Raw genomic sequence first — 72,089 nt, forward strand, 5'->3', positions numbered from 1 at the left:
CATGTTCTCACGTTTCCAAAGGATGCCAGTAGGAATGCAGCGTTGTCCTTGTGTTTCTGTGTGCTTCTTATGTTGTGTGTTGTTACTGCTCTGCTGCCTTCTCCCAAGAAATGAATCGTGGATTAGAGTCATTGCCCCGCCGGGGTGGTGCAGTGGTAAGACGCCCGACTACTGTCCGGAATACCCGGGTTCGAACCCGACCTCGGCGGCTGCGCTTCGATGGAGGCGAAACGAAGAGGCGTCCGTGTGCTGTGCGATGTCAGTGCATGTTAAAGATCCCCAGGTGGTCGAAACTACTCCGTAGCCCTCCACTACGGCTCCTCTTTCTCTCTTTCCACTGTAACTCCCACCTTCCTCTCTTCCCTTACGGCGCGGTTGAGGTTTGTCCCGCCGGGGTGGTGCAGTGGTAAGACGCCCGACTACTGTGCCGGAGTACCCGGGCTTGAACCCGACCTCGGCGGCTGCGTTTCGATGGAGGCGAAACGAAGAGGCGTCCGTGTGCTGTGCGATGTCAGCGCACGTTAAAGATCCCCAGGTGGTCCACTCCCACCTCCCTCCCTTCCCCTACGGCGCGGTTGCGGTGTCCACAGAAAACAAGTGAGACAGTTACCGCGCCATTCCCTTCCTATAAATAAATCAGTGTGCACAGAAAACGTGAGACATTTACCGCGCCTTTCCATTCCTATAAAACAATCAGTTTTTTTTCTTATAGTGAATTTGACCAGGCCAAGAGTAATGAACAGAAGTGTGCAGTACTGTGCTGGACTGCTTAATAACACGCAAATTATGTAATAGTGTGTCCATATACCGGCAATAAGTGACTGCATATTTTCATACGTTGTGCAAGTTTGCGAACTTCACTTCCAAGAGAAAGACCTAATGAAGAAGCTATCACACACTGATGCAGCAACAGGAATGACGACTGTTGACAGTGACATGTTTCATCTGGTGTCCAATGCCGTACCACCTATTTACCCAAACTGAAGAGCTTACTTTACCAGTCCCAGCCCCGTAGGGCCATGCCGTTGTCCACCACCGAAGCGGTAGCGGGTGAAATGACGGCCTACAAGATACAATTCCGGTGGCAGGCTAGCCCCGTACACATTTCATTTTTGCGAGATGCCGCCTTGGAAACCTGTAAAAATGGCCACACACCAGAAACTCTAGTGCGGCATGTAGTGCGTGCCGCAACAAACGTTACTTTAAACAACTTTTGTAAACTGAGAAACGGTCATATTCAAAGTGCAGCGCAAAAAAAAAAGAGCTGCGGACAGAAAAATGAAGACATTAAGCAAGAAATAAAATTGGCCGCTTCCAACCCTTCCTGTCAATAAAATCATTTGTATAAAAGGATTTGCGACTATTCCAGAACGCTGTTTACAAGTCTAAAAGCTACCTTAGATATTGGCGGTGCATGCCTCGGTGGTGCGAAAAAAATATATACTCGAGTGTTAGACAAGCTCTCTTAATAATTATCGAACGCAAAAAACCTGCAATAGACGCGCACCTGGCTGTCATTATAACAAGCAGCCGCGACAGATTCAACGCCAGGCGGCCGAAAGCAGCGTCCAGAGTGCCGGGGGCAACTAGCGTGACGTCATGGCCTCCGTGGAAGGGCCTTAGTGAAGAGGGTGTTGGTTCGAACCCGACCTCGGCGGCTGCGTTTCGATGGAAGCGAAACGGAGGCGTCCGTGTGCTGTGCTATGTCAGCGCACGTTAAAGATCCCCAGGTGGTCAAAATTGCTCTGTAGCCCTTCACTACGGCTCCTCTTTCTCTCTTTCCACTTTCACTCCCACCTTCCTCTCTTCCCTTACGGCGCGGTTGAGGTGTACGATGTCAGCGCACGTTAAAGATCCCCAGGTGGTCAAAATTGCTCTGTAGCCCTTCACTACGGCTCCTCTTTCTCTCCACTTTCACTCCCACCTTCCTCTCTTCCCTTACAGCGCGGTTGAGGTCTACGATGTCAGCGCACGTTAAAGATCCCCAGGTGGTCGAAATTACTCCGTAGCACTCCACTACGGCTCCTCTTTCTCTCTCCACTTTCATTCCCACCTTCCTGCCTTCCCTTACGGCGCGGTCGCGGTGTCCACAGAAAACAAGTGAGACAGTTACCGTGCCTTTCCCTTCCTATAAATAAATCAGTTTTTTTTTGTGCACAGAAAACAAGTGAGACATTTACCGCGCCTTTACTTTCCTATAAAACAATCAGTTTTTTCTCTTCGTTTCGCCTCCATCGAAACGCAGCCGCCATGGTCGGGTACGAACCCGGGAACTTCGGCACAGTAGTCGGGCGTCTTACCAGTGCGCCACCCCGGCGGGATTAAAGGTCCCCAGGTGGTCTAATTTGCTCCGTAGCCCTCCCATATGATTCCTCTCTTTCCACCTTCACTTCCACCTTCGTCCCTTCTCTTGCGGCGCGGTTCTGGTGTCCACAGAATCAAGTGTGACAGATACTGCGCCTTTCCCTTCCTGTGAACCAATTAGTGTTGTCATGATTATTATTACGCCGGTTGCTAGGCAACGGCTCAAGTTCATTCTGTGCGTCCTCGGAGCCCCGCCACAGCGAAACTGCTAGTTTGTGGCCAATATGCAACTTTTGGCTACAAATTTCCCGCGTAATGTTTTTTTTTTTATTGGAGACTCGTAGCCCCTGTCCGACGTCATAGCCTTCCAAAGGCGTTGGCAGGGACCACGCTGACAGAAATACTAATCCGTATTTCCGAATTAGCGAGTTAGTTGCAAGTTTCAGAGGTTACGCGGAAGAGGTAAGCAGACAACTGCCGCCGTCGCCACCACGCGCCGTGTCTCGACAGCAATAGAGGGTTTACAAAAGTACGTCTGGCAACCGTGAGCGGCACCCTGATCCCGCGCTGGCCGCCATATTTTGCTCGCTCTATCCGTTCGCTTCGTGTTCGTCCGTCAGCGCTCGCCGTTCTGTTCGCGCTTTTCACGTTTTAACCTAGTGTGCTGTGCTTGGACCTCTATTCGGTCCCTGGCGGTTTCTGTTAGAGACGCCTAGAAGCGTATTTTGACAGCCGAGACGTGGCGGAGCCCACCGGCTGCGCTGCTGAGCGCAGTTAGAAATTGCTCTACGAGTCATGCATGCCCCCCCCCCCCCCCCTCCCTCGGCAATCCGCAGCGTCATCCCTATCCAGGTACAGTATCCAGAATTCTGTAATGTGGATTTTTTTTTTGTCTGTGCGCCTTTGCTGTTTACTTAAATGCCTATGAGAGATCATCGCGAGTTTGCTTGGTTTGCGCAATCACCGTCGCTCATCCCACTGGAAGATACTTGGTTGGTGAAATGAGCGAGGATGCATTTTATTTTATGATAAAAGGATCATGCGTAATTTGACGTAAGTTGGACTGGCGCTTAGCACTTTCCTTCCCATGCCGTCGACGCAGCAGTTGGCATTAGTCTCGGAAATAATCGGGGGCTGCGTAAAAAAAAAAAAGTGCCATGGTAATTTGTGCTTCCAGTGATTGAATATTGATTGGTGTGCGATAGGCGATGACGAGTTTATAAAATATTTGTAATTAATTGATCAATTGATGAAATAAAGAAACGAAAAAAAGAAATATTGGAAAGTAAGGGTTTAAAGGTGTCAGAATGAAAAACCAGTGCTTGGTGATGCTAAGGAAGAAAATTTAGAATGTGTAATTGAATAATTGAAATAATTGAAGAATGTGTTCAAAGTGCCAAATTGCTCAGAATGGAAAGCCGATTGTTGCTGACGCATGCGTATTGGTGTATAAAAATATAAAACGTCAAATAAAATAAAAATTAAGAAATTATAGAAATATAACATACATAACATAGAAATATAACATACATTACAACATATAACATACTACACTTGCGTGTAGTATGTTACTTTTGATGAATCCATATTTCACTGCATTGTATTCTTTCGCCCCTCCTGCTAGGACCTAGTTAGGGCCTGCAGTATTTGGTAAATAAAATAAATAAATAAATAAAAGAGCTAAAATATAACACGTGAAGAAAAAAAAAACACCGTGCGCGTGTGTGTATGAGAGAGGCACTATCGCGTTATACCTTTAACGGCGGAGTTTAAGTGACCCCCTAATTTTTCTATAACGATATGATATAATATAAATCTGATTTTATGAACACAGCCAGTTGCACAAAGCACAAACACTTCGCAGTAATGTGAGTTGACTTTTCAAATTTCTTTTCGTTTCAGCCGAGTTCTTCCTCCCCGGAGTTCCTCGAAGCTTCCAATGTCAGCGCTTTCATATGAGATTACGGCTTCAAATGTTTACTTTCTGACAGAGGGAATAAACAAGAAATCGACATATTTAAAAATTCCAGTGAATTTCAGGTAGCTGTGAATTAGCGATCCATCGGGTGACTCGAAAAAACACAAAAGTGAAGCGCACGCTTCGTTATTTTAACGGCCTCGCAGGCAGGTATAAAACCTGAGCTGCGCACTCTGGACGCGGACCGGTCGAAACGGGCTGTACGTGAGCATGTTACAACACACTAGTGGGATGTCATCTTTTCCTGCTTTTCTAGACGCCGCGGGTTTGGCAGCCGCTTGCTTTTGCAGCGTGAAACACGCACCTCGGGCGCACTAGACAACCGTATTGCTCTCTGCATCAAGCACTACCATTTCGTACGACTGTAAAAAGTAGTTTCGGTAATCATGCCCGTGTCTTAAATCAAATACACAATGGTAAATGTAACCTACGTACAAAATGTTTCAAAGAACGTATTTGCACAATAGCATTCGTTACACATGCATTGCTCCTTCTCCCGTGTCCTCCATCGCAGCACAAGTTCACAAGGAACCATAGCGCGCAAAACAATTAACCTTGCTGTTTTAGGTGATAGCACATTCTGTGAGCTCGCTCCCAGTCAGAGGGACGTGCAGTAATGCTTTACATGATGCAAGTGACCCTTGTAAAGCCGATTAGGACTGCAAACGAACGGTTGTATACACGCGTATACCTGATTCCGTGCGCGTCTGCGACGGTGCGCTGGCTGCAGCAACAACACGCACCAACACCACGCAACAACATGCTGGCATCATTCCGAATAGAGCTTGGAGCTAACAGCGACTGCTGTGATGTTAAAAAATGAAACAATCGCTTGTGAGCATTCCAACGCACCTTTCGGTGCATGCACGGGTTCTACGAAGGCGCGTGTTGACAGCGTACTCGATGGGAGGCGCGGGCGGACTGAGCAAAACATGGCCGCCGCGCACAGTTTCTGTTTCTTTCACTAGATGGCGCTAACTTTTGTAAAGCCTCTATTGCGTGCCGATATCTCGTCTGGGCTCCAAGCCACCAGAGTCTTGCAGGGAACGAGGCAGCTGACGCAGCCGCCCGCGCGCTTTCTCTCCGGGCAGTTTCCTCGGGACTCGAATCGGCTGAGGACATCGGTTCCAATCCGGCCTACACATTCAAAGATATCGTAATTCTTTATCAAAACTCGCATCGCAAATACCCTAACCCCTGCAAAGGGTTAGGAAAAGCGAACGAGAGGCTGCTCCTGCGCCTCTTCACTAACACAATGCTGTGCCCGGCAGTAAAACATTTTGCCTCCCAATTCACTGGACAGTGCCAGTACTGTGGGGCTGACACCTACCACATGGTATGGGCCTGCCAACAAAACCCATCCCTTCCCCATCCCTAACCCTTCCCGGGAGGACTGGGAGGCGACCCTGCTCGGCTGCTGCGACCTACAGACCCAAAGGGCCTTAACGCGGCGTGCGCGGGCGGCGCAACCGCCAATGGGGTCCCTGACTAGGGTCTCCACCCAGTATTGTAAGGCCGAAGCCCTTAAGGCTCCGCGTCAAACCTCCCAATATGAAATAAACGTTTTCACCACCACCACCCACCACTCGCAGCCGCGCCTGTCATGACGCCATTTAGGCTTTATCCATTCCATCGCTTTACCTGGTTTTAAATTCTGTCCCCGTTTTGGACTCGTGCAGCCTAAACTATGCCTCCCTATCGCGGAGGCGTTTCATTGGCCAGGAAAAGAAAATGCACAGACGTGCTATTTGCTGTGTAGCTGAGCCACCTGATTTATTTATAGAAAGGTAAAGGCGCGGCAACTGTCTCACTTGTTTTTCTGTGGAAACCTCAACTACGCCGTAAGGGAAGGGAGGAAGGTGGGAGTGAAAGCGGAAAGAGATCAAGAGGAGCCGTAGTGGAGGGCTACGGAGTAACTTCGACCACCTGGGGATCTTTAACGTGCGCTGACATCGCACAGCACACGGACCCCTCTTCGTTTCGCCTCCATCGAAACGCAGCCGCCGAGGTCGGGTTCGAACCCGGGTACTCCGGCACAGTAGTCGGGCGTCTTACCAACGCACCACGTCCACTCCGGCGGGGCTCATGCTGTCGTGGAAAGAGTGTGTCCAGCTTTTGCGGCGTTCTGATTGGCCGAGGCGGGATGCGTCCTTCCCATCTGCACTGCCACACTTGATAACGCGCCTCGCCGAGCGGCGAACGTGGACCCCCTTTTGCACGTCGCGCCCTCTCGGTTTCTGTCATCGCAAAAGCGGCCCGCTCTTCAGCGCCGGTCGTCACACTGCCGAATATTCTAGCTGAGCTACAGAGCCAGTAGCAGGCCCGTGCATCTTCTTTTCCTTCTTCCTACCGCCACAACAGAAGAGAAAATAAAGAAGAAAAAGAAAAGGGAGAGAAAGACGCGCGCCGCAACAGCCATCGTCCACCACCGAAGCAGTCGCGGGTGCAATAAGGGCCTACAACAGATAAAATTCGATGGCAGATAAAAATCCCCAGGTGGTCGAAATTACTCCGTAGCCCTCCACTACGGCTCACCTTTCTCTCTTTACACTTTCACTCCCACCTTCCTCCCTTCCCTTAAGGCGCGGTTCAGGTGTCCACAGAGCAAGTGTGACAGATACTGCACCTTTCCTTTTCTGTGAACCAATTATTATCTTCATACTTATCTGTGGACATCTGAACCGCGCCGTGTACAGGAAGGAAGGTGGGGGTGAAAGCAGATAGAAGGGTACCCTAGTGGAGGGCTACAGATAAATTGCAACTACCTGGGGACCCTTAATGTGCACTGACATGGCACAGCAGACAGACACCTCTGTTTGGCCTCCATCGAAGCAGGTGGTGACGGGTGGCAGTTCCTGGCCCTACGGGGCTGGGACAGTAGGTCACGCTTGCGGCGGGGGCTAGCCAGCCACCGAATTTTATCTGTTGTAGGCCGTCATTGCACCCGCCACTACTTCGGTGGTGGACGACGGCTGTTGTTGCGGCGCGCGTCTTTCTCTCCCTCTTCTTTTTCTTCTCTATTTTCTCTTCTGTCCGCACAAGGCAGCGGAGGGCCCCGCCGGGGTGGTGCAGTGGGAGCGGCACGCCCGACTACTGTACCGGAGTAACCGGGTTCGAACCCGACCTCGGCGGCTGCGTTTCGGTGGAGGCGAAACGAAATGGTGTCCGTGTTCTGTGCGATGTCAGCGCACGTTAAAGATCCCCAGGTGGTCGAAATTACTCCGTAGCCCTCCACTATGGCTCCTCTTTCTCTTTTCACTCCACCTTCCCCCCTTCCCTTACGGCGCGGTTGAGGTGTCCACATAAAACAAGTGAGACAGTTACCGCGCCTTTCCTTTCCTATAGACCAACACCGTGTTTACAAACAAAGGGGGCGCTCGCGGCGTCGCAGCCGACTGGGGGTGAAAAATAGGGTTAGCGCCCATAGGAATACATGGAATCGAAATATTTCTAAGCAGTTTTCTCATTTCACAGGGTACCTGTGATGTCGTTGTTCAGCACAAAGCAACTATGAACATCCCAGAACAGATGACGAAAGTATGAAATCTCATTAACAAGGCGAAGTATTTTTAAAATACCGCGAAACGTATGGTGGTGCAAGTTGGGAGGGCGACCCGTAGAAATACATGTAAACACAACTTACCGGAACATTTTTTCTCATTTCACAGAGCATCAGAAGTGGTAGCCGGTCGTTAAACGTTGACCAGCGCTTTGAAGAAGTGTGTGATAAAGTATGGTGCGTCATTACGGAGGCAGTCTACTTTTAAAACTTCCCGAATGACCTGTGTTATGAATCCAGACACCGCTAAAAAGCCAAGCTGTGAGTAGCGAATCGCGCAGTTTTGCTTACAGTCTGATATGCTGCCGCTTAGAGTAAATAAGCTTGATAATACTGTCGCTCCAGTGATAAGTGCTAGACAGAATTACATTTAAAAAGTTGTTATCAAACGCCATACGACTATATGAACCGAACGCGTTTCGCGCATTGCTGCAGACGACAGCGTATCTGGCGATACCCACCGCGGCCGCCTCCAGCTCCGGAGCGTCTGCTAGCGACAGCGCCGGTGGCGCATTGCAGTCTGCAACTGTGCGCGGTCAGTTTATCGGGCTGTGAACTGTCCCGCAAGTCGTAAGACTTGCAGTACTTGCAAGGGAATGCAGTGTGCCATGCAACATGATGTCAGGGCGTGATACAAGACGTTCACCAAAAAATGAGAAGGGTTCAACGCTGCTGAACCGAGTAAATTGTTGCGGTAAGTTGTGTTTACATGTGTTTCGGGTCGCCCTCCCAACTCGCACCCGCATACGTTTCGCGATGTTTTAAAAATACTTCGCCTCGTTAATGAGAGTTGATACTTTTGTGACCTGTTCTAGGATGTTCATGGTTGCTCTGTACCGAATAACGACATCACAGATGACCTGTGAAATTAGAAAACTGCTTTGGAATATTTCACTTCCATGTATTCCTATGGGCACTAAGCCTATTTTTCACCCCCAGTCATAGAGTTCCTTACACTAACTAGAGGGAAAGCTGAGGGCGCTGCACTTCAGCCACCATGGGCGCGCTAAGAATCATGGGCCGGTGTGCTACTTGTTGCGGGACAGTCGGTTTTTCTCGGGTACATGGAGTGGCGTTACTGCGATGTTTTGTTTTCGTCATCATCATCATCTAAAGGCGCGTACATAGACCGCGAAAGCCATAGTAGCGAAGGTGCAAAAGCAGACGTCGCCAATAAATGGTTTTTGTTTCCCGAAATGCCTCTAAAAACTTCTTTTAGTGATTGCACAACCATAAATATTTTTGTAACGTTTTTTTTATTTCAAAGTTTGCCTATTAAGTGCGAAATATTGGTATTTGTGCTGCTCAAAACTAAGTCAATAGGAGAAAGAGCCATCGCTTATATTGGATAAATATCACACTGACATGCTGTTTCTCTCTCTCTTTACAATTTATAGTCACAATATTCAATCTTAGGGCATTATTTACGGTAGAACAACGTTTATCTTTGCATTAGTTTTGGCCAAAAGTTGTAGTTCTGCACTCGGTAGCTCACCGGCCCATGATGCTTTGAGCGCCCATGGTGGCTCAACTGGCCGTCTGGAGACTCCATGTAAACGCCCATAGACGGCAGCACAGCTTTCCCTCTAGGTAAGAGTAAGAAACTCTATGCCCCCAGTCGGACCACGCTGGCGATAGAAGCGCCACCGCATCGCGCTTACGTCACAGATCGGTGTTGGTCTATAAATCAATCAGGCAGCGGAGGTGGGTCAGCTACACAGCCAGTAGGACCGTGCATTTTCTTTTCCTTCTTCCTACAGCCACAACATCGAAGCAGCCGCCGGCGGTCGGAAAACGGTCGGTTTTTGTGTCCAAGTTCGACTACGGCTCCTCTTTCTCGTTCCACTTTCACTCCCACCTCCTCCCTTCCCTTACGAAGCGGTTCAGGTGTCTACAGCAACAAGTGTGACGATACTGCGTTTTTCCCTTCCTCTGAACCAATTATAAGAATACATAAGACCATTGGCAGCTGCGTTTCGTCCAGTCCACGTTAAAGATCCCCAGGTGGTTGAAATTACTCCGAAGTTCTCCACTGCAGCACCTCTTTCTCTTTCACTCCCACCCTCCTCCCTTCTCTTACAACAGGGTTTAGGTGTCCACAGAACAAGCATGACAGACTGGGACTTTCCATTCCTGTGAACAAATTATCTTGGCAGGGTTCAGAGGTGGTGAAGGGTGGCTGTTCCTGGCCCTACGGGGCTGGGACGGCATTGACCTACCAGTCCAATCCCTGCGGCGTTGACCTACCAGTTATCTATTGTAGGCCATCATTGCACCCGCCACCGCTTAAGGCCGTTTCACGATGCGATTCTCGCCGCAGCAGAATGCGATTTCAACCGCACAGCGACAGAAGGGCACGCCGCTCCCTTCGCAGAGCGGCTGCAACAGGCTCCCAACGAGTTGGTCGCACGCCGCACTGTCGCAGCGATCGTTGCGAACGAGACGGCCGCCAGCCAATGGAATTCAGCCCGAGGTGACCGTTGTACGTAGTTGCGTACAAAACCAAAGTACAAAATGACTTTGCATAAAGTGCTTTATATTCTGATAAATGACATAAATGAGATACATTTAATCTTACGCGTGGTCTACCTTTATTGTTGGTAAAATATGAGTGCCGCCGCTCATGCCGCACCGACTGAAATCGCTGGCGCCACAACGACACTGCGGCTGGACCAAAATTTTTCGTGCGCGTAACATCATGTGAAACAGCCTTTAGGTGGTGAATGGCGGCTGTTGCGGCACGCGTCTTTCTCTCCCTCCTCTTTTTCTTCCCTACTTTCTTCTGTCCGCACAAGGCAGCGGAGGTGGCTCAACTACAGAGCCAGTAGCAGGCCCGTGCATTTTCTTTTCCTTCTTCCTACAGCCAGAACAACAGGGCTCGAACCCGACCACTGGCAGCTGCATTTGGAGATGATTTGTGCAGTTTAACAGCTCAGACTATGAGAGACGCCGTATTGAAGAGCTCTGGAAATTTCGAGCACCTGGGGTTCTTTAATGCGCACTGCAAATCAACACCTCTCCATTCCATTTCGCCTCCACTGAAACGCAGATGGTGGCAGTCTGGTTCGAACATGGGTACTCTGGTGCAGTACTCTTGACGTCGTGACCACACCGCCACCATGATAGGCGCGTTTCGACCGAGGCGAAATGAAGGAACCACTGTGTGCTGTGACCAAGGCTAGTGGTGCCAATGTGTATGAGAAGTTATCATAAATCGGTCAGTTATGTGAATAGCCGCATAGGTACCAAAAAGCTGTGTGGGCTATTGCCTTCCCAATGCAGTTACCTGCACAATGCTGTACATAGACTGCCTATTATGACTTGGCTACCATTACTATGAATTTCAGCTCATTCGAAAAAGTTCAAATTCCAGTAATCGAAACTCAAAAACATAGTGGTTTTAGCTGCTTCTTAAAAAAAATCATATATTTACTGCAAATGCTGCAAATGATGAAGAGTAGTAAAGCAGCTCGCAGATACCTTATAGAGGCCCGCAAATCCATATCACTCTCAATGGTGAAAATTAGTTGCATGACGAGATCAGACAAGATAAGTATACAGAGCAGTGATCGACAAAACCAAAATAAAACATTAAATAGTAAGAGAAAACTTATGAGTGGATTTGCGAATACTGGTTTTTATTCGCCATACATTTTTACAAGGTGCACTCCAACATATATATTTATGTTCTTTGTGTAAAGATGCCTGGCTTGATGAGAAACTTGTATGGCCGGCTCCTGCCCGGACCTCTGTATAGAAAGAAAATGCAAAGGTTCAGGAAAAGAGGCATATTTTCATGCTTAATGCTCAGTGACTTACAAAAGCATGCTACATAATGCAGAGTTCTGTGTGTGGGCTGGGAAAGGAGGAATGACAGTATTATACCTAAATGCTGCCTCATCCTTAGCTTCCAGCATTATTAAAGCGCTCGTTACTTGAAAATAACCGTGTTGGCTTACATTTGATAATGTGCTCGTATGCAAACAAACACCCCGAAGCAAATGTGTTTTGTATAACTTCCCATCAGTTCCACAATTCGATTCTTCCACTGAGTGCCACAGATAACACAGCAGGGCTGCCAGATTAAAATGAAGTTACACACAGGTGTTGCACTTCTCGGTTTAAACCGATAAATACTCATCAAGCTGAGGCTCCTAATATAGTTTTATAACTGAAGAATCAGTGTGCTCAATATGCATGTTGCAGCTAACTGCCTCTTAACCAAGAGCTAAATTCAGTCAGAAGACAAGTTTCACAAAGCATGAAAGCCAAGGGCATGGCTGAACACAGCGACCATAGAATTAACACGGTGTGCACTTCAAAATATCGACCACTATCTATGCCTCTGCAGACCGCGGCACTTCATTACTTTGCTGTCTGATGCCAAAGCGATGTTTGTATGCAGTTGTCACCAACTTCATGCACTGAAAGGAAAAAGGAAAATGAAAGGAAAGGAAAATGTCCAACCATATGCTAGCTGAGAAACTCAAAAGCTAGCATATAAATCAAAACTATGCCGCAGGCTATTTTTTATCATAGCGACAGGGGACCCCTCCAATCATAATCATCCCTGCTGTTGCCTTCACTCAATTATGGTTTCACTGCATCGTGTAATAAGCAGGATCTTTACACAATAGCTTCGCTGCTGATGATATTTAAGAGTTGGCCCCCTTGAGGAGTCCCACAGGAAATTCAGCTAGTGAGCTTCTCTGCATGTCAGAGTTGACCGAAAAATGTCAGAGCTCACTCTAGAAAAGTTGCGAAGGCGGCAGGATAGGTGCTGTGGGTGTACATTATCTACCACGTAATACAAGAATCAAACAAACAAATCAAATGAACACTTTCAAGTTGCGATTGCTCGAAGAAAGACATAGGCCATCTTGTTCCTATCAGATATTTAGTTGCGAGAAAGTGCACTTTCGGAATTTTCACGAGGTCCAATCCCAGCAGCGATAGTGCATGAATGGTTCATGCAAGAAAAGACTGAAAAAAAAAGTTAACAGGATACCTCTTTGCACTACTTTCCCAGCACTTGCTAGATATTGTGGTTTTAACATAGGTGAATTGTTGTGAAATTTGCTGTGGTATTCAATTCCCGGTGAGTATTCAGATACTTCCTAATACTCAAAAAAAAAATTCTCGAGTCCTAATTTCTCAAATCAAATATGAATTAAACATCAAGCATACCAACTTTCAAAACTTCAAATGTCTAAAACAAATGGGAAAAGGTGGTGAGGAAAGGGATCAACCTCTAGTTGCGGTAAAGAGGACCTCCCAAGCCCAGGTGATTTTTTTTTTAGTCGATATTTATTTTTTTTTAACAGAGGAAGTGCTCATCAAAGCGTATCCGAATACAACAAAATCTTATCAATTCAAAATTCAATCATCCCAACCCCGTATCAGTATCGTTTACGTGACTGAAAATGAAGTTGGCTCGAGTACACTTTTCCAAGGAAAGTGCAAAAACATCCACAAAGAGATAACACGATGAGTAACACCTTTCATTCTCAAAAGACCTTCTCAAATTGACTCAAGCTGCATTCCATCACATTCATGTAAATGCTGCTACACAAGCTTCCTATTTCATCCCTCTTACACAAGGCTTCTGAAAATACATGCAAAGTCGACCAAATGGTAGCTTAAACGATATGAGAACAAGATAGATAGAAGACAGTGGCCAATGAATGTGACAGGTCATCAAACACAACTGCGCTACTCCTTCAGTCTTCTCCCATGCCCCACCAAGTCCTTCTCCCACCTCCACCTCGACCCCCCCCCCCCCCCTCTCACGAACAAGGTCTGTTCTCTGAAATTCCTCCCTTCCTTGAATCAGCTAACTGTGCATATCAGCATTACAGACTTGTAAGCATCCTCCAAGTTTTGTTGAGTTTCATTCAGTGTGGAGGCAAAAAATTCTGAACCTGTGCCAGTACATCAATTCAACTGAAATAATTCTGCAACCTGCACCTGTCTAAGCTAATTCTCCAGAATTCAAAATTTCTGCGTATTTCATGACCTGAATTGATAATGCACTCTTCCCAAATTTTTGTCAGTGCTGGCAACCTGTGAGTGGCATTTTGGTCCTATTCTATTCTTCCCACAATTACAAGCATGCGATTCCCAGACTGATAAAGAATATGGTAAAAATGTAGAAGGTGGCTGCTCAGGCAGATGGTAATGAGTAATTAGTATACTACTCCTTTAATACAAATCTACTTCAACTTGGGCAACTCCCTTAAACAGTGCACCAACGTCACTCCCAGTTCAAGTCTCATCAATACACTCTCACCCTGCCCCAGAGAGATGTTAAGAGTACCCAGATAAAAAGAAAGAAACATAAAAGTGCTCAGCCTGTATCGGTTAGAAAGTGGTGCTCAGTTCAAACCTCGGACTAGGATGAGCTTGTTCTCAACTACAAAGTTTTCCTGAAAGTTGTATAGCTTCAATTTGTTGCCATATGGCTGTGCTTTTGTGGATGCTAACGAGTAATCAACCCCTAATTTCAGGTCCCTCACAGCTCCACAATGAATCCCTTGGGCATTCTGGAACCCTGCGTGCAGGGATGCTTCACTTTGATGTGCTAGCACTACCAGCACGAAATAAGAGATAGCAGTGAGTCACTGACCTTGCAGCGCGGGCAAGCACCTTGTCCCTGGAGAACTCCCGCGGTGCATCCAAGTGGTCGCACATGGACTCCAGCAGCACGTCCATGCAAACGAGCAGGTGCTGCAGCTGGTAGCTCAGCAGCTGGTCACCCACCTGAGCCTGCACCTGCTCCACGCAGTGGACATTCAGTTCACGCTCCAGCTCCTGCAGCAGGGTTTCCACACAGGTGGCACTTCGACACATGCTTCTTCAGTTGTAACTAACAAAACACTGCGAAGGAAATCATTTAGTTCGCTAAATCTGACTTCTCCTACACACATGGCGTGACATTGTGTAAGGACTATATTTTCGCAGGTAAACAGTGCAAAGAAACATGGCAACACTGGCCAAAGGTTGCTGGCTAAAAGCGACGCATTAACACAAAATAAAAGTAGAAAAATCAAGATGAACGGAGCAGCCACAGTAGCTGGCGCATTCGGAACATGCAAGTGTGTGGTGTGATGCCACCACCTTCCTGTGCAAAATGCAACACCCACTTTCTAATCTCTCCCACCTATTGACTCTGGCTAGTGACTGTGGTCTTTCTCTTGCCTCCAATCCCCTTTCCCTCTCCCACTTTCTCTCCCTCCTCTCCCCTGAAAGTAGACAGAGAATTTTCTTCTACTTTTGCCTTCTATCCACAAAGGCTTCCCACCTTGCCAGCAGGCCTAGACACTTTTTTCGATAATGGACATTGCACGCCTAACGCAATAAAATTAACAGTGGTTAAGGGCAAGACAAAAGGAAGATGATCACCAGATAAGTGCGAACTTGTGATGAACAACACCCTTATTTGCCTGAATTTACCACTACTAAACTGAGAGACAGAGAAGGCATGCAGTATAGCAGAGTAAGAAAGAGAGAAATAAAGAGAGAAAAGCCTCGATGCAATGCGGACCTTCCATGATGTCCTCAGCCGGCAAACCAAAGCTGCAACTGTGCAAAAAGCTATCTCCATAAAAAAGCTGCTCCATGAGAATAAAAATATGCAGCCACAGAGTTAACTAAACAAACCGCAGCTGATGCTCTGCTCACTCATATGTTTCAATATCCCGCCTGTTATGTACGTGGTACTTGTAAGAACGCATCTTGTAAGCATGAAAAAGGCAAAAATGTATCACCCCAGCACATATGCTCAAGTAGCACTACACTGAAGTTTCAAACAGGCTGCTGAACAGCACACGTGACTCATTTTTCTCACTTTAAAAATGGCTCATTGGCTGGTTTTTCTTACACTTCTGCAGACAGAGGCTGACAACAAGACTAGCTGGCATCATGCTTGAGCCAGCAGTGACTGTTTCTGGGATAGAGGTGTTCCGCTCGCTGGGTGGCAATACCACTCACCTTGATGGCATCGTCATCTCGGCTGGAGCACTCCTCACGAAGCTGGAGCGTCAGCAAAAACAGTGGTGCATCGCTTGGGTAGTTGTCATGCAAGAGCACCAGGGCCTTCACCATGGCTGTGCAACAAGCACGGGGAGAATACAGCAGTGCTCAGAAAGAATAAGGCTGAACACAGGCCAGTCACGTCACTGAGATTTCCCTGCTGCTCGAGAGTCTGAGCGACAATGGCAGCCCAATGTCTCACTTAAGGTAGCGGCCACTTGAAGGGGGAGAAAGCTTGTGGACCTCCTTAAGCCATAGAGTATGATTTTGCCACTAGATTAAAATGACGACGCGAGATACACACACTTGCGAGTGAATAAGCAGTATACTAGTACAGCTACTTGCAGGCTTCATTTCAACGTCCATCAAAAAAACTTCAGATGGCACTAAATGCCTGAAAATGAGGATGAATGCAGTAAAATATGATCAACAGGATCACCTTCCATCTGCAATTAAAACTTGTACCAGTGATTTGAAACAGCTCTAGCATATACGAGATTACAATTATTTGCGATGACACTGAACTAGTCGGTGAATCATTGCTGCTTTTACCACTGCAGCTGCTACAGTTTAGAGGCCCCAAAGAAGCCAACTGCAATAAGTTCTAACAGCTCACATTCATTATTTGACACCAAGTAGGTACGAGAGAACCACGCTGCATATTTCAACACCTAACACTTTCAATATGTAAAAAGAACATGATCGATCCCTAATGTGTCAACATCAAAGGAGATGATGAAATAGCTTGATACTATAACAATAAATTGACATCAAACATATGCCAACAGATTAGCTTAATTTGCAACCAAGAAGCGTGAATATGATTCACCCAGGCTAGCGGCGCTCCTCCTGGAGCGAAGTGCTGACTACCGCCATACTGATGGCACACCGCGCTGGGCGTCGTCAGTCCTAGCTCACTTTGAGTCAAAGCAGCAGCAGATGGTGCGTTGGAAAAAGCCTCCACAGATCATAAGGTGCCTAATCATGCTCCCAGCACACTATAAGTACAACAACACCTCGGTTAAAAATTACGGCATAGTTGATTTCTGCATCGCTTTCAGCAGCAAAAAAGGCCATACGAGAGCCATACTGCGCTAGGTGCAGGGCTAGAAGCAGGTTCAAGCATTTTGGAGCAGCTCAGGGAGCAGTAATAAAGCTATTTTGGAACATTGGAGCAAAAACCAGAGTTATGGAGCATGCAAATTATGATTTGGAGCATGTTTCTAAGGTCATGCAAAAATATCCAGTCTGATTCCTTTCTATTTAACGCGGAACAAACTAATAGCGAACGGAATGCTTGCTTCTACACTTCATACCAGAACCATGAATCTGACTAAAAGATTTTCACTATTTTCACTTCACAGATTCAACGGTGATGTCTACCACTTTGATGTGCTCAAGCACCGCCACTACTTTGGCATCAATGACCAGCACATTTCTGCTCTCTGCCTTGTGCATATAATTTCTGATCTTAAGTCTGTGCTAACAAATTCCTGGGCACGAGTCAGTAGTGCCTTCAGGGAGGATAGATAGCTCTCAAGGGTAGCCTTTTCCTCCTTCAGATTCTTTTGACTTTACAGCCCTCTGCCAGTGGCTCCTCATGTTACCGTATTTACTCGCATATAACCCGCACCAAAAATTTAAAAAATGTGTTTAAAAAGTGGGGGTGCGGGTAATACGCGAATATTCCGGAGAAGGGGGGTTCGCGCAAGCCACCGCCCGTTACAAAGGGCAAAGCCACTACCATCCATCCATCCATCCAGCCAACAAGAGGCCAACGCAGGTCATAGCCAGATCCACATCCATAGTCTGTTTAGTCTATAGCGCCAAGCCAGCCACGCTTTTCGCACGCTTTGCATACGCTTTGTTCAGACGTTGATGGGCCTTGAGTAAGGTGCCGTTTCTTGTACGCCCAGTTTGCACAGTTGGCCAGCCTTGTTTAGGCATCATGAGTGTGTCTCGGCGGCAATCATTCACGGCGAAGGAGAAACTCAGGATCGTCGCCGCTGCTGAACAAATCGGCAACAGAGTTGCTGCAAGAAAGAACGATGTCGACGAATCTTGCATTCGCAACTGGCGGAAGAAAAAAGACTCTCTTGAAGCTGCGAACAAGGACAGGCGAGCGTTTCGCGGCCCGAAGACTGGCGTGTACCCTCGTCTCGAGACGCAGCTTGCCAAATTCATTGAGGAGCAGAGGAGTCGTGACCACATTGTGCCTACAGAGATGGCGCAGATGCAAGCCCTGAAGCTGGCCCGGGAAATGAATATTCCACGCGAGTTTCATGCGAGCCGCAGATGGCTGCAGCGCTTTATGGCCAGGCATGGATTTTCAATGCGGCGGCGAACTACCATGTGCCAGCGGCTTCCCGACGCTTACGAGGAGAAGCTGCTCAATTTTCTACGTTACGTCATCGGACTGAGGAAAGAGTGCAACTATTTGCTATCTCAGCTGGGAAATGCTGACCAAACGCCAGTATATTTCGAGATGCCCATGGACACAACCCTGGAAAAAAAGGGCGCAAAATCTGTTAGTGTGCTGACTGGCGGCAACACCAAGCTGCGCTGCACAGTGATGTGTGCTTTGGCCGACAGCACCAAACTGCGCCCGTATGTAATATTCAAGCGCAAGACTCTACCGAGTACACCACTTCCCCCAGGAATTGTTGTGCGAGTGGAAGATAACTCGTGGATGAACAGTGACCTCGTCATTGACTGGATTCAAGCAATCTGGGAAAAAAGACCAGCTGCCTTGTTGGCACGCCGTTCGATTCTGGTGCTGGATTCCTTCCGAGGCCACTGCACTGACACGGTGAAAGCTCGCCTCGCTGACAACGGCACAGACCTTGTCGTAATACCTGGCGGCATGACTTCCATGCTCCAACCACTCGACGTGTGCATCAATAAGCCTTTCAAGGCTCACGTGAAGCGGCTATATGCCCAGTGGATGGCCGACGGCCTTTACGCCCTTACGCCGACGGGACGCGTGCGAAGGCCAGATATTGCACTGCTGTGCCAGTGGATCGTAGATGCATGGGGGATGATCCCGGCCGACATGGTACGCAAGAGTTTCAAGAAGCGTGCCATAAGCAACAGCCTAGATGGTTCCGAAGATGATTACGTCTTTGAGAGCGGCGATGAAGCCTCGGACGGCAGCAGTGAGAGCGGCAACAATTGACAATTGAACGACAGCACTGACAGCGTTGCGGCAGTCGTTTTCAAATATATTTGTTTTGAAAACTAAAATGGTGACTGTTTGCTCAGTTATAACTTCCTAGTCCTCATTTTTTCAGGTAAGTGTGCGGGTTATACGTGAGGATATTTTTTTTATTTCATGGGGTTCAAAGTTAGGGGTGCGGGTTATATGCAGGGGCGGGTTATACACGAGTAAATATGGTATCACCGGAGCGATGCTGACACTTCCTTAATTTAAACACATTGGTGATAGGCCCTGTACAGCTGTTCAAAACTCTTGAGAACATTTCAATTGAACGACAGCACTGACAACGTTGCGGCAGTCGTTTTCAAATATATTTGTTTTGAAAACTAAAATGGTGACTGTTTGCTCAGTTGTAACTTCCTAGTCCTCATTTTTTCAGGTAAGTGTGCGGGTTATACGCGAGGATATTTTTTTTTTATTTCATGGGGTTCAAAGTTAGGGGTGCGGGTTATATGCAGGGGCGGGTTATACGCGAGTAAATACGGTATCACCGGAGCGATGCTGACACTTCCTCAATTTAAACACATTGGTGATAGGCCCTGTACAGCTGTTCAAAACTCTTGAGAACATTTCTAGTGACTAGCACCTTTGTTGTGTCACCCACAAAGTATGCTTTTGTTGAATGGCTTGGCACGCTTGTTCCTAGCAGAGGCTCGATGATAAAGTGCTCGTATGTGCTTGTTTTCACAGCTGAACCATTAGAACAATTTTAGTAGCTCTTTGCAGCCGGTCCAGTTTCCTTCAGCTTAAAGCAGCCCACGGGGTGACTGCGTCGCTCGCTGTCCTCCCTTCTCTCCCCGACGGCAATTTAAAAGGCTGGGAGAAGGTGCTGGATCAAGTACACAAAACATTTTTTTTTCACTATTTCCCTCCAATCGGCTGTGGTTTGCTCAAAATTTATTCACAAATTTGTTCTGCACTATGTTATTTCTAGTTGATTAAAATTTTATACGTATTAAACCCAGTGTGAGTGCATTATAATTCTGCCAATGATGTGCTCCCATAGTTTTAACTAGGGCGGCCCCTTCAGCACGTACACGGAGCTGTGTTCTGGTAAAGTTGATGACAAAATATCGAGGTAGCCAATTTAAAGCACTTTCGGAGCGATATTCCATTTTGGAGCAGGATGGAGCAGGAAAAGCAGTTTGGAGCAGAATGGAGAAAATGGAGCAGCACTTCCACCCCTATAGGTGTCCGACGCCATGCAGTGTACCTGGCTCTCCGCAGGAAACGTAATATTACTCATTTGGAGAAGCACAACTTGCAGGGGGAAGGAGTGATAGAGTGAAAGGTCTGCTGAACGAGAGTTTAATAAACACAAAAACTAATTTAGTTTCGCAAAGAATTTTCAAGGGTACATTCAGACTATTAGACATCAGCAATAATTCAATATATCCTGACTCAATATATCGAGAACAACTGTACTACTGCGTTTCTGGAAGCCGTTGCTGCAGCCTCTGTAACACTCTCATAAGGATATGCCCGGATGTTTGCTCACAGTGAACAATGAATAAATTTGAGGCTACAAGGAATGCAGCCTCGTCACTTATTGCAAACAGTATGCCTAACAAGCAGTGATAACAATAAGCACAAGGTAGGCAATAACCAAAACGAATAAAGGAGCCTGTCTATATGAGCAAGTTGTCTTTCTCCACTTTGCAGGTGCTAAGATGCAACTTGTGTTCCTTTAGCCCTTACATGGGTCTTTGAAACACAGTGCAAAAAGACAGTGCAGGACTCACTGCTACGCTGAGCATATCTGACTATAGTTTCAGCCAAGTCAATCTTAATTGAAAACCTGTGTGAAGGGTGAGACTTACCAGATCCTCGCCGAAACACAGCTTGGTACACAAGCTCATCTCCTCGTATCAAGCCCAGGTCCTCCATTTCCTTGTGGGAGGGGTGGTTCTGAAATGCCAACATTCATCAAGAAGATATCAAGTACGGCGCTTGATGCCATGTAAGCTCACCAGCAATGACTGCTGTTTCACCCCGCTGGGGTGGCGCATGGTTTCTAAAGATGCCAGATCCTTAGGAACTACTGTTCTTAAAAGTGCCGGATCGAATCCCGGCCTCGGCGGCAGCTTTTTGATGGAGGCAGAAAACAAAGTGCCCATGTGCTGTGTGATATCAGTGCACGTTAAAGAACCCAGGTGGTCGAAATTTGCGGAGTCCTCTACTACGGCGTCTCTCATAGCCTGAGTTGCTTTGGGACGTTAAACCCCATAAACCAAACCAAGCCAAACCAGATGACTACTGTTTCTACTTAACAGCCCAGATTTCATGTCGCTTTTGTACTGAGCTCTCAGTTGTCAAATAAATTCTGAAAATTTTTCTGCAAGGCATATAACAAGTCAGGACTAGAACCTTGTGTCATACGTGCATGCCAGGTGATAGTTCTCCAAAAGCTTGAGTACAAAATGATCTACATTTCTGAGAGGCATTACATGAGCGTGCTACTGAATAAGCAGTGCAGCTGAACGAATATCAAACACACACACACAAAAAAGCCAGGACCTTAACACGTGAAAACGTAGTGGAATGCAGGTTAATGCACCATGTGTTTGGAAGGTGCAGCAATTATTACCGCATGGTGTTCTGGACCAGTTTGGAAGTAAGTCTAATGGGCTTTCTAGGAGGCAGCCATACCACCGTGTGTCGATAAATAAAAGGCCTTTCGTTGTATACCGTAAAAGCATATGCCCTTGATTGGAACTTGCACCCGTTTTCCATGGTGAGAAAAAAATGCAATGCATTACTGCAATGCACACCAGATTTAGTTCTTCGACAACAAAATGACTCTTCCTCACTTCAAATAACATTTAAAGCAGCCACTGCAATGCGACGACTAAGTAACTGGCACCATTGCCTCAATCACACCTGTCTTTCAGATGCCTGTTCACCTTCAAAGTGAAGATCAATGCCTTTTCATCAAGTTCCCAATTCACTACCTACTGGCTTGAAACTTTGTCCTCGTAAAAACCTTTCTGGATCACCAGGTACACAGAGCTAACTTTCAAGACTTCAGTAGTTGAAGGCCTGTGGTCTGCTAGCTGTTGTAGCAAGTTGGCAAGCTTTTCCTCACCCTGATGAAACCCTTCCGAGCCAATCTGCTGTAGAAAGTCCAGCCTCTGCTTCCGTCAATTGTGCACACAAGTTTCAGGAACACCAAATGCAAGTGAGGCTGCCCGAATGACACTCGCTGCTGCGCACAACAAGACCAACTTTTTCTTTTCTTCAATCCGGCACCGTAGTGAACTCGATGCACTTTCACAGTCGATGCACATCCCCTTTTGGGCTGCTAGCGAGGCCTATCAACAACAACAGTTGTGGTAAATGAACTTGCAAGAAATACCAAGCTGCCATCTTGTGACGTAATGACGATAAAGTGTTGCTGGCATAGTTTAATTTTCATATTTGACTCGAGAGTGCATGTGATTTTTAGGTGATATTTTTCAGAAGAAAAAAGTTAAGTTAGAGTCAAGTCAGCATGATAAAACTGCCAAGTGTTGTCTTTTTTGCAGTCAGCCACAACGTTAAGTGGACAACAAGAATGACTCCATCCCATATTTGCTCGAGGTAAAATTCTCCCACTGGGAGTTCTGTGGCACTTTCTGCGTTTATTCAACAGTGAATAAACGCAGTGAATTAAGGCTTGCAGTGTTGCCCACCAAGCATTACAAAGTCCATGATAACTAACATAATAGCAGTGCAGTCTGGCTGCAGAACCTTTGAATAAAAATGCAATTTACATTGGAATGCAGCACTCAATCAATCAAGCATCAATTTTCTCAGTGTCCTTTTAATAAGAGGCCAAGTTTCTTCAGCAATGTCAAAGAAGTCATGTCGCTGCAAACGGCCAATAAAAGCGAGAGAGATAAGTAGTACAGCCACTGGATAAGTTCATTTCGAAATGACTTTCTGCGAAGCTGTACAGTCGTGTACAAACACGGGGACACCACGCTGCTTGACAGAACTGCAGGGCAGCCTTCTCTTGATGGCGCTGTGAGTGTTTTTGAGATAAGTACTACGCATAGGGTTCCCGATATGCTTGCCTGCTTGCCCGAGCACTTTTGTCAGGCACGCCTTTTTACACAAAGAAACAGTACTCATAACGGTCACCGTTGACTGCACAACTAATCAAAGGAATGAGACGCTGCAGAGAAGCTAGCCAGTAGCAACCACTCTCGATCAACCAACACAAGTTCTCTGCCGCCACCGTGTCGCTGACTCAGCCTCGTGACACGACTTGAATCACGAAGGCTATCAGAGGAAAAACATAGGCGTCAACTTCCTTGCTAGTGGTGCTGCAACTTTTAACGAAAATTTAAAGTAATCACTTTTAAACACATTTGAGCATTTACAGACTGCTTACAAGCAAAGGCAGTTTACTGTGTATACGGCTCCTGTGCACATCATGAAGCACTGCAGAACAGTTTCAAACCTCCTGGTTATGAAACTCAGCAAAACCTCTATTTCAGAGCACTGTGTCTGCTGATGTAAAAACCATTCTGAACTGAAGAGGCTCTGTGTTATCAACCCTGGTTATCATAGGCAATATTTTACATAATGTCACGCTTAGGTCCTGACAGAACAACCCCTGTTTCTCAAAGTGTGCAAAACTGCATTCCTAAAAGCGCACATCCCACAAACTTCACATACAAAGTGACAAAACACCAGAAAGCAGGTAATTAGCGAAGAGCCCGCAGGTGTGGTGAATGCTCACCTCAACGTCGGCATGCGTCACTTGTGTCCAATGCTTCAGCATCGAAGTCACCTTGCTGGGAAAGTGGTCGGACAGCTGTGCCGGAACCGGCACCACACCCTTCTCTGCAGCACAAGCAGAAAAAACCAACCAGCAGTGCAAAGAGTTGCACTAGAGAAGTAGAAAGTCGGCATGTGAGGGCAGGGAAAATACAGTGCAATCGTGAGTGAACGACTCACTTGCCGAAAAAAACACTTGATACACCTCCAGTTGCTACTACGAAAATATCAGCAAGCTAGTGTATAGCTGGACATTAAAGTGCAACACCTCTGACGGATGGTTCTCAAAGCAGCAGTGACACACTTCTGGTCATTGATGATTCTTTCCAGTAGTCGCCAGTGGTTCTCAAACTGAGTTCTCCAGAACTCTTAGGTTCATTGGAATGCTCCTCCGGTTCCATGAAACCCCATGCATGCCTCTATCCCTTCCCTGCATCAGCCCACCTTACTTTGGAACTGACTGCACTGAAATTGCTCACTGCAGACTGCTTCATTACAGAGCCAGTCATTTTTTAGGGGGATCATGTATCCGCATGCATGTTGGGAAACAAAAGGCTGAAGCCAGGATAACAGGGCTTCTTTGGCATCTCCTGAAATCCACTGGGGTTCCTTCTCAGAGGCTAAAAAGATTATGAAGACTGGCAGGCAAAAGAGGCATGAGGCAACAATTTCTAGAAAGGAATCAAAATGAGCAAGAAAAAAATGAAGCCACACAAACATCCAGCAACTCGAAGGTCAACCAACAGCCATCAAATCACCACCACAGCCATTGAGCCAAAACCCTTTCTGTTTTCATAATGCCTGTAGAGTACGGCCGATCCAACCGTCCACGGCCCCCTCCTGTCCTTTTTTCCTATTTTCCTCCGTTGCCTACCTTTATCACTTGCTTTAAGTTTGTGGGAGACAGATACCAGATACCAGACAGTGCAAAAAGCAGTTTTTCATTACGTTCTCTCTTTCCTTGGGGGTGGCACTCTGCATCCCTCATGGTCATCGGGCTGCCTGTCAGGTATTGGGGTATCCCAGACCAAACCGTCTATGATGCTGCTTATCGTTGAGCAGCTACAAGTGCTGGTTTTAAAAAAGAGGCCCACATATAGTGGTGTGCAGCAGCGTTGGCATTACTACAAGATGCTGTGGCAGCTTGTTGGGATTACGTATGTTTTTTGGCTACAAAATGGAGCATTTCTGGCAATGGCAATGAAACTGCTGGGCCGAAATATGAAATCGGAGGGTAAAGGCAGTTAGTAGTAAGTTACGCTATGTTGGTTTTCGACTCAGGCAAGTTTAATAAAGAATATAGGAGAATGAAATAAAGGTATGGTAAATCTATCTGAGAAGGCAATTTTCAAAGCTACCAGGTATCAACAGCTTTCAAGTCGCAGCTCTACTTTTGCCAGGATGAGCTGTGTTCGTTTTTCTGTGTCCGTGGTAGCTAACCGCTACGACTGTGTAGAAAGTAGAAAGGACTCCATTACCAAACGCATGGCACTGCAGCTGATGCCAAAGCTCTTACTGACTGCCAATTAAGTTATCAGCTTGGCATCTCTCTCTTGCTGTAACTGCTGCACTGATAGGATTCATTTGTGGTCAGTTAGGGCTAAACAGATGCAAAGAAATAACAGCGCAAGCGAGACACGGGTGAAGAAGAGGCAAACACACCGATAAACGCAGAATTAGCGAGCCGCAAAGAAAGCACTACGTAAGCGAGGTGCTTTTGTGGGCGAAATGTACTAATCTAACAACTTACAACGCTTCATTCACCTCGCAAGAACAGCAATAAGCAATAAAAACACGTCAAACAATGCGTCAGGTACGCGGCTGCAATGCTCAGTTGATAAGAAGAGCGAACGCTGAAGCCACCGCTGTCAACGAGGAGCAAAGATGCCGCTCCAGCCAAGTGGCATTTGAAAAAGCACCGCACCATAGATGAAGCAGGAGCTACACCAGAAGGGGCATGAAGCAAGAATCTGGAAGATGTGTAGTGCTTGTGTAGGAGCGAGCGATCACCAGAACGCCAGCACCATGCCCGTATGCAAGCAGCTTGTACTGTAAATGTAGCACCACAACGCAGTAACTAAATGATGTTGAGGTGTACCGACTGCTACCATTGAGAAGCGGTTGGTTCGGCCGGCATTGTAAAAATAGAGGAGGCGTTGCCTTGGCACACTACAAAATGATGGTCATCTCAGAGTACAGTTAAACCACCATGTGCCCATCCTCTGCGTGACATGAGCAGGACAAACCAACAGATTTAGTTTCTTCCCCATTTGAAATTAGAACCGTAGCAATTTCATGCAGTGCTCATTACACTGTCCCAGAAGTGAGCAATAAAGTGTAAATATAAAGCCCAAAAACGGTAAAACAAACAAAAAAAAGAAACAAGTACATGCCTCTGAGTCTTCTCACTCACTTGCATATGTATTAAACTGAAAAGATATCAAGAGGTCTAAGGGAAGGCCTCTTCAAATCAGGCTGCTCAATGTGGGAAGGCACCGCATTAGTATTATCTCTATTCCGGCAACACTGCTCACAAATGGCAATTTTTTCCATCACAAAGGCTGTGAACCATACATGCAGCCAGTTAGTTGCTATGTCTTCCTTGACACTGACAACTCAAGAGGTTAGAGTCTTTAGTGCTGAAAGGATCTGAATATGGTCGAAAGAAAACTTTTTGCTCTGATAAATAATTAGCAGGGTTTCACGCATAGTTGAAGCTAGTTTTACAAGTGGTAGCTAAGTTTAGGATGATCAATCTTGGCTTGTTTTGACTATTTAACTGATGCTAAGCAATGTTTGCGCCATCTGACTAGGTTCAACTTGGCTACACAGTGCTCACAGGCTGCTATTTGTTTTTATACAGGAGACCGGCAGTGATGTCACGCAACTTTCATGCCAATGTTCATCAAAGATGAAGGGTCATGTCCACCATGGTGGATGTTGCTCACCCGCGGTAACTTAGAGCCACTCTGTTGCTATGTTGTGCTTCTGAAGGTTAGATCAAGGTCAAAGCAGACACTTCCTGGTGAATGACATTTACGTCGATTAAAGCTACCACGGAAGTGTAGTCATCCAACCTGGTTACATTGTTTACACATTTTGCCCTTTTTTTTTTTTTTTTTGCTCACCCGCCAAGGATATAGAGTGGAGCAGAAAGTGGAAAAGAAGACATGCCGCAGTCTCCAGCCTGGTTGGGGAAGCACCCTCCCTTTTTCACCATGGCGCTGACGAATCTATGATAGCATTACATTGCTGATGTCACATGCGCTAGACAATGCCATGTGCAGAGACTCGAGCAAAACCTCAGCATCGGGGTCTCTCTCAGGAACAAAAGTGGGAGCTTTTAAAATTGTCCTGTAAATTATCGGCTCATCTTTGTGTTAGTGCACTCAGAGTGAAAGCTCAGTGGCATTTCCACTATATTAATGCGCACATTTCATAGACATTTTCATACTAACTTTTCGGGGACCCCTTTATTTTTTTTAAACAATGCCTGTTTCCTACTCTTAGAAAACAATTAGAGGCAATTAACTGGCTTGACGGGGAAGGATATACTAATACATACGCGCTTTCAACTCCACTCATTCAGTAAAGAAGAGCAGACTAAGGACTTTCGTTATATCCAAGTCTTTTGTTGTATCTGCCTCTTTCGTCTCTCCCATGTCTCCCATACAAGGGACAAGGCAGATTTATCTCAATTATGACACCTATAAATCCCGGTAGGTGGCTTTTTCGTGTACCTGGCAGGCAGCTGCTGCCACCTGCCAGGTGCCAGGAGAGGCACAGAAACTTTTATTTTCCAGTGGACGCCTCGGCCACACCATGAGGAAAGAAATGAAGCAGATGGTGAAAAAAGAAAAACGAAAGGAAAGCCCAGGGTGACTGCGCCCTCACCCAATGAGAGAAGCTGCTCGTAGAGGACCACGCGTGCCGCAAAACGGGTGGTGACAGTCTGCACGAGCTCCTCGACGAACGCTCGGCCCACCTCGTGGCTGGCCACAACAGTGGCAGAGCTGCAACCTTGCAGGAACTCAAGGCCAGAGAGGCGCTGCGCCCACCGGTATGCTTTGCCCACCTCGGCCACCACCTGAGAGAAGTCCACCAGCCTGCACACGGGTTGGGAAAAACCACTACTGTACTGAACAGCAAATGCTGCACAGTCATTCACAGTATCATACAGCACAATAGAGTGCATACACCACAATAAGCCCCTCATGCAAAGAAACATTCTCACTGCCAAAACTTTGTGCAGCACGATTTGGGGAGAGAAGGTATAATTCTCTTCCCTCCAGAGGCTGTATACGCAACAATCACATCATAAAAGCCGCCGTGCACCTGTTGCAAACTCATCAATCAGCCCTGCTCCTATTTGTCAATTCTGACCAGCAGAAATTTTGGCCAACAGGGAAGGAGACTGACTGCCAGGTATGTGACACTTTTTGTTACGCAATCAATGCGTACTTCAGCTCCAAAAGCACTGTTTGACAGTACATCTAATGGTGAATGAGGCCACTACTTCAGGCTGCATGCAAAAGCAGAAAAAAAAGCTTCTTTCCTTGTTTCCTAATGTTGCGCCGCAAATAAACCTTTCGGGACAGGTTTATATATACTCATGCATTGTGATCAGCCACCTTCAGCAACTATTATGCTCCTATACAAGTCAAAAGCCGCGCAGCAGCACTGTCGAGCCTCACCAAATCATAAAAAAACAGGGGCAACTAAATGGAGGCAGGTCAAGTGCTATGCATACGCTTCACAAGTCGCGCCACCTGAATCGGCTCCATGTTCAGATAGAGCAAATGTGACAGTACCAATTACACTTCCTTACCCATTTTTCTTGAGCTGGAAGTGGTTGGCAGGGTTGGGAGAACACAGCCCATTGTCGTCCCCAAACATGTTGTCGAGAATTGTAGATGGACACATAACTGGGCTGCGGAGAGCAAGGTGAAAAAAAATTTATGCATGTGCATCAATTCGACAATCATAGCTAAGTGCACCCAAGTGCTGGTTCTAAACATGCCTACGTGAATAAGCGCTTTCGAAATGCGTCTTAGTCTTAGATCCTAAGCAAATTTCGACCAGCATGACTGCTTTAGTTTTGCATAAATATTTACAGGCATGCCCTGAACAATCCAAAGTGCAATGACCACAGTTGGTATCTCGCAGGGAGATATCCCCCCAGCACAAGATACCTAGCTGATTACAGGTCATCTGGAAGAAGAATGTGAGGTATACAGTAAAAAAGAAAAACCTGGGGACAATTCAAGTTCCTTTCTTTAGAAAAAGAAGTTCTCAGAAAAGCATAGAGCAGGTCCTTTTTTATGACTGTCTTCAAATACGTAAACAACAAAACAAAAATTGGAAGAACTTAACTTCACGACCACTTTCAAATAGCGAGCTGAACCCACACAGTCATATATGCATGTTAAACACCAATTTAAAGCAATATCTGTGCTTTTTAAGGTAGGCTTACATGGACACACAGCAAGTGTGCTCGCTCGGATATAAAACTGCACACATGGGACAGCGATAATGGGATCATGTCAAGAGCGCAGTATGACTGGTTTAGGTGCTACGACAAATTAATGTACTGCAAAAAAAAGGAGTAATATCAAATGCTTTAAAAACACTGGCCGCACCAAGATCAGATTTACCCTCACCCTCTGAAACCGAGGTTGGCTGTTTGGCTGGTGACAAGAGTGCCTACCTTGCGGAAACACCGCTCGAAATTCCATGTGGTTCAGTGACGTTAGCTGTGACCGTGACGATGTGCAGAGGAATGATGTAAGTGAATGTCACCTGCAGTTTGTACCCTGAAATGTACAAGAATACGGAGAAAATTACATACAAAAAAATAAAAAGTTCTCATGAGGCTGCTTCGTGCAGCACTTTTGTGAGCACTCTGCCCACGTGCTTGCCCTGGAGAGAAAAACTCATTTTTCAGCAAGCAAGTAACCAACAAGAAATGCAGACCGGCAGGAAATTAAAACATATGTTCCTTATGCAGTGCCGAAAGTAGTGAGCCTAACAATCTCCACTGCAGGCCACAAGCACAGCTGCAGCAACTGGTCAGCATCTGTGCTCAGCTCACCTTTGTGCTGCAGGGTGAGCACCACAGAGAGCGGGTGCTTCTGGAGGCACTTGGCAACACTGGAGGAGCCAGCTCCACTGCGCGTCAGGCGCCTATGCCGCTTCTAAGAACACAGAAACAGAGAGAAAAAGAAAAAAATGAGGCCCCCCATCACACAGACACGGTGTGAATTCAGTGAGCGCCGATTTCAAGAAATCAAAAATAAAACAGAGAAACACGTTTCACCCATTGTCATATTTACTGCACCACTCGGACGTCGTTCCCATGACAGGGCTCAACACCGTGCATCCAATGATCAGTGGAACGGCCACACAAAATCTGGTCGCAGCGAACATGGAAAGAAGACTTTCCTATTTACTTCGCATCATTTGGGACACTCGATGCACATACTATCAATATACGTGGCTCACGTGAACCACAGAATGCGGCACCTCTAGACAGAACTAGCAACACAAAAAGGAACACCTCTGAGCTCTAAGAGAGACAATCAGTCTAAAAGCTGGAAGCTAATAACTCAAAAACTCCAAACTACACTCTAAGGGCACAGCGGCGGCTTAGCCAACAAATGCCACGGCTAACTTATTTTTTACGCTAAAGCACGAATTTTCTTACTTTTTATTCGATTTAGGTTCAAATTTCAGTGCAGCATGTTAGGAATGCTCCCAAACTAAGTGTGAAAATTTTCAGCATCATACCATAAAAACTTGAGTAAGGGCCAAAGTTTTTTGTTTTTTTTCTTTAAGTTCAGGTGCGAGCTTGGAGGGTGCAGCTAACACATTAACTTTTTCATTAATTATAATTATTCACACTAACTCACTATGCCACTGCGCAAAAATGTGAAGGTGCCATAGCTTACGCTTCAGGTTCTTAGTCACTGTCGCTGGCAACGTCTCTGGACCTACAGGCCAGCTGTTCTGTCAACTCAGAAGAGCACTCTCCGATTACAAAACTATCCCCGAGTGCTGTCAAGTTCATTCAATATTTCAGTCACCCTGAAGCTCTAGAAAATGAATTCTGAAGATGCAGAGATACACAAGCTCATAGCCGACTCAAAAAGGGGCACCAGGTGTGCTCTCTTGAGCTGCAAGGTCATTCTTCGGTTACACTCCGCATATTTTCTACACGGCACCAACAGAATGCAACTTTGAACAGAGCCAAATGATGCTCACATCCAGGGACTGCAACATACCAGTTAAGACCCCACTCCCGGATCACCGCTGTTCCTGTTTGCACATCATGTATCTCTTCCACGATTTTCCATGTCAAGTGGCTGTGGAAAGTGCTTGAGCATGAAAGTGGACTTCTTTGCAAGCACGATGTGAGGATGCCTGTTTCAAGTGATCCGCATCCAGTGAAATGCAAGGGTGTCATTTACCAATCCGTTTACGTGCACATAGACAATCAGACCTAGAGGTAGCTTTGCACCGTGAAAATTTTTCCACTAAAGGTTAACACACAGCGGCAACTTCCGCCTGTCTGCCGTAATGCGCAGCATTGCTGAACACTGCTGCGACTGCTGTGCACCAGTTGTGCGCACAATAACACTTTTCCTTTCATAGATGCCAAATGTGCAATCTCCTGGGGAGTCGGACCACATCAAAATTTGATCAGCATTGCTGATTTGTGACAAGCTGTATACTGGCTTCGCCACTGCAATGTGGTTGCATACCTCTGGAGCTTTAGAAGCTTGTCCTCACATTCATGAAGGTGGTGGTGGTGAAAACTTTATTTCCGTAAAGAGAGAGAGAGAGAGAAAAAAGAAAAGAAAGACATTTGTCAAATGATCAATGGGCTTCTTTCCGTTGGCTTCGTGATGTGGCCGTCAGACTGTGTCTTTCGGCGACTTCCAAAGCCCAGCTCACCGCCCGCAGTTGTACCACAGGTTCGGAGGTGGTCACCGCAGCCTCCCATTGTAGTGGGTTAGATAATAGCCATTCGGCTTTGGGTTGGAGCTCAGGGCACATGTGTAAGATATGAGCTAGGTCGGCCTTTTTGGCATCGCAAAGCGTGCATTCGGGGGTGTACAGCCTTGGGTTGACCAGTGATAGTTGAAGGTATCCGATTGGAGCTGCCTCCACGTCACTTGCTGGATTTTACTGAGGGATTTATCCGGGGCTGGGTATTCTAGTCTGCTATTCCTGTAATACACGGTGATTTCTTGGTATGTTATCATGCGTTCCTTCACCCCTCGCAGGCACGATTGGTCCACTGCCCGGTTGACGAATCCTCGGGCTATATTGTGGGCCGCTTCGTTCCCCGGGTCGGACGAGTGCGCAGAGACCCAGATAATTTTAATATGGCGGGGAGAGAAATGTGATTTTTTTAGGACTCTATATGCCGTTTCGTGAATTTTGCCTTTTTCAAAGTTACGCACGACCGTTTTTGAGTCGGTGAAAATAATTCCACAGGCAGTATTGGTGATTGCAATTGCTATCGCGGATTCCTCCGCTTCTTCCGCGCATCTGCCGAGGACGGTAGCGGCGGAGAGGTGTTTAAATTTTTGGTCTACGATGGCGACCGCGAAGACGTCCTGCTCTTCGTGTCCGGCCGCATCTACGTAGACTGCCTCCTCGCAGTTCCCATAATGCTTGTGAAGAGATTTGGCTCTGGCCTGTCTTCTCTCCTTGTGGTACTCTGGGTGCATATTTTTTGGGATCGGATGCGTTACGAGGTGCTTGAATATATCGCGGGGTACGGATCTTTCGTTCGCTTTAGTTGTTTCGAAACATATTTTTAGTTCCCAGAGAATGTGTCTCCCTGTAGGTGTGTTGGACAACCTCTTGTATTGGCCGATCCTGTGCGCTTCGATTAGCTCTTCGAGCGTATTATGGATGCCCATTTTCAAGAGTTTCGTGGTTGGTGTGAATCTCGGCAGATGTAGGGCTGCCTTGTACATTTGTCTTATTAAGCAGTTGATCTTTTCCTTTTCTGCTTTAGAAAGGTTTAGGTACGGAAGGGAGTAGATGAAGCGGCTTAGCACGAAGGCCTGAACCAGTCGTCTGAGGTCCGCCTCCTTCATTTAAAACCGCATGCTTGTTGGCGATGCGTCGAATAAGACGGTTCGTCTAGCCGTGAGTTTGTTGAATGTCGCTGTGTTTTTGCCATTGCTTTGAAGGTGCATGCCTAATAATCGAATTGTTCGGACTTCGAGGACTAAGGTGTTGTTTACGTAGATCTCTATGGGGATAGGAGTTGTTCTGGCCAATCCTCTCGGTTTGTAACGCATGACCAAGAGCTCCGACTTTGTCGGAGAGCAAGACAGGCCTATCGCCTCCGCCCGCTCCGAGACAATGTCAGCTCCCGCTTGCAGCGTCTACTCTATGTCGCCGTCACTCCCTCTAGTCGTCCATAGCGTGATGTCGTCTGCGTAAAGGGAGTGCGAAAGGTTCGGAACTCGCTTTAGGCTTCAAGTCATTGGTATGAGTGTGATATTAAAGAGCAGGGGTGAGAGCACCAATCCTTGCGGGGTGCCTTTGCTGCCCAGTTTGAAGGTGTCCGATTTGAGCGGCCCGAAACGTATCTCCGCCGCCCTATTGGATAGGAAGGCTTTGATATAGTTGTGGGTACGCTCGCCTACGTCCAAGTCTGAAAGTGCTGCCATTATGGCCTCGTGTTTGACATTGTCGAAAGCCTTAGTTAAGTCGGGGGCTAAGATTGCTCTTGTCCCTTAGTTATACCCTTGGCTTACCACGTCCTCTGACAGCCGGAGCATAATGTCCTGCATGGAGAGATGTGGTCTGAAGCCTACCATGGTGTTGGGGAAGAGTTCGTGTTTGTCAATATGTGTTTGTATTCGGTTTAGGATGATGTGTTCTAGGAATTTGCCTAGGCACAATGTGAGGGATATGGGCCTCAGGTTTTGAATTTCCAGGCTCTTGCCCGGCTTTGAGATGAAAGTAACTTTCGCGTGCCTCCAGGAGGCCGGCAGTTCCCCTTTTTCCCAGCAGTTGTTAAAAAGTTTGGTGATTTCTTCGATCGAGGTGCTGTCGAGATTCCTAATTAGCTTATTGGTTACCCCGTCAGCTCCCGGTGCTGAGGAAGTGCGCAGCTGGAGCAGCGCCGCCCTTACCTCCGCTACGGTGATCTCCTCGTCCATTTCTGGATTTGGCGACTCGTCGTATTTCGGGAGTTTTTTTGGTATGGACGTGACTAGGTACTTGTTTCTGAGCGATTTGAGGAGTTTGTCATCCTCGAGCGGGTGTGCGTGTATGATTCGGCTAATGTTTTTGTTGTGCGTCGATTTACAGTTCTCCGAGTCTAGGAGGTGTCTAAGAAGGTGCCACGTGTCTGAGTCCGAGCTTGCCGCTCATTTGGTCGCACGTTTGGCCCCATTGTTGTTTAAGCAATTCTTGCGCATGGGATTCCATGTCTTTGACGAGGCGCGCAATTTTAAGTTTTAGATGCCTATTATTCTTTTGTTTCATCTACTTCTTCTGGAAGCTTTCGTGCGCCTGCCACATGTGTAGTAGTCTGCTGTCCAGACTGCGTTTCCGCCATGACCGGTACTGCCTCGGTCGCAGTTTTGACGTCTTTTTCTAGCTGTTTTAACCAATCTTCCAGGTTCTCTATTTTACCCGCTTCGTTTTGCGTTCGAACGAGTCGGAATTTATCCCAGTCTGTGATTTTGATTTATTTCCTTCCCTTTTTCTTGAGCGACGTTGCCGGGATTGTAGTTTCGATAATGTAATGGTCGCTGCCTAGGCTACACGCAGTGTTTTTCCACTGCCCGTTTCCCACGTTCTTGCAGAGCGTAAGATCCGGGCTAGTGTCAGCTTGCACACTGTTGCCTATTCGTGTAGGTTGTAGCGTGTCGTTTAGCAGTGTTAGACCTTCGTCTTGGATGTGGTTCCAGATTGCTGTGCCTTTCTTGTTGTTAATTTTGTACCCCCAGGCCATGTGTCTGGCGTTGAAGTCGCCCACAATAATCAGTGGTCTGCGTCCACTAACTTTAAGAGCTTTGCCTATGGCTTCCGTTACCGGGGGGTGTTGCGATTTCGGTGCACTATATATGTTTAGAATAAAAAGGCTCGCGTTTCCTCTTTTTGTCGGTATGAGTTCTACGAGGAGGCAGACTGCGTCCGTCGTATTAATTTCGTGCTCAACGGCCGTTACGTTTCTATGGACCAAAATGGCTGCGCGTGAGGTTTCATAGGTTTTATAATTTCTGAGCTTCACTTTGGTGTTGGTTTCCTGAAGTGCGATGACGTCCGGGGTTTCCGAGACGCTCATATTCTGAGCTGCAGGTTCTCCCGCTTTTGGCGGAAACCTCTGCAGTTCCACTGCCATACTCTGATTTCCTTAAGGTTTCCCGCCATATTGGAGCTGTGCCTGAGAGTTAAAGGGGTTGGGTTCTGAAGTTGTTGAGGCTGCAAGAATTTCCGCACGGTTCTTGAGTTGGGTTTGCACAGCAACCACTGTAGCCTCCGTTTGGCTGAGTCGTGCTTCAAGGGAGTCCATGCGGCTGTTTATCTGGGTGGAAAGCCAGCCTATCTGGCTTTTTATATCAGCTCTGTTTTTCTCAGCGGTTTTCGTTATCTTCTCTTCCAAGCTAGCGTTAGAGCTTTGTATGAGTTGAATTATGTCTTTTAGGGTGGGGTTCTTCGACTCAGTTGTCGTTTCCATGGTTCGCTTTTTAGCCGGGGAGCTGTTACGCTGTGGCGAAGTGGCTCGCGAAGAGCTCGCGGATGCGGGTACCGAATTGTTTAGGTTAGCCCGTGGGGCATATTCTATCGGAGGGCTCGGAGTCTCCTTTTGTGGGGGGAGGGGTGGAGACTTCTTTTCTTTCTCGTCTGAAATCATCGTCCTAAGTTCACTGACCGCCTCGTTTTGCCGGTGAATTATTGCCCTGAGCTCCGCCATTCCCCCTCTATCTTGGGAGTTGTGCTGCGGTTTCCAGCTCACCTGTTTAGGAGGGCGCTCTTTGCTCTCAGCTCTCGGTAGGGGCAGGAAGGAGTCGGATCGGCCTCGGTTCCTCCGGTTTCTGTCATTGTTGGACTTTGATCTGCTCCGGGGCTCGTGTTGTGCCTGGCTGTGTTGTGCCTGGCTGTGTTGAAGTAGTTGTTCGTGCAGCCGCGTGTCGTTGAAATCGGTGGCTGTTTCTTTTCCTCGCGGGGGTTCCCGGGTCTCTCAAAACGCACCTTGCATTTCTTGTTCCAGTGAAGTGATCTCCGCTGCATAGGATGCATATCGGTGTGCAATCTGGCTCTTTTTTTGCCGGGTGCTCCTTACCGCAGCGGTTGCATAAGTTCATCCTTTCTCTTGGGCAAACGTCAGCCCTGTGGCCAGCTCGTCGGCAATTAAAACAGGCTTCCACTTTGGCTCTGAAAGGATAGCACGAGTAGAGCCCTCCGTAGAATCGAATTTGCCTGGGCGCTCTTTTGGCCCTTTGAAGGTAATTAGCAGTGCCGATGTCTTGCCCGGCCGCCTGGCGTCGGCAATCTGGCAGTCCTTGTTCAGGTCGGTGATGTCCTTGAGGATTTCCTCGTGGGTTTGGTCGTCCAATGCGTTGTAGACGATCCCTTTGACGGCTTCGTCCGGGGCCGCCACGTAAGCGCTGACTTGGTACATTAGGTCTTGTATTTCCAAGTTCTGAAGGTTCACATATTTGCTGGCTCTCTCTCGCAACGGGGAGCTCACGGTGAATTAATTGTTGGTTGGATTTATGCGTACTTGGTCTTGCTTTCTGGCAGCGGCGAAATCTACTTCGGAGCCCAGGCAGACCTTCTGCAGAAGGTTGTTGGCGGTTTGGGAGCGGAGGTCAAGTCCTCCTTTGGGTCTGAAAACCACTTTATAGTCCTCTGCCGGGAGGCGTGGAAGCGGTTTCGTCTTCCATATTGGTCGACGCTTCGGGGAAGTAGTCTCCAGCTTGACGGTCTTGCCGGGGCCGTCCTTGGGTGTAATATCAGCGTTTGTTTTCTTCGGGTGCACCCGGTCGTGGGCCTTGAAGGCGTGGGTCCATAAATCGGGGTTGTCATATTCTTCCGGAGGAATCTCCTCTCCTTGCATGATGTACTGCATCTCGCTCGGCTAGACGTAGACCGACGGTGGGTTCCCTAGTCGTGCTAGGCCTAAAATAGGCCTGGCACGGCCATATGCGGGTCGAGTGCAAAAGTACCCGAAAACGGGCTAAACTTGGTGGTTCCTCCCAGGAAAGGTGACGGGAGGGTACTAGGCACCTTACTGACCTCGGTAAGATGTTTCCGGGTCCTTTAGGTCCGTATTTTCGCCCAGTGATGCGCAAATCTCCCGAGCCCATGCGAAATACGTCCGCACTGCTCGGTGGCAAGATGGCCACCCGCATTCATGAAGAAGCTGCCGGCACATTTTTGTCCTTTGCCAGATGAACAAATTGTTGTGCTTCAAAGGCCTTTACTCCCAACCAGTACTTGCATTAGAATCTTCACGGAGCATGCTCTTCTCATCTGCCAGCTTTAGTGCCTTAAATTTCAGCATGTGAGCCAACAGAGCACAGCTACTGTTCAGCACCTCTGAGTTTCCAAGTTCAATTTCAAGCACCAAGAATTTGCAAGGCACTAAACCTTGCAAGGATATCCCCAATACCCAACTTGTGCGAGCCAAAGATTCCTCTTAAATGCGTCAGTGCCATACTCGTCTAATTGTAATGTCAAAGTGCCTGCCAGCCGTATGCTTACAGTGCTTCAGGGAACAGCTGATGACTGCCAGCTTAAACATCGCCATGCAGTTAGTACCAGTATATTTGGATACTTGCCCAGCCTGGTCAGGTAGCAACGCAATGCGTATAGTATTTATTAGTCAAGTGTCCAGGCCTGCATTAGTGACACCACCAAGCAAGCACCACAGGAGCATGATAAAGAAGCAGTAACCAACAGAGTGTGGTTTGTGTCTAGTGATGCCTGCGATGCTGCAATGGAACCAAGACAGGGGCTGCTTCTAGCAAGAACTTTGAAAAGGGCGGTGCATATCTTACACAAATAAATTTTGGAGTGTGCATTTAATATATTATTTATTCAAAAAAAAAAATATATATATATATATATATATATATATATATATACTTTTATTTTTTCTTACATATCTTATTGTTTCTTACATATGCAATACGTTTTCTTATATACGTTTTCATCTTTACACTTCGTGGCAAAAGACAGGACCCAGCATCTATTTAATATTATGAATGTATGGCAGATGTAATCACTATACAATCTTTGGTTTCCTTTTTTCCTCCCCAACATAAAGTTTCAGTAGTAATTTTTTGTTCCACACTTGTCATAAACATGAAAAGCCTGTGAACAAAACATTATACTAAAGAATTTACAATTGATTAAGCTCGAAAAGTAGGATGGTCATTGCATTCACTGTAGATTTTGGTGGTCAACAACAACAACAACAAAAAAACTGGGCCAAAGTAGACAAAAATAGTTGTGAAAATGTCAGTTGCGCAAGAACAGCACCAGCCCAAAAAATCAGCATAACTGAGTGAAAGGCATTCAAAATTAAGCACCATGTTTGCTTCACCAGAGGGCCTCAGCCTCAGGGTTGCAGCTCCTGGCACTGCTTCCAATTCAACAGCAATGCTTCCCTACCTGGCCTCTGACGAGGTGCGCTTCTATAATGACAGTCCAGAAGAAGCAACACTGTACATGCAACTAGAACAAAACCAGGAAATACGAGCTGGAGCCACAAGGCACAAAGTGCCACTTTGAAATGCATGTTTCTTTCGGTCAGGCCTTGAAACCGGAGGAGCTCGAAACTACAGAGGCACCAGCTTTTAGAGACGAAGAAACAAACTTTCTACTGAGCCCACCACTGAATCGAGGGCCCATAGAGATGTAGAGGTACTAAATGCAAAGCTTTGCCAAACATTTTGCGATAGACAGCCCCAATGCTGTTGACAAGATCATTTTTTTAGCACTTTCTGGGAGATTTCCGAAATATAACAGCATAGAAGAATGAATCATGCCATTTTTTACAATTTGAAAGTCGCGCCGACCCTGAGCTTTTCAAAGTCCAGAGAAGCCAAGCACCGGGAGAAAAAAAAAGAGTCTGCAAGGTCCGTATTTAAGGGTATGAAGTAATACCATTAAGGCTCCCATCTCTGGCTCACCTCTCGGACCTCTGTTCCCATTACATGAAGTTTGCTACTATCTTAGTCGCCAACCTCTTAATCTGTATGTCTGTTAACCGAAGCATGCTTCTTAGCACACAGTCATGAGCTACCACCCTGCGTGAAAGAGCATTCAACACAGACATAAAGCCCCACTTTAACTGAGCCACACAAACGTGCCTGTGTGGCATGTCTGCCTGGGGATCCCAAGGTCCTGGGTTCAACTCCCCACGACTGCCAACTTGACCATGCCATGTAGTCTTTTGCCCCTACTAAAAAAACTCTGCACTTCACGCAGGTAGGACAACTCAACAAGCCTTCTACTCCTAAGGACCAGGCTGTATATGGGCGGCCCTGAACTGAAACGCAGTCACAAATGTTGGCTTGAAAGATTTACTAACCTCGGAAGGCTCGTGCGCAGAAAGGGCGCAGGTATTGAGACAAAGGTGACAGTACCAGATCATGAAAAAAAAAAAAAAAAATTTTTTTTTTACACTCCACTTGAAGGCATAAAAGTTTTTGCTTAACATTTTCTTTCTGGCCTGTAAGCCACAGGGCAAAATTCCACAAAACACACAATGCCATCGACAGTGCACTACCCTGTTGACATTAACTAGTATCTGAGAACGGCTAACTCACCCCTGTGCTTGATTCCTCTTGGTCTGACTCTCCACTATCCTCCTCTGCACCCGACAAGGCCACCGAGAAAAGCAAAAGAACTAATTATTTTGACGCCAGAACCGAATGTGCACAAGGCTGCGGAAAACACACTCCTTTAGGATGAACTTAGAGGGGAGAGAATAGTTTTGTAATCAAAAGTCTGCCTAAACAGAAGTGCCTCTAAAAAGGACATGTGAGCACGTCAGGTGTCTCCACATATAGTATATGTTACAAGAAAGCAATACAGTCGAACCCGGATATATCGAACTCGAAGGGGATCGCGAAATAGTTCGATATATCGATAATTCGATATACAAAAATCAGCTTGTGACGGCACTTACGATGCCAAAAAAACGATACCGTATTTGTCGCGTAAGCAACCCACTCGCAAATGGCACTTTTGCACGGAGAAATTGAAAAAAAGAAAAAAAAGCGTTAAGGCCAGCTCGCTCACATGCAAGCGATTGAGCGATCTCAGGGACGAGTGGCAGCGACAAAGCGAAAAATTTCAAACTCCCTCTCGCTGCTCGAGCCACTGCGGCAGCTCTAAACAAGGTTTCTTTGTTGCCGCGGCAGACATCGCGAGCGTTTTCGATTGCATGTCGATGGCGCGCGTCACTCCGTTTCGGTCGTCTCATCCACAGCTCATTTCTTGGCAGCGTGTCAAGATGCTGCGCAGCGATATCGTCGGGGCGCGTTTATCTTTTGACAGCTTCTGCGGTGGCGGGGAGCGAACTTGGCAGAGTGCCCATAATGGCTTGATTGCACGTACAAGCCTGGTTCAATTTATCACGCCGCGCTTGGGGCGGGCGTCATGATCGCAGCAGCTGACCGCGTGCATTCGTTGATTCATACATGCAAGGATAAACGACTCCCGCATAAAGAAGAAGAAAAAAAAAAAACCTGCCACATCTTAACGTCCAAACAGCACAACGATAAGAAAGGATGACTCACAAAAAAAAAGAAAGGGAGAGAGAGAGCTGCCGCTTTTTAACGTCCGCAGGCACCATAGCCACCTCAGCCGCGCGCAGAGGGTTCGCAACACACGCTGGAGAAAGCGTCGACGCCTGTCTGAAAACGGGCTGAGCTGGCTTGATGCACGCATAGCGCATGCTGAAGGAGAGAGATAGCTTGGCAAAAGGATGGGCATACCCACGCACATGGCTTGCAAACGTCGTGTGTTGGCGCGCGGAAAACAATAACTGCAGATGCGCGCGCCTTTGGGGAATGGGCGCGGCACTGCCCAGACCAGCCGTCGCCGAACTGTCCCCTCTCATTCCTTCCGCACGTGGCTTGAAAACGGCATGCGGCAAACGGCCAAGGGTGATGCGACCATCTTTGCGGAAGGCACACTTTCCAGTGCGTGGTGCGAAGTTCGATATATTGAACGACCGGTGAAATTAAGTTCGATATATGACGCAGCTTTTCTATACTTTTACATGGGATTTTCAAGGGGATATTCCGTGAGTTCGATATAACCAAAATTCAATATATCTGGGTTCGATATAACCGGGTTCGACTTACATAAATCAGCCTTGCAGAGACAGAAAAATTGCAAATAGAGAATTAATGAGCAGAAGACAAAGCATGAAACCAGCTACACTTGAAAATGAAATTGGATGGCTGCTTATGCGGCTGATAATGAGTCACTGAGAGGCATCATAACTCCGTTCAGCATCGATATGGAGAAAGTATGACATGGAGGAAGTCTAATCTGAATAATGTCCAGTCACTGGCAGCATAGTGGGAGTTTAGGTCTAGCAGGACGAGTAGTAAGGGTGCTGGTGCAGTCAGCCTGATCCTGCAAGCATAAATTTAACGAGAACAGAAAACTGAGCAAGTTGGTGTGGATTCATATTAAAGCAGCGCAAAAGACAAGACAAAGTGGCCCTGCTTAAGTATGAGGCATAAGGCTCAGCAACCTTGACAGCCTGTAGGGCCTCACAGAGAAACTCCGGCAATTTTCGATCAATTTGTCTCCCATGTGAAGTTTCTCAGCTGAATGTGGCATAAATTTTCCACAATCCACTTTTCAAGCTAAGCATCCCTAGATACGAGCCGTATACCCTAACTGAGCAATTTCTGCTGGCCACCCTATGCTGATGATGTCATGAGTTGGCAGGGCACACGCTGGACACAGAATTCACAAGCAGCTTCGCAGCATTTCTGCATGCTCACACTGGTCTAGTTTCCTGTTTTCAGCCTGATGTCATGCATTGGCCAGAGTGATGGGTCACGGGAATCAATGTTGTGCTGATGGGTGACTTCTCAACAGCAACAACGGATGTGACATATCATAAATTTCCTAGTGACAAGAATCTTCGTGCTCTCCACCACACCAGCAACAAGCAACAAGTCTGCATGCGCTTGGAACATTTCGCATGAAAGTGTTACAAAAACTCTGCGTAACATGGTGACAATTTCGGCCAGCTGAGGTGAATCTAACACTTTGCTAGTCCAATATGTCAGACTCTGTGTACTCTTGGGAAGCTTTTGGGCTCCCTTGAATGCGGGTACTTGAATGCAAGTTCTGCACCAACATTTGCAGGTTAGTTTTCTCTGCCTTGCATTTGGAAAGATACTTGCATGCATGCTGTTTTAGTTCACAGATTATTGGTGATGTTTCTGTGCCTTCTGTTTCTGAAACACCCAGTCCAACAGCATCCCAAAGGGGACAGCACAAAGATGAACAACTTGAAGACATTTACTATAAGTAGAACCACCACTCCTAGTTTCATTTTAGCAATCGTATAAAAAAAATACATGCACGTGAAATGACATGAGCACTTTTCTGTGCTTGACAGGATGCCGCTACCTTACAAAAGACACGGCCCGCTGTTTGACTCAACTGACTCTGGCAGCGACGGTCGTATGGGAAGGGCAACTCGTACAATCTAGAACATCGCTGTGAATGGTTTCTGAAGACTTACAAGTCTCTGAAAAGGATCTTCCCACCACTCTTTCATGCATGTTCACAAAAGTGCACAGTGGGGCTTAGTGTAGGGCAGGCCCATGCAGCTTAGAGAACCAGCCCCTGACGTCAAAGCCAATGGCACACCAAGAAGTTTTGGTTCTATATCAAAGCTCCTGGGTGCTCATATCCCTGGTTCCGTCACATGAATACAGGTACTACATGTCTCCATAAGCCACTGCATGTCGTAGGCAATGATCCTAGTAGTGGTAACACACAACATGATGCTTTTTTTTACACCCTTGTCCCATGCGAGGCAAAACTACTAGATGTATGCAAATGTGTTGCTTCTCTAATGTTAAGGTCAGTGTACATATCCGCAGTCAAGTCGAGCTATTTAAGCCAAAACACCTAAAGAAACTCACAAACAACAAAACGACATGAAGCAACAAATATGAATTGGCAGCACAGGTCACACATTTCGCTGTTACGCCGATCACCCTTCCACTGCATTCTTTTCTCACTCTTTACTTTATTTTTCCACTGCTGCATAGGCTTCTGGTGTCTCGATGCTTCACTCACTCACTCGTGCCCGAAAACGCCCCAGGCTTTATGCCGATGAAAAACTGTACTGCTAAAGCAGATTAAAAAGAAAAAAAAAAGACCATGTTCCACATAAGCAATCAAGCGCATACCTTGGTTTTCCTCTGTCGTTTCCAGAAGGGCCTTGGACTCCTCCACACTTCCCTCCATGCCAACATCAAAGCAGTCACCTGCCCAATGGTGGCAGCCAGTCAGCACAAGACCTAGTTGGGACCAGCACCAACTGCTTACACAAATGTTAGTTCAGGGCATCATAGTCATGCTTAAAGTTGTGCGACACAAATACTGCAGTTATATGACTGCCTCACTAGGTACAAAATGTGTACATTAGCTTCAACCATTAGGCACTCCATCCCTGAATGTTGAATGTAAGTAGCATTACGAAAGCCATTTTGTAATAATTTTTTAACAGCAACGAGGCATAGCTGCAAAGAAAAACAAGAAAAGATGCAGGTTAAGTTAAGCACACATCAAATATAATTTCAATGGGTGAAAATCAGCCTAATAATGCCTCCACTTAAACAAAACACCAACTTCAGAATTACTTGGTTCTGCATTACGGCAATGAAAAATAAAACGTGATTATTTAGAACCGAAATTTTTGACACTATCCTGTAAGACAATACATCGACCAGACTAAGAACAAAGCTTGAAAAACGAATTCTTCGCACCCCCTCAACTTTAGAAACCAATAGAGACCTCAGAAACAATGATGAATTTATGCACGAAACTTAATTTTTCTTCTCTGGTTTGGTTTATGGGGTTTAACATCCTTAAGTGACTTAGGCTATAAAGGATGCCACTGTGGATGGCCCCAAGTCAGGTAAAATGTCAGTTCTATGCAGTGTGCCAGTATATTACGACAAAGATGCTAGAAAAATGAGCTAAATTAATCCTTCTGAGGGAAGAATTACCCCAATTCTTTCAGAAATCAAGAACACATGCAGAATGAGCGAAAGAAGTTGTGCACTAATGCCCTTTGACCTCAGGCACATTTTTTACTAATATCCATACAGACAAAGCTGCCACTGGCAACTTCCAATATGACCTAACTCCCAGCTCAGGGATAACCACCAAGTAATTGAATAAATTACCACGGGTTAAAAGCCTTTTGAAAGAACCGAGAGCAGTACACACTCCCTTGAGCCCAATATTGTCGCATTTCCACACTGCAGTCAGAGAGCAAGTAGTAAGCTATAAGTGATACTGACTCCACCAAGGAATTGAATAAATTACCACGGGTTAAAAGCCCTTTGAAAGAACCGAGAGCAGTACACACTCCCCTGAGCCCAATATTGTCGCATTTCCACACTGCAGTCAGTGAGCAAGTAGTAAGCTATAAGTGATACTGACTAGGTCAGAACAATAAAAGCTGACCGAATCGCTAGCACCTGTTCTGTTTCTTGCATCTGTCACATTCCCTTTGCTGTGCTACTAAGTTGTATAGTTAATACAAGCTGGCACTCAGCTTTGCAACTAACTTCTACAACACTTCCTCATCTTCAGTTTACAAGTGCCAATTATAACACTACTGTACTCTATTTCAAGGCAACACCTGTAAAGATAAATGTGCTCATGACCCGTTACGACATAAACATCTGAAACAATTTTTCTGCTTATGTAAACAATGAGAAAAAAATTGCATCCTTTACAAACCTCTGTTTTTTTTTTTTTTCAACAAATGACATCTAAAGAGGCTGAAACCTTAGAGCAGGCCAATCCTCACCGTAGGCCTGCTGGTAGGCGGCGGCCTGAACGTACAGCACGTACAGGGGCCTTGCCAGGTACTGGGCACTGGCATGCTCTGCCTGGTGAGCCTGCAGGGGAAGCCCAAGGTCGGCCTGCAGCGGCTGAGCAGCCTCCAGCACTGCCTGCAGTGTCGGTTGGATGTTGGACAGGCACTCTCGCTTCTTCTCTATCTCCCGCTCGTACGAGGAACGCATCGACTCCAGGCCCCGAAGTTTCTGTGACAGCCTGGCAAGGATGAAGCACGGGTCCCACATCATCAGCCAACGATCCCAGTTGGCAACAACGCCCCCTGCACCAAAACTTCTGCCACCGCAGGCATCTACTCTGGCAGCACCGCATAACTTCAGGCAAATGCAGCCTGGTCATTAAACTTTTGAAAGGCAGCAGTTCCTGAGTAAAACATCATGTGCTGGGACAAACCCTTGATGAAATGATTTAGGACTGTTTATTCAAATGCCATATACACAAACAGCACATGCGTGCCTACCAACATGCATAGAGAAGAGCTTGCAGCTGGTAGGGTGAGCCCACACCGGATGATATGCACTCTTTTTTGAAACATTTGGCAATGTTCTTGACGAAAAAAGCAACTAGTGCAAACATTGCCCTCTCTGACCTACCATAAGAATTGAAACTATCAGTATGGATGTAGTGACTAACCCATTTAATCACAGACCAGATTAAATTGTCAACAACAGCTTTGTTTTCCTGTTAACAGCCCTAGGATAGCAGCACCAGGCCAAAACTTTGTTCTTGCACTTCACTTCAACTCATCACGTCATCACTTGATGATGCATTTACTATGGCCACCTCCCTGCTCCAGCCCATCATTATCAGCAGCCACAGTTTCACTACGTAAACTTCAAGAGCCTCTCCCACATCCCTTTAAATAATTGTACCTTGTGCTGGCCGTGGCAACCTCATCCTGATTCTGCGTCCTTGAGCTAAGCAGTCAAATGCTGTAACCACTAAGCCACCACGGAGGGCAAAACATTGGAAGATGTTTCAGAATTCAACGAGCTTCAAGAGAATTAATTTATGATGTGTGCTGGCAAAGAATGCGAAGCGTTTTCGGTATAAAATTTTAATTGACGATACAATTTCCGAATGAAGTAACATTCTTCGCAGTGCACAGCACCTGACTGGGACTGCAAGGATGACGTCATATATAGCAGAGCTATGTTTCGTGAGGAGAAACGGTTGCTTGAAGGGAAGAAACCAATGACAGTAAATATATAGAGATTCAGCAACAATGCATCCTTAAAATTTCTCTGTACTCCGCCAATGCATTGAGAAGAAGCATGGATATTTATTGGGTGATTACCTCACCATTTTAAATGATAGCTTGAAACTATTTCACGTGCTTTCCTCACATGCTTTCATGACATACTTTCCTGACATTCAATTCATTGCATTTTGTCCAAATGTTAAAAAGCCGCTTCAGCTTACCTTTACCTTCCCAATCAGACCCATCCAGCTGACTCTCTGACACACCATGCTAGTCCATTTCCCTAAGAGACCATCAGTTACTTTTCCTTCACCCCAGTAGCTCAGTGCTCAGAAGGCATGGCTCCTGAGCTGAATGAACTAGATGCAATTTCAGCCGCAGCGGTCGCACTTCAGTGGTGGTCTGATTAGTCGGTTACTTCTTTTTGCCTCATTCGAATGAAACAGAGCTAGCTGCTAAGAAGTTCAACAATACAAACACGAAATTCAACCTATCGCATATGCTGTGACCATCACTCAAGACTAAACAATAATCCCATCTTTCCTGAAATCATGCATGTACTTTTTTATACTCTAGCATAAGAAAAGTAGCAAGAGCACGTGATGTACAAACTACTAGTATGACATGACCCCATAATACAAGAGAGAGGGAGAGAAAGAGGGAAGAGAACAAAAGGCAGGGAGGTTAACCTAAAGGATTCTTCAGTTGACTACCCTGTACTAAGGAAGAGGGATGGGAAGGCATAAAGAGAAGGAGTCAAAGGAATAGAGGCACACAAAGAAATATAAATGGTTGTGGAACTGCACATTTTGCAGTAACACTCCAGCTATGAAGGTACACAACGAAGACTTACTGCTTCCTCTGCACCAGCTCCCACTGAAGCCTGGCCAGGGTCAACTGGTGAGGATCGGCATCGGTCACATCCTGGGTCACCATGGAAGTCACAGAAGGGGGAAACAGTTGTCCAAAACACAGTTGCAACAAGCCTTCAGAAGAATTTTCCACTAAGCTACGCTTAAAACAGTGCACACCTTCGTGGTGCGCACAGATAAAAAAATAAATTATTGGTTTCTATGCACCACAGACTCCACCAATCCTATGAGGCATGTGGTATACGATGGCGGCTGTGCGTCAATTTCGGTCCCATGGGGTTCTTCAAGTAATGTGCTGTGCAAAAGTGAAGACCACGCAATCCGCTACAACTGCTGTTTTTCTGTATAAAGTTACGCGCCTGTAGTATGGGGGGCACTGTATGCAGATCCTGCAAACAGCCACTGCACTATCAGGAAACGCTACCATGCAGTTTTGTAAAATCGCGTGGTCCCTCCACCGTTGTGCAACACTGTGTACTGCTATTCCATGACCCAAATTTACGCATTCAGATTAACATAGGAGTTGCATCTCTGTTCTGGTACACTGCCACTATGCATGATGTGCTAGGCCAAACTACTGCTTATCCTGAAAGCACGCAGTTTTCCACATGGGTGCAAAAGTTAGAAGAGCATAGCTCTAAACTTCACTCTGCTGGGAATAAAGAAATCCTTAAGAAATTTGAAACCAATGTGAGAAAATGGTATTATACAGCATTTCTTGTGATGCTCTACAACCTTCCAATCAATTACTTTTCACACTCCAGCACAGAGAAAGCCAATTAACCAAAAAAATAAAAATAAATAAATTATAAAAGAAAAAAAAAAGCAAAAGAGACTCGTTACAGAAACTAGGCAACTGCCATATAGTGTTGCAGATAAAACGGTGACAATTTTGCATCGATATCTCCTCTTACTAAAGCATAACCCATCTAATATGGTTTTTTTTTCCTGACCAGTGTGCGAAAGCAAACAAGCCAAGTGAAAGTAAAAGGATATAAAGGCAGTGTGCATTCTCACCCGCTTGAGCACCTCTGCTGGCGCCTCCCTGCGGAATTCCTCCACAGGCACCAGGTCAATCTCTTCGTCCCTGGACCTTCAAGACAGAGGAGCACGCAGGTTACCAGCAGCACTGTGGGACTCAACACAGCTGTACTTCATGACATTCAACAAGTCGTAAAGAAGTCAACATAACCGAACATAATGTGACAAGAGGTAAGCAGGTTAATATGGTAGTGCGAGTACTGCACAAAAATAATAAATATGAAGCTCTCGCAGACATAAATGCAATGGGTTACTGATTAATAAATTAATTTTGTGGCACTTTCACTGAACAAAAACAATACACGGCAATGATAAACAAAGAATGCACTAAAGAAACTGTTCTCCAAGTGAACCTCTTGGAGACGAAAGTTGCACTATTAAAGGAGAAAGTCAGACTGCTGAAGAAAGAAAGAAGAGTGCATGCTCAGATGAACAGGCCACAGTGCAGTGCAAAAGCTGGTACAAGTAGGAAAGGACCCACCTTCTTATTAATCACATGCACAGAAAAATGTTAAGGACCATTATGCAAGAAACAAAATAGTACGCTGGCAGGGCAAGCAGAAGTACAACAGTGAGGCCCAGCAGCAGCTTACCTGAACTCCATGCACTTGGTGACCTCTTTCTGTAGGTGCATCATCTCGTAGGTGAGGTTCTGCAGCTGCAGGTGGAAGTTGTCCACCTTCTGCTTCTTCTGCGATTGAAGACAATCATCCGCAGCACAGCATGAAGAGGTGCTCTTTAAAGAAACTATCAAGCCATTCCAAGAATTTAAGAGCCTGATTCTTGAACAATGTGATAGTAATTAAAAAGGATGGTCACCTAGAAAACAAAACATCATAAACAATGATATTGAACATCAGGCATATACTGTGAGGGAAGTTGCAGTGGGAGCATCAGATTAATGTCAACCACATGGCCTTCTTACAGCGTGTTGACATCATACAGCACACCGGTACTTTTGCTCTTCCCTAACATTCCTATATTGTCACGTAGCCGTTTAGGCCCGTACCCAGAAGGTTGGTTGTTAAGGGGGTTGATCTAGCAGACACAAAAGAACAGGTCCAAAGCACCGAAAGACAGCAGCAAACTTCAGCCTCATCGAATCGAACGCCACGAGGCCACTTCTTCAAGTCCGCGCACGAGACTCGCGATGAGCAGCTGCCTAGCGGCTGCTGTTGCACACGGTACAATATGGACACCTTGACTGGGATAGACTCACGACCTTGCAACCAGATGCCTAAAGTCAAAGCCACTGGGACATCTCCGTGGGTTAATGTAGAAAATAGAAATAACACAGTCCTGCACGGTCTCCCAAGAGAATCGAACATAGGTGGCAAAAGCTTATTGAGCAAAGCTTCAAATATGATCTCAAGAAAATTGATGGCTGAATGCCCCGAGAATCAAGCTGTCATTGTAAAAATCTTAGATTACAACAGGAAAGTTGCAATACAAAAACATTTTGATAAATCTACCAATATGGCTTTTATTTGAGATTTTTTTCACACTCATTCCGAAAAAGAAAAAAAAAAAGCCTTGGAAACCCATGCATTGCCATCGCACAATACATGGGCCCTTTGTTTTCTCGCCTTCATTCAAAAGTAACTGTGGCAGTCAGAATTTGACTCCACATCCTTGAGCTAAGCAGTCAAATGCTGTAACCACTCAGCCATCACGGAAGAAAACATTTTGGGAAATGTTGCAGTCATTTTGTGACAATTGCTTTGTGGTGAGCCCAAGCACAGATTGCATTTGTATTGACGATATTCAATATGTCGAGAACACTGTTTATCATACCCGCTACGACTGCTCGAAAATAGTCATGAAAAGTTACATATCTTGAATACTGACATTAAAAGTGCAGCAGACAAACTTCCTGATTTCCTGTCTGTTATAACACATCATATTCCATTCGGGCCACGAGCATCGCGGAAATGCATCTACATGATGGCATCTATGATTTAAATTTAAACCTCTAGGCTACATGACGGTGCAAGTGAGAAAAATGATATAATAAAGCGGAAAGTGTTAGACTTCTCATTTGTTACAAGCTGAGGTTTATAGCTTCACCAGCCCTGCCATGAATTGAACCCATTTGATGCAAAATTTACCTTAACCTTCCGAGTCCCGTGCAACTTCTCATATCATACTATTTTACCTGGATTAAAAAAAAGAACTTGGATTTCTCCCGTTATTCAGTGAGCAGTTGTTAAAAAACAAGTTTATGCATAGTTTCATAGATGAAGAGCAGCTGTTACTGTTGCGAATGCTGCAGTTTTTTGCAGCAGCTGTTTTTTATTTTTTTTAAAACCCGGCAAGTAAGGAACATGACATGCATTCAAAGCGTTAAAAGCCATTACATTCTGATCAGTGCCTTAGCCTTTGTTGGCATAAACAAACTCAAATAGTTAGACAAACGCTTCATAGCAAAAATATGCAGCTGGTTGGCTCTGCATGATTCAAGGTTAACTGCATAGTGCATAGATCAGTACAAACATGAGTTCACTCCCGTAGGACATCTTTATTTTAGAGAATATATGTTGCACTAAGTACCTTGTAGGACCTTTTACACAAATGAACAATGTTCAAGCAAGCATTTTTTTTTTCTGTTGCAAAAGAAACATTACGCAAGGTTTCAGGTCGTCGCCGCGGCTACGGCATAAAGCCCCAAATGACCTTGAACGGCCGCAAATAAGACGATGACGACGACGAAGAAGATGAGGAAGAAGAACGCTCGGTCACCCGCAGCTAATGCTTTTGCTCCATATTCAGTTAAGCAGCGTTGAACCCTTTTTCATTTTTTTTTAAATCATCTATGATCTCCAGTGCAATCTATTTTATTACAAAATCCCTAAAACAAAAATGCTACATCACCTCATTAACAGCGTCCTTAGCCACTTTGAGTCGATGCTTGTCCAAGCGGTTGATTTTCTTTAGCGTCATGAACAGCAGGGAAGTCTCCACACGAAGCTCCTCTATGTCAGCCTGCCATGATAACATAAAAGTACTAAGGTCAGCCAGAGGAACTACTCAAATATAACAAAGGTTTCATTTGCCAAGAAAAACAGCTGGCAAGGTTGCCAATATTTGCAGCTACAACTGCTTTTAAATTTAAACCACTTTCGTGAGCAAAGTTTGTATGCCAGTGCGAACATCAAATATGAGTAGAAAGATGGATTTGCAGGTGCAGCAGTGCATACTGTATTTATTCGAATTTAGGCCGATAGTTTTCTTTAAAAACGAGATATGGAACTCTCACATCAGCTTAGATTTGAGCATTTCTTCGTCGCATCATCAGACCAAACTAAGTGGCGTGCCAAGGTCATGTCATCCAAGCATTCTCTCTTCGTCGTGGATTCTTACCGGGTGCATAACAAAACACGTTGCTGGGCTAGTTGGTGAAGCATGCTTTCATAACAAGTTATTCAGTGTTACATAAAAGACACGGACACAGTGCCCGTCCTGTGTATTTCTTCCTGTGTCCATGTTTTTATGCGACGCTGAATAACTGATAATGTTACCAGGGGCATCTGAACGAACGAGTAAAAGCTGTGCTAGCCAAAGCCTGTACCAACATTGCAGTAATACCTGGTGGCATGACGGACCAGCTACAATCTCTTGGCATTTGCTAAACAAGCCTTTTCAATTTTGGCTGAAAACTTCAATAAGCTGCATCAAGTGGTGTCGTTAGGAGTTGTAGCCAGATGAATTTCTACAGCCTGGGTGGACATCTCGGAAGGCTTGGTTGCGCACTCGTTCTCAAAGTGCAGCATCTCCAATGTGCGTCATGGCACACACAGCTGTGCACTGTATGACAAGTCAGTGACAAGGAGACCACAGATGACGACGACGAGTGAGCAATAGCCTGTAAATATAGTTTGCATGCTTTCCTTGCTGTTCTGAAATGTTTTTTTCGGCCAGCTTACATTTGAGGAAAGTTTCTTTTTTTTTCCCCAGGAAGGAGCCTTTAATTTTCAGGTGTCGGCCAAGATTGGAGTAAATATGGTATACCATAGATTACCTTATTCGACAATTCTGCTTTGTCAACAAATGAATACTGCTTACACTTATAGCAAGAACCTCAAAACTAATATGAACAAGGTTATCAAGCACTACTATAGATGTTTATGCAAGTGCTAATTTTAGATAATGCATGCAATTACCATACCATCCCCTCCCCCCCCCCTCCCAAATAAAAAAATTTATTAATTGATGTAAGCAGTAAAATATCTTGCATATTAAGCAGCTTTGAAGCCAACAGAGGAGAGCATTTGAGCTATGCCCCAAGCCATCAAGCTTGCCACTGGCAATCATTGACAGGTCACCACTAAGTTCACCACGAGAGAACAGTCAATATCTTGCCAGGATGCACACCCACTAACCAGGGGAGTCGGCTTTTCAACTAAGAGTTCACAAAAATACACAAAAGAACAATGCAGACACTGAAGCAAATACCCCAGCAAGTGCAGAAGCAGTAATCAGTGGCAGTCACAGAAATGACTGATGCAGCAGAGCACTGCAGGCTGTTTCTGGTTATAGCCGAGATGGCAATTTAGACCAATTTAGGTCAAGTCGTACCAGTGGTCTCCGTTGCAGCTTCATGTCAAGGATCTTCTTCATGTTCCTCTGGATCTCACTGCAGGTCTTTCTGAAGATAGTTTCATCATCCTGAGAGTCACGCAACTTCGCCTCTTCCTCCTCCATTTGGAAGTAGTCGTAGGCGAGATTCTTCCAGCGAGAAGAAACAAACATAGTTGATGAGCTGTGCAGCTTTGTTCCAACAAGCACTGCAGTAAATGTATGCTACTTTGGAGTAAATTGTCCGCTGCAGTAACCAGACGCCTAGCTTGGTTCCCACCCAATGTAGCTCCAAATAATTCAGACACAGTACTGCTAAAAGCAATGCTGGATTATGTGCCCACAACCAAGTGGTCTGGGTTAAGCATCCTATTGTATGAAGCATAAACACCTTGCAAAACAAAAGCCTGCATGATAACTTTTCAGAGCTCTTTCCATGTTAGATTGCCACATCCCTAGTTCCCTGCCCATTTCTGTACAGCTTGGTTATTTATTACAAGGTCTGTGTGGCACAAGCGCGGACTTGGCAGTCCAAGCTAGCGCCTAGAAAACGAACGTAAAGCGGCGTACGACAGCAGAAGCAAGCAGTAGTGGTTCGTGCCTGAGGCTGTTTCTTTGCCAAACCGGGCCAGATAAGAATAAACGCTAACGATATCTTAGCAAGGTATCTGGGTACACTGAGATCAATGCAAAGTCTGCGGTACAGTATGGCAGCAAACACGTTAGGTAAGCCAAATCGACGGAAAAGAAAAAAAAAGAAATATTCTTGCATTTCTCATACGCTACATCAGCTGTGCTTGTAGCAGGTTATGAAACCGCTTACTGTAGTACCTGTACGCCACATACGGTGAAAAAGTTGAGTCTACACTGTCAGAAAGTGCCACACATCTAAAACCTGCAACTGAGATATTTATCTATGTAACTCATCTAGATCCGCAGCTAGCCCATCAGCAAGCTGCTTGAAAAAAGAAAGTGAAGGGTAGAGAGACGTTTAAAAACGCTAAGCGACACCGCGAGAGCTGCAGAACCTGGCAAATCGCGTCCTCCTGCTTTTTGCAGAGCACCTTTATGACACCAAAGAGGTCTCGACACGGGTATTGTATTGACCTCTGAGAACATAATTATAATTTTAACGATGATACCTGGTAATGTCGTAAGCTACAAAAGAAAGCCAAGCTTACCGGTACCGGCGTCGAGGCCGCATTGGTGACATCATTGGTAGCCTTCGACCGCTTTACTTTCTTCTCCCGGCTCATTGTAGGTGCAGTTTCGGGCCTGTAGTTCGATGTAGCTGATACACAGCAATTAGAGGCACATTCCGTGAAATATCACCACATAAAAAACGCACCTGCAGAAATAACGCAGACGTAAGCTGGCTAGCAGGAACAGAAAAGAATTACATGCGCGTTATGCCAGTGCCTCGTTATGCGCGTCGCCATGAAAACGTGATGCCGATGCCAGTAGGGGCAGTAAAGAAAATGTGAACTCCTTCCTACCCAGGACTTCAATAATGCTTTTACCGATTTACCATATTCAACAGCCCCCTGAACGCTCCTCCAGCAAGAGGAATTATGAAGTAACCTTTTGGTACTTTCCCTTGGACACACAGCCGACATAGCCTTTTTTTGCGAGGATATTTTTGCAGTTCTTGGGCGTACCAGGCGTACTGGAAGGAGCAGGACGGATGGATGGATGGGAAAACATTTATTTCATCGGCTTTAAGAGGTTCAGTTTGATTGCTGGCCGCGCCAGATGGCCGCCAGTTGCGTCCTTCTCTTCGGCCCACTCAGTGACCCCAGCCTGGATCATATGGCCGGGTCCGAGCAGCGCAGCACGGCCTCCCACTCCTCCAGAGATGGAGCTGGCAGCAAATCGGCGGTTGGCGGATAGGCCGCGCACACCCATGTAATGTGGTCTAAAGTAGCGTCGACGCCACACTCTTGCATTCAGGGTCAACCTGCTCATTGAATATATATGAATTAACTTTGGGGCAAGGGAAGGAGCGGGTTTGTAGCTGGCGCCAGAGTATCTCCTGGGCCTTGCTTAATGAATTGTGTGGTGGAGTGAAGATGCGCCTTCTCAGGCTAAAATGGCGAGTTATATCATGGAACGAGAGCAAGCCCTCCCTCGCGCCCGCGGAAAACGAGGTGCTCACCGCCCGGCCGACGAAACCTCGGGCATATTCGTGAGCCTTCTCGTTCCCGGGATTGCCCGAGTGAGCCGGAACCCATACCAGTTCTATCGTCCTAGCAGGGACTGGACGGTAGCTTTTAAGGATATTCCTGGCGGCAGCCGACAGACGGCCCCTCCAGAAATTCCGTACGGCTGTTTTGGAATCAATGACTATAACATATCTGCTTCGGTGGAAGCGATAGCCAGCGCGATGGCTGCTTCCTCTGCAGCCTCGGAGGTTCTGGTGCGTACAGTAGCTGCAGGAAGCTAAGATTTTGGTAGGCGCGTGGACTCACAGCCCCAGTCACCGCACAAATCGCGAAACCGCGGTCCGTCTCTTCATATTCGTCCGCATCTACGTAAGCAACCGAATGGTTTCCTTTGTATTTGGTGTGTAGCGCACGTGCGCGTGCTAGTCGCCTGCCTTCGTGGTGAATGGGGTGCATATTCTTAGGGAGGGGCTTGATAACAAGCTCCTTCCTGATTGCTGTGGGCATTTGCCTGGGATCGTCCGCCATGGGTTCGGCATTGATGCCTAGCCTCAGCAAGACAATCCTCCCGGCTTTGGTGCGCGCCAGTCCGGAGTACTGCGCTATTAAATGCGCTTCCTTGAGTTCATCAAGTGTGTTGTGCATTCCAAGAGCTAAGAGCCTATCGGTTGAGGTGTTTCTCGATAGTCCTAGTGCTGTCTTGTAAGCTTGCCAGATAAGACATTCAACCTTTTGCTTTTCGTCTTGGTAAAGGTGCAGATAGGGCAGGGTGTAGACTAGCCTGATGATGACGAAAGCCTGAATGAGTCGACAGGTGTCGCGTTCTTTCATGCCCCTCCTCTTGTTGGCTATTCGCTTGATTAGTCTGGCTGTTTGGGTGAATGTTGTGGTCAATTTATCTAGGCTGTGGCTAAAGGTACGTCGGACGGACCCGATCAATGGTCTTAAAGGTACGTCCGACGGACCCGGTGCGTTTTTTTTCGGGATCCGTCCGACGGATCCGGGAAATATTTTTCAGAGGTACGGCGGACGGACCCGATCGGTAGGGTTCTTCCGACGGACCCAACGCATTTTTCTCCGATATGGGCCTTGGGATCCGTCGGGAAAGCCGGATTCAGATGTGGTTGTAGCAACAACATGGTAGCCATATGTAGCCAAATCGAAGTTGGTATGAGGTGTACGTGCGAGGTGTAAGAAGTATGTACTACATACTGCATGCGTGAAATGTGAAATTACAAAGAATAGTACAGTGGCAAGAATAGTGCCTAGAATGAGTGATATACTACGTGGTGGCATGATGATAGGCTTACGTGAGTTGGACCGCGGCAGGGTGGCAAGCACGACCAGAGCGCAAGCGCATGTAATCGCGGTGTTGATGGCCAGCCCGCGGCCCGCACGCCCGCTCATTTGGTCCTCGTTGTTATGTGGATTAACGTCTACGACGGTCGTTATGTAGTTATGTAGTTTTGATTCTTCAAAGTTTCGTCACTTCCATCTGTGATGAGATGCGTCACGTAACGCATCGCTTTCTGCTCGCATTCAGGTTTGGTGCTACGTAGTGCATATACAAGCGGCGCTGAAAAAGCTGGGTGCCGCCGGCGTGTCTCTAGCCCAAGCATCGCGTAATTCGTGTTTGTTGGAGGTGTGGTTTGGGCTTACCGTGAGATGCTGTGATGTACGGATTACGTCCTACTAGAGTGCTAGCTGTGTGAGACTACGAAGAGTGCTGTGATGAATGCGCCGATGTCCGGACTGACATCAGTGTGTCCGTTTATGATCGGCGATGTTGCACGTGCATGTCAGTGTTTATTAGGTGCAGTGGTAATTTATTTACACGCGCTGTGCAACAATCAGACGAAAATAAGTCATCGACAATTTGTTAGCCTGTACTACAGAGCTCAAAACTCGGAAAATGGGAATGCACGATGCAGTTTTCGCATGTTGGAGTGGACCGAAAAATAAGTGCCCAGCCCACACCGCCGGGATGCGTATTACTACAGGTGAAATGGTTCAGGTTTCTGTAAAATAGCTGCCTGGCACAGCACCTTTCTAAATGTTCAGGCTTTGTACTATTGTTGAAGGCCACTTTATCATTAATAAAGGAACGAATATGCTTTATGTGTTAATGACTAATGCTTTTTCAACATATTATGTTCATTTTTTTTTTTCGTTTTTCCTTAGTTTCCTTTGTTTTTCATGCTAGACAAACACAAATAGTACACTTTTAAACTTGTCAGTCCAAAGCTGAACATGAATATCTGCCATGCATGTGACAGCTTTAATGCTAGAAAGGTTGACATGTATAGCATGTACGTACACGCTGCACATCTTAGTGGCACGTTAGGCTACTTGCCCCAAGGTCGTGATGTTTAATACCAGTGATGGCAGTCGCACTTTGGTGCAGGTGAAATGCAAATGCTTCTGTTTTCTGCAAGATGTCAATTCAAAGTACAAAGCCCAGGCAGTCAAATTAGTCTGGAGCTCTCCACTACGGTATTCTTCATAGCTACATATGTCACTTTAGGATGTGAAACCCTACATGCCACAGGTAGGCTGCATTGTTTTTTAGATTTTGTAACCTCTCATCTATGTTTTGCAACATTTGGCTAATTTTAGTTCCCAAACAGTTGCTAAAGATGAAACCGAAGCAGTTCTTGGCATGGTTTGCTGCTTAGATTAATTTGCTAATTGCAGTTCTTTGAAACTTGAGGCCGTGTTGGCCAGCTCAGACCCGGTCGTCCAGACCAGGGCCGTGGAGTGGGCCACCCAGGTCGCCGTCAGCCATGGGTTGATGGCCATCTAACACGGAACCATCCATACATGCTCTCTGACGAAAATAAAGTTTTTCCATCCATTCCATCCATGAAACTTGCATCAATGCTGGACAGTTCAAATAGCAAGCAGTTGAATTACAGAAATGATGTGGATCATGCATTTCAGTTCTGACAAGTGGAAAGTAACGGTCCCCTCCTTGCATGCATAGGTGCCTTTAGACAAATACATACTCGGGTGTGTGATTGTGACGCATATCAAGGGTCAACAGAAGGCCATGTGGAGCCAGTGTGATATTTTTCATGAAGGCTAAAGTAAAATTGTACAACAGCTGCTGTACCATGCAGAAAAAAAATTGATCATTTAGTGTATGATTAACTGACCATGAATAGCATCTTACTCAGAGTATGATGTGATATATATCTGGTTTAGCATCCCAAAATAACTACGGCTATGAGGAACACAATAGTTGAGGGCTCCGGTATAATTTCGACCATCTGGGGTTCTTTTACATGCACTGACACCGCACGGTGCATGACGGCCTATTGTTTCGCCTCTATTAAAATGTCCCTGCTGTGGCTGGAACCAAATCTGCATCTTTGGGTTCAGCAGCCAAGCACTCTAACTACTGAGCCAGCACAACGGGGCCAAGTATCAAAATGCATGCCATTACATTTCTTTCTAGCCTGTGGTTTTCTTCACAGAACTAATGTATACAAGGAAAAGTAAACAGCAAGAAAACACTAGTTTTATTGCACATTATATTCACATTTCAGCAAACATTCTCTAGGAAAATATTTCTCATAATGTTTTCATGGAAACCATGAACAAAACAAAACAATGCACTTACTCCACTCGAATTATTAATGGGCAAGGTTGCATCTATGCTACTACACTGCGCTTATCACAAAACCACAAGCCCCATCTGCTTTGGCCAATCACTTGATGGAACTAACGGAGACAGATGTCGCACACCACAGACTGGTCGTCTCGCAACATATCTCTGCATATGTTGCATTTCAATTTCATGCCTTTCCACTTAGTTTCAACTGTTGCCAGCATTACTAGTCACCTATCTTTTCTGAAATTCCTTTTTACGCTGTTGGGATCAGCATCCTTGTTAACGATGGTCTCTGGCATTTTAGATGCTATCATTTTCACATCTTCCTCATCTGGAAGAACGAAGGAAATGACAAGCTTTGAGCAGACAAAAAATTAGGGAGACTCCTAATCTCCACCTGTAAGGGTATGGTGTGCCAGCGTTAATGGTTCTTGTCTGCAGATCCCACTGTGGATTCTCGTTAATTTACATGCCCTTTGCTGCAAACATTACTACTAATTCCTTAATTCATGTCTCTGTTATCTCAGATATACTCATTAGCATACGGTCGTAGGCTGCCCTGTTAGGTGATAGACAACCTGGCATAGAACTCTGTAAGCCTCAACCTTTCTTAATTGGAGCTGAAACGTTGAAGCTGAAATATTTCAAATATAACTTTGTAAGCTTGGCTTAACAGCTCCTGCCATGTCGTGTGGCCTCGTGACATTTGGCTCGTGGCACTTTTGGCTTGTGCACAGGGGTCATCTGTTAAACACTGGTTAACATGCATGAAAAATACATTTTCACACAAACTGGTGGCAAATGGTCAAGTGGTGCACTGCAGATTCTGAAATGTATACCTATATTCATGCAAGGATTGCATCATCACATAACATGATCAAGAGTTCTATCAGTACCTGGAGTTACATAGCATTTCAATGCCCATTAAAGGACCACCTCAGACAATGGTTGTTGTTATCTCAAGACCTGTTCTAACAGCGTACTGACGCCATTCCACTGAGCGATGGACATGTATATGCATACCCTAGATAGCTCATGATTGTGGATCTCATTTATTTCTATGACTTCCAAGGAGTTCCTGTCGTCAGAAACTTTATGAAATCGGGACAGTAGTCTTGAAAGGTGATGAAAAGAAGTAACCAGGTTACCTTGACGCAATGCTAAATTACAGAGGGTGAATATGCTGCATGAAGATACCAAGAAGCTTGTACAAAGAAAAGTGAGTGAAATGGCAGGATTTTTGAAACATTGAAATAAACTACAAACTATACTTGTCAAACCTGTCATTAAGGAATGGAAATCATGCAGTAATCAAAAACACAACATGGAGGACATTTTAGGTCATCTTCACAAAACACATACCCAAACCTCACACACAGCTTCATACTTATGAAAGAGGACAAACCAATATGCAAGGAGTGTGGAGATGAACTAACAATAAACCATATCTTACACATGCGCCAGAGTCGAGAAAAGAGGAAACATTTTGTACAATTTCCAACAGATCCATTTCCATCCCAGCATGATCCTAGGAGAGACGTGCAAATTTCCTGCATTTTTGGTTTCCTAAAATGTTCCTAAACAAGCTACATCCTAAAGAACATTTTAGTCATTACACACAAAATAAATACATTAAACCTTGTTCTTGGTGCATGGCAGCATTAGTCGCTTAGGCACCATAAAAATCAACACAATGCTGTAAGGTATACCTTGGTTAGCTATGTTATATGAGACAAGCTTTCGGCCTGGTGTGGTCCTTATTCACGTGACAGCGCTGTCATGAGGGTCTATGTCCCAGCGATCGGAAAGTGACCTATTCCAATAATTTTACAAACTGAAGGTGATTGTACAGATTTCTAAAGACTGGAGTGCTCAACTGTTTTATCAACGTCCGCCTGCTTTGACAGCCTGGAGTGAAACTGTTGAAGAGAATACATTTTTGAACATTTAACGCGTTTCTGAAGGCGTTGCTTTCAATTACGGGGCCAACAAAAAGCAGGTGAATGTCAAACGCCGCCTAGATAGGCTTTCTAGCAAGACAGCGGTGTAGCGTGGAAAATCGTTCCGCTGATCCATCGCTTGCGCCGCTGACTTGAAAGGCGAACTGTTCAAACTTATATAGCTACTGACCACACCTGAAACACTGAATTGCGCATGATCAAGGCAGAATTTCTCTAACACTGAGCACTGGTAGCTATCGATTTCGCGCCCAATATTGTGAAAATCTGTCCTCTCTTCGATCATTGATACGTCCACGGTTGAACATTTATGCGCCTCGGGGTAGGCCAGCCGTGGGAACATGGATGCGTGGTTGTAGCAACGATCGCTTGCATGGCACACTCTGCAAAATTCCAAGAGTCAGCTTCTTCAACGAAATGTGCAGCGCACATTTTCTACCGCGTACCTAAGCCCGGCGATGCATGCATATCGATCCCGATCGTTTCAAAGCTGCGCGGCCGTTCACTCGGGTCACGCTAACCTCGAGCATGCGGGGGTTTAAACTACATGTACGCAAACTTCAACGACAAGAAAAAGATGCAGCCTAAGCACTTTAGTCTAGTAATCCCCTATATACCAAAGAACATTGCTGTTCACAGGGAATTGGGATCATTCACGCTTCCGGCTTTCCGGTTGTGCACTCTTGCGGTGCGGTGCAGTAGGTCTTCGCCTCGACGAGTCGATGTGCAGGCCTCTAGTAGATTCGGCATGTCTTCTGCCACGGCTCTGAGGTAGAATTTAAACGAAGAATTTAGCTAAAAACATCCTGTTTCCTCGGTCTGCATGTGAGGAACGAGCATAATGCCATTTCACATACATACTTTGGACTGCCGAATGTTCAGCTGCACGACGAGGTGTGTGTGTGTTGTGCCGGCGCTAGATCTTCAGAGGTCGATGCAGGACCTAAGACAGCGTAAATGCTAGGAATAGCTCGCTCGCATTACGGGCAGATCGAGGTGATAGTTTAGTGCGAAGCGAAAGCTGCTCGTGAATGTGCGTATCTCGATGCCAGCTGGTGGAGCTGGTGCAGTACGTAGCATATCGCCTGCAGCTATGTGCTTGACAGCGATGTTTGCCGTACACAACCCTAAGTGAAGACCGTGATCTATGTTAGAACGGATGCACTCTTCGTAGCACCTCATCGAGAGTCGCGGCTAGCTGATATCATAGAGGATGAGATCCATTCACGCGTAGCAAGCGGAATGGGGCCGCGTTCGACGTGCATATAGCCATGAGCCTGTATATCGACGTCCGCCGTATCTTTACGAGAATCGAATGGATCCGTCGGACGTACCTTTAGACACTTCGATTTATCTAATGTTCCTAAATTTCTGTGGTTACTCTGAATGAACATGCCTATGAATCTGATGGTGTCTACTTGTTTGATTGGCAGTCCTTCGAGCTCTACCCTGATTGCAGGAGGCGGAGGTCTGTTCTTTCGATTGGGGCCTTCTCGAACTACAAGGAGTTCGGACTTAGAGTGTGAACATTCAAGACCCGCCCTTAGAGCGTAAGTCTCAATGGTGTCGACTGATTCCTGAAGCAGACTTTCTATTTGGGCATCACTTCCCCTGTTCACCCACAGGGTAATGTCGTCCGCGTAAAACGTATGCTGTAGCCCCTCGATGGCGGCGAGTCTGGGGGGCAGTGTTATCAGTGCAATGTTGAAGAGGAACGGCGACATCACAGAGCCTTGTGATGTTCCCTTTCCGCCCAGAGATATGGGGTCTGATTTGATCGCGCCGAGAGTGAGCTCGGCCGTCCTGTTCGTAAGGAAGGACCGGACGTACCCGAAGACTCTCTCTCCAGGATTCAAAAGCGAGAGGTTTTCTAATATCGCCTCGTGCGAGACGTTATCGAAGGCTTTACAGAGATCAAGCCCAAGTATTGCCCTCGTTCCAGGAGTTGCTTCCACCGTGGGAAGGAGTGAGAGAGTGGCCGAGGGGCTTTAGGATCCATGCAGTTTCACAGCTACAATGCTCTAGAGCCCAGCTGAGGAGTGTGCATGGAGCATGGAGGAAGGCATGGAGGAAGGATTCCTTCCTCCATGAGAGTGTGTCATCTACAAAGGACGCTATGCCTCTACCTAGACTGCTGGCGCGTTTAACCTGGTTTAACTGCAAGGGTGATTGCAACTTCCTCTGCATCTTCTATGTATAGTTATTGGTCTTGACCGATGAGCTGGTCACCTCTCTTCTGGTGTGGTCAACTGTGGTGGCTACCGCCGCTTTTCTTCCCAGATATGGACTGGCGTCTACATAGAGTAGGTTGATATTGTTTCCAGCAGCCTAGGTAGAAAACACATAATACTCAGCGATTCCCAAAAGGCCTGCCGTGCCTTCCTACTGGGACGCGTATGCAAACAGGCACACCGAATAATGGATCAGTGAAAAAAAAAAAAAAAAAATATGGCCGATTTGAATAGTTAATCAAATACGAAGAGCTAGGTGCGTAGCACCGCGTTTATCCCGTTATTATACCTTTCATGCATTACCACACACATCTGCGATTTACATTCTCTCCAATATCTTCCCTCGGTTCACGCAAGAGGTGGCCAGCAGTCAGAAAGACAAACAGCGCCGACGGTTGTGCTTCCAAAACACATAGCACACAAAACTAAGGCCCAAACATTCCGATCGCTGCCCTTGGTCGGTTGCGCGTGGGTGGCGGTCTTCCCGAGAAGACACCGACAGAACCTCCCTATGCCGCGCATTCTCCCCAGCCCGTGTTTCGCCGCGACTCAAACCAAGAGACATAGCAGTTAGCGCCGAACCCACAACCACTGCGCTTACGCTGTGCTTTTTAACTGCTCTGGTTTGCCTCCTTCGCGGCACGATCGAAGCGCGACTTTTCCGAGAATCGGAACGGACTGAACCGACGGCGTCGCCCGTTTCTATGTGTTCCTCTTCCGAAGAGCGGCCGCCTGCACGACCGTCATAAATAAACTCGCGTCAAACTTGGCTGCCCCTTCGGGATCTCCCCCGCGACAGTGGACCTGCGGAGAAGCCCGCAAACTTAACTCCCCCTTGGAATGGGAATTCTTCGGAGCCAACGAAGGTGATCTATGCTCGTCCGCTGTCAGCTCGCTGCCAGCGTTGCGTGAACTTGAGCGTCCAAACGGCCGCGTCTCCGCAGACTGTCGATTTATGGGTCTCCGGCTTTCCGGTTCTGCCTTCGTAACCTTTGTACTTCAGCACGTCGAGCACGGCCAGCCCGCGCCGCAGTGCCAGATGGCCCGGCTTCATCCATTGCGACGCGAAGTAAACGCACACAAGCTTGGGCAACGCTGCCCAGCGACGCGTCCGCCACGTCCGCAACTGGTCTTACTCTCTAACTGCATCATGCGGTCTCTCCGCCCCCTCAGTGTTAAAGGCCCACTGTCCACCCTCCGGTCGAAAATATTTTCTTCCCGGTGACTGTGAGACTTCGCCCCTAGAACGCAAGGCCGCAAAATGTTTTTGAAAAGAGTAACTAATAACGCAGTTACAGCCACCGCAATCACCCGATTCTATCATGCCTCTCTCCTTCCGTTCCCTCGCAAAGGTTTTTCACTCTCCTGCCCGAGGTCGTCTAGCCTCCGCAATACAAATTCCCCTTCCTCCCCCGCGTTTGGCGGGAGGTGGGGCGTGGCTCTCCGCGAGCGCGAAAAAAAAAACGGTCGAGGGAGCGCGCGCCGCTGGATTGTCTGGTCGTGGCGAGGGAAAAGCGCGCAGCGAGCGGTAGACACCCATCCTTCTCCCGTCAGTCAGCGAGACGGACCAATGGACATCGTTCCCGGTACGTACGTCATTGCTGTGGCCCGTCGGGCCAGCGCAGGAAACGGGGAAGCTGGCTTCCCAGAGGAGAACATGAGAGAGCTTTGAATTGTATTTTCGGTGCTTTGCGGCGCGCGTGTCACTGTAGCATTTTGCACAGACTATCTCCGGTACCTGATCGAAACACTGGGCTCCTTTGCTTAAAAGGGCCTTCCCTGGACAGTGGCCCTTTAAGTCGCGAGATGCGGGCGTCACCACTTCCCCTTCCTCCTCTTCAAGTCCACGGAGAGATGGATGGACACAGAGAGAGAGCGGCTTCTATTACAGCTCTGCGGCCGCTCCACCTCCTCAATGCTGAGCTGCGAGACGCGCGCGTAGCCACCTTCTCTTTCTCCACTTCAGGTTCACAAAGAGAGAGAGTGAGCGGCTTCAGACAGACGTCGGCGAAATTCGTGATTGCGGCTAGTAGTGCTACGCACTAAAAGACGGGAAACTTGAAGCCCACACTCCTGTGGATACCGCCATATGAAGGAATCGACGGCAACGAGGCAGCCGACAGGATAGCCCGAGCTAGGATACTTTCCCGGCACCTGCGCCGGCTATCCTAGAGCCTTCAAGCCCTCTCAAATACGGGGAACTAATACAATACTTCAAATTAGGAAGAAAACGATACGCAGAACCGCACAAAGACCTCAGCAGACAGGAGGCAGAGGAACATACAGGCTAGGACATTCCCAGACCTAGCAAAGTACCAAAAATCTGGCCCGAAACATTCAAAAATAACATGCACTGCATGCGGTGGTCTCAAACATCCTGCGCATGATAGGCAACTGCAAATAGCAGTTAGAGAAAAAATAAAACTCGAGGCTGCACTCAGCCAAGCGGAGTGGGAGGCAGAGCTGGCCCACGCGGGTCTCTCTGAGCAGCTCACCAGGGACCGGGAGGCAGCCCTAACCAATGGTATCCTGGGCTGAGGAAATCACCCACGCAATTCCGTTAACCAATTAAAGTTTACTCTTTCTCTCTCTCTCTGGGAGTGTGTCCCAGACTGCCCAGACTCCCAGGTGGCGGTCGCGAGAACTAGCGGCGCTGCAGTCAACTCTTGCTCCTTGCCGGGCGCGTCGTCTGCTACACACGGCGCGGAAGCGTGGAGCGGCCAAAACACACGTAGCTTTTGCGTGCTGCCGTTGCACTGTACATGGCTACAGTTTAATGATAACTGCATTACGACAAATTTGGCTTCGAAGCGACGCATTACCTTGGAGAACGCGTTTCTGTTATGCGAATTTCACTTGTTAATGCTGTGAAACAAGTGTGACAGCGCCGTCGGCTTGCTCACAACCACTGTTTCTTTACTCCCTGGGCTGTGTTTTGTAGCGTTCTTTTTAGTGTAGTTAGTGTAATGTTTTGTTCTTTCAGGGCATAGATCCTGTCATGCTAACAAATTAGTCAAAGTTTCAGTGTATAGGAGCACTCTAACCTTAGAAGGTAACGCAGTGGGTGTCACGCTTACTACTGCGCTGAGCAGATTGCCTCCATTATGCAGAAATCTGCTAGCCTGGACAGCCTATTCATGCAGTGAATGAAGTCTGGTTACTCGCGTCAAACGATATAGTGAACAAGATTACGAATAACGGCCTCCGTAGTCGCCTTATGCGAAGCGCTTTTCTTATGTCTCACTTTTGAGGTAGGGCGTGGAGCATAGTTCCAAGTCAGCACTCTCGCACTCCTGTATATAGCAATGTAAAAAAAAATTATTCCTGTGTTGTCTAAACCAACGTCAGATGTGAAAAGTTATTTAATGAGTTTACTGAAAGAGGAATCAGTGAGAATGGGCGTTCACACTGAAAAAGGAAATGACTAAACAAACACATGAGTCTGTTAAGTAATCAAGCCGCGCCCTTGAGAGATTCCCCTTCCTCTTTACACAGAGAGAGAGAGAGAGAAAAAAAAACAACAACATAATTTTACTGCTTGTAGGGGAAGTTAATGTAATTTCAAACTAACACTGGACTGCCGTTTAAAACACGATGTTAGAGGTATCTGCAGCGCCGTAAAAGGGCGTTAGTAGTTAATGGCATGAACCTAAGTTATTTATTAGCGCAAAAAGAAGAAATGAGCAAAAATGGAATATTGCCAACAACACTAATGTCTATGCAAATGAAATGCAGCAAACAACCAGAACTTGATTTCATCAATATAGACAAACATTGCAAACTTGCAAGCAATGCAGAGTAGAACATTACACTCCTTTTGGTAAATATTTCAGTGGGCAGCATAATCCTCTTTTGTGTCTAGTGGGATATGAGCGTTAGCGTTTCTTACTTCCCCTGACCATTTTTTTTTTTTTGCATGTGATTTTGTATTGCCTTAACAGTAAAAACCATATTTGCAGCGATTGCCCTGCAATGCGCGAATTAAGGAGCTCATATGCTTGGTTGGTGCTTGCCTGGCTCCCTAAAATGCAGTGACGAAGCCGTTTGACATCATGCCTCAGTCCAGCAGGCGCTTGACGTACCAGCCGTTGCAAGTCTTGTACTTGCGGATCAATCCTCTTCTGAGCTTTTTAGATGCTTATGTTTTAAAAACGAGAAACAGCTTTAAAAACCGTGAAGAAGCAATAAGCAGCACTTCCATCCCTCCTAATTCCCTAATTACCCAAACAGCGCCCGAAAGTCATCCCTTCAATCAAATAAAGGATTCATTCATTCATTCATTATATTTGTTCTTTTTCTTGTCAGCTGCCACAGCTCGCAGCATGCGTTTTCTACGCCGCATGCTCAGTTATTTTGAAGATATTTTCATTTTTATGATCATTGCTTGTCGCATTTCTCTGCAGTTCTTATGATGTCTCCTCTCTTCGCGTTAGCTCTGAGTTGGAAGCCTCTTGCACAATTTCGCTTCATTGACATTGACGTAATCAGCGCTCAATTCACATGATATGAGAACTTTATGCGCAACATCATTGTCGCGACAACCGCTCAATGACAAAGTCTTCTCAGCAAGCAAATTTTCTCGCCCTCATGGCTCGTTGCGAGAATATTCAAATTTCATTCGAATTGCTGGTATTGCGACGAACTCCAAATGACCCAAATCAAAGTGCGTTTGTGCAGTTCAGCTGTCCGATCTTCGCTATGTACACTGATAGGCTCTTGGAATCTTGCAAATTCTCTACTGGCATTGCTGTCGAAACACACGGGGCAGCGCGATTATTACGGTGCTCTATCCTCGGTATATATAATGCCTCTTGCGTTCTAAATATGTGCCAGCAAGAAAATAAAGAGCCTTGCTACACGAACTTTTACATCACGAGAGTACTTCAATGTAGTTCCTTTTCTAAATGCAGATCAGAGATTGTTCACTTCGAAGTAAGTTATCTATTCCGTGCAGAGCTTGTGCCCACCTTTTAATCGCGAGGATGTCTATCAGTGGCACTAGTAAATGGCGGACTTCCAAGCAATTGTTTCGATAGGCTTCGTTTTCCCCGGTGCAAAACATGCAGGCTAGCAAGAGGCCTGATGTTAAAAAAAAAAAAAAAAGTTAGCATAACGTTAAGCTTCGGCTTAAGAGAGGATGCGACAGCGCCTTCAACGCCGTCCCTTCATTCCGCCAATTTTAGGCATCTAGAGGCTGGCACGTAGTTGGCAAAATATACGTCTCTTTGATTTGATTTTAGGGGGAAGACGCATCATCGTCTCGGCCCCCACCCTACGTTTACAGTGAACGGCACAGAAGTGGAAGCACACATGTCGTCAGCTTGAATCCCTGACACAAATTGGACTGAAACTGGAAATAAAAAGCGAAGTTGATAGCACCCCACTGGACGCTACGCATTGCTACGCCATAGTTTAATACGAAATGACGTGCGTGTTCTTCGGATACGTTTTTCTCAATTCTTGGTTACGGCGATGGTGATGCCTTTTCGCCTGGACGAGTTGCGTCCAATATCGCGTAATAAAAATAAATGAAACCGAGGAGCAGAGAACTTGCTGAAGGTTGGTTCTGGCGAGCAAGTCGACAACGCTGTCACACTTGCTTCACGGCACTACATTTCACATCGCACAAGGGCGTTCTCTGAGGTAATGCATGCCCTCGAAGTCAAAACTTTCGCAATGTAGTCATAATTGCTCTGAAGCCGTGTAGAGTACAACGGCAGCACGTAACAGCTGCGTGTGTGCCGGCCGCTCTATGCTTCCGCGCCGCGTGTACCAGACGACGCGCCCGCAAGGAGCAAGAGTCGACTGCAGCGCCGTTAGTTCACGCGACCGACACCGGGGACACCTCTCCGAGCGGAGCTGTGTGTCGTGCTGGTTGCAAGGTAGCTGGTTGTGCCAGAATCAATATGTGCCTCAAATCCAATGCGCGGGAAGGATGAAGGAGGCTCTAGACCGTAGGAGCGCGTAGGGTGCTTCGGTGCCTTCGCCTCCTCTTTCAGGGTGAGGACACCCTCTGTACTGCTCTGTACCACCACGCGCCGCCGTTTTCCCCTTTCGAAGGCATGTTGTGTCCCACTCTACAGTTGCGTGCGGCGAGCAGTGTTGCGGCGTGGGCGCGGTGGTCTTGTAACTGCAACAACGCGACTGAAGAACGTATTTCGTTTTCCTCGAGGTAGTGATTTGACTTGGTGTTTCAAGGCCCGTTTTATGCTTAACGGAGTCGGTGCGACTGGAATTAAATCAGTAAGCTATCGCGATCTGGAGTGCTCCGCAGTGTGCTGGTTGCTCTGAAAATCGCTTACACTCCCACAATCCTACCTTCACTTACGGCGCGGTTCAGGTGTCCACAGAACGTGTAACAGATACTGCGTTTTTTTATTTCCTGTGAGCCAATTATTTATATTATTCATTACCTTATTTTTTTTAGTCAATATAGAGCATAAAGATATCGGTACTTCATAGAGTAATGTTACACTTGTACGAATGTGCAGACTTAACCCTGCCCCGCCGGGGTGGTGCAGTGGTAAGACGCCCGACTACTGTGCCGGAGTACCCTGGTTCGAACCCGACCTCGGCGGCTGCGCTTCGATGGAGGCGAAACGAAGAGGCGTCCGTGTGCTGTGCGATGTCAGCGCACGTTAAAGATCCCCAGGTGGTCGAAATTACTCCGTAGCCCTCCACTACGGCTCCTCTTTCGCCCTTTCCACTTTCACTCCCACCTCCCTCCCTTCCTTTAAGGCGCGGTTGAGGTGTCCACAGAAAACAAGCGAGACAGTTACCGCGCCTTTCCCTTCCTATAAAGCAATCAATCATGGGCAGACTTTACCCAAGACAATTTCCGCGGGGATATCAGTAGCAGGAAATATTAGTTGCGAATGGCAATTTTTCGCAGTTATCTTTTGCGATTACGTTTCTTTGAATTCTTTCTCAGAAATAATGCAGTTTACTATCGAGGTATAAAGATAGGTTGATAATACGATGCAAATGATCCTTGCTGATCTGTGTATAGAAGTCATGTTACTCGAGCATAAATTTTATCTAATGGTTATTTTTTGTTTACTACAAACTAAGGAAGAAAAAAAAAAAACAAGGTGAAAATTGTTACAAGCGACTGATTGTGAAACCTGAGGAAATCAAAGTTCATTTGACCAACATATCACTTTCCTTCTCTCTTCCTTAGCAATCATTCTTTTTTTTTTTTTTTTCTTCAGAGATGTAACTATACATATAGAAAACAAATATACCTGCACCTCGATTCTTGGCCGATCCCCCTGTGTGGGTATGTGCCATCAGTTTTAGAGGAGAACAACAACATCATGCGCTTTATAACTATAAGGGCTGGACGTACGCAGGTTTTGGTTGAAATCATAGGGACGATAAAATTCAGCCGAATTCACTTTTCACATTAGGTGTTAGCCAAGAAAGCTCAGCATATTCTTGGCTTGCAAATCATAGCTACCTGACTTTTTAGTGCGTGAAAGTTGACAATTAAAGAAGGAATCCAAAGACAAGCAGTCAGTAGGTTAATCAGCTGCATGTAAGCCACATACATAATCTTTTTTTTTTTTTTTTTTTTTTTTTTCCCCTCTGACGGAGTACGGATGTAGCGCGTACATTGCCGCGGCTGCCGGTTGTCGCCGCACAAGCCCACTTGTGGCTTCGGCGCTTCCGTTTCTGTATGCCGTTTTCAATATACTAAATAAAGATCATTATTATTAAAAAAATTAAAAAAAATCGTGGTGGGAGTAGTGGAGCGTATGTCCTGGCTATTGTGATGGTTGAGAACTTCAGTAGCTGCCATAAAAAAGCCGACCACGCGATTCCCACCCTCTGGCTCATTATAGCGCGGAAACCAATACAACCCATTTGTCACAAGCTGCCTCACCTATTATACAGCGGAAGATGCGGGAGCTTATGGCTGGAATATAGAGCGAAATTCACGGGACTCCGTCGCTCCTCTGGACAAGATTCGACAAGCCGATGGGGCAGCGACCGCCTGTCCTTGACGCGGCTGCTGCATAGTCGGCCGAGGGTATAAAATAACCGACAGCAGCACGCCCTCACCAGTGCGTTTGGGAAGATTCAAACTTCCGGCCACTCCGCGGTGCTCCGAAAGCGTATTGTGTTTCTTCGGGCCCGCGATCGACGCATCGTCCTCTGCACCTGTACGGCCGCCGCTACCGAGCAACACAGCCTTCGACGCCTCAGCAAACAAGAAGACGTGAGAATTTCATTCGCCACGGACTGTTGTTCAATCGAACATTATTTTCGCTTTGTTAACTTTTGACCTGACTTAGTAGTATTTTACGCTGTGTTCTTATGAACTTTTGCTCATACTTATAATATCTGAAATACCTGCTTTATCTTTATAGTCTTCATATTTTTTATCACAGTGTTTTGTTCATTGTCGGGTTATTTTTTTTTTCTCTTATCATTTATTTCTTCGTCTTTATCAATATCTTGTCGTGGCGTTGTATTCTCTTTCATTGTACTCTATTATTATCAGTGTAATTTTGGTCTGCTATTTATAAACCTTCAATTGTTTGTAAAAGAAAGTGACCTATTTGTACTTATTCCTCAATCACACACCGACACACGTGCTTCACGGGTTGACCGGCCTAACTTTTAAATGTGTTCACAACCCTCATAGAGGAACGACGAGTAATCGTAAAGGGGATCCCGCACCTCTTTTGACCGTAAAGGCGGGGGTTTGTGACACCATTTTAATGATGGAATAAATTTCTTCTACAAACACGACTTCAAGATCTATCATGTGCAGCTTAATTACTGGTATATGTACATTTCGCATTAAAAACGCCGAGACAACGTTTCAACCACAGAAGATTAGCACATTCATTTGCCGAAAAAAGCCAGCTGTATACATTCATCGAAAATATTTATTTTATTCGCTAAAAAAAAAAAAAAAAAAGAGCACCTTATAACCCATCAGTCCAAGAAGGTGGAGCAGAAAGCATTTCCTCCCAGCCGGCTAGACACTAATAATTTATGCCAGGGGTTCTGAAATTCCTTTCATCTCCCTCTCCGCGAAGGCATGCCACTGGTTTTTGTAAAATAACTCGTTTTCCCATGTGGTGCAAATAATGTAAGTCAAACCATTATCGGCAGTGACGACAATGGAACTCCTAAAACAGCAGTCAGGGTCAAGTCTAGTAGAGCAGCAAACATATTTCATTTTCGACCACTGACCTCCATTCGTAGGCGGGATGCCGCATTCCCGTTTTCTGGGCCGAACCTGAGTGAAGTCACTGGAAATGGCACCACAGATGTCGGTACTTAAAAAACAAAACAACAACAACAAAAAATGGATTGTTTCGGTTCTTCGTTGGCGGCGTTTAGATGTGCCATCGTGGAATGTCCACCGTTATGTTAAAGGCAAAAACAAGCTCCACGCGTGAAACATGACCATCGTCTGGAGAGCCGCGTAATTACAAAGAAA

General features: G+C 46.3%; 1 protein-coding gene across 1 annotated transcript; it reads right to left on the reverse strand.

Annotated features, from left to right (window-relative positions):
* Positions 1 to 11,454: 11,454 nt before the first annotated feature.
* thoc5 (THO complex subunit 5) lies at positions 11,455 to 54,138 on the reverse strand. The gene is made up of 18 exons (XM_084597786.1): positions 53,850 to 54,138; positions 52,669 to 52,818; positions 50,965 to 51,075; positions 48,687 to 48,784; positions 48,070 to 48,145; positions 47,034 to 47,104; positions 44,930 to 45,177; positions 43,296 to 43,373; positions 39,669 to 39,712; positions 29,945 to 30,047; positions 29,561 to 29,666; positions 28,682 to 28,783; positions 27,748 to 27,959; positions 23,816 to 23,919; positions 20,910 to 20,997; positions 15,831 to 15,946; positions 14,467 to 14,651; positions 11,455 to 11,590 (listed from the first exon to the last, which is right to left on the reverse strand). Exons 1-18 carry the CDS (start codon positions 53,922 to 53,924, stop codon positions 11,524 to 11,526), a joined length of 2,034 nt encoding a protein of 677 aa, XP_084453912.1. The 5' UTR covers positions 53,925 to 54,138; the 3' UTR covers positions 11,455 to 11,523.
* Positions 54,139 to 72,089: the final 17,951 nt, after the last annotated feature.

This window comes from Amblyomma maculatum, chromosome 3 (assembly GCF_055883805.1).
Source record: "Amblyomma maculatum isolate TAMU_Amacu chromosome 3, ASM5588380v1, whole genome shotgun sequence".
Classification (NCBI taxonomy): Eukaryota; Metazoa; Arthropoda; class Arachnida; order Ixodida; family Ixodidae; genus Amblyomma; species Amblyomma maculatum.

Coding starts and splice junctions, on each gene's coding strand:
- thoc5 (XM_084597786.1), bottom strand. CDS start 53,924: ATGAGCCGGGAGAAGAAAGTAAAGCGGTCGAAGGCTACCAATGATGTC. Junction 51,076..52,668: donor AGCTGCAACGGAGACCACTG/GTACGACTTGAC, acceptor TTATCATGGCAG/GCTGACATAGAGGAGCTTCG. Junction 11,591..14,466: donor GTGCTTGCCCGCGCTGCAAG/GTCAGTGACTCA, acceptor CTTTCTATACAG/AGGTCCGGGCAGGAGCCGGC.